This window comes from Excalfactoria chinensis, chromosome 4 (genome assembly GCF_039878825.1).
Source record: "Excalfactoria chinensis isolate bCotChi1 chromosome 4, bCotChi1.hap2, whole genome shotgun sequence".
In the NCBI taxonomy this organism is placed as follows: Eukaryota; Metazoa; Chordata; class Aves; order Galliformes; family Phasianidae; genus Excalfactoria; species Excalfactoria chinensis.
Window position 1 is genome coordinate 45,545,642 of NC_092828.1, and position 72,089 is coordinate 45,617,730.

The following is a 72,089-nucleotide window of genomic DNA, read 5'->3' on the forward strand; positions in this document are numbered from 1 at the left end:
TTTTTGAAGAGTGCTGCACTTGCTCTAAAGTTGCAATTTCTGCAGTTAACTGAAATAGGCATATTCCTAAGAATCCACCAAGTTTATTTGTCTTTTTGCACTTTTTATTTGTGACAAACGTGATTTTCTTCACCCTATATTAACATCAGATATGCATACTCTCAAGGAACTCAGAAAAGAAGCAGAAACATTCTTGACCATCTTAACTTTTAAAGAATATTGGTGAGCATTTACTTGTTTCCAACATTCTATATACTGTTCTGCCAATATTCTCCCCAAACTGACAACAGTTCATCCACAGCTAAGAACCCAACCTCTGACAAAAGAATGAAGTAAAATGTACAAGAAGGCTGGTGAATATTAGGACAAAGATTTAATGTGCACTATCCTTCTTACCAACAACACAGCTCAGCAGTCTAAGCTAGAAAGTAGAAACATCAACTTCAAATGTATCCATAAATGTTCTTGAAGAGAATATCCGGTGAAATATTTTTATGTGTTAACCTCAAGGTTGTTAAGACTACAAAAGCTGGAAAAGTGAGAATTTGTTTTGAAAATGCACCCGGAATGAAAAAGAGCTGTTGACAAATATAAAAGAGGGTAAACGATAATTCTAATTTTGCAGTGGTGGGCCCTTAGCTGATTCTGCCTATTGAAAAATGAGATCTGGAACACACAGGGGGTTTGGGAATTAAAATAGCCCATTTTGAAATCCCAGAGACATTCAACTTTGCTATGAAGAGTTCTAGGACCCAAACATAAAATAGAAAATACGAGATAAAAATATGATTTATAAAGAATCCTAATATCTCTACAAATAATACTGAAAATGCTTGTGCTAGTATCCAGATGACATGTTTATGTTCTGTAAGAGTTGTTTTCATGTTTAGAAGACTATTTTCTATGAATTTACCCTCTACTGTCTCTCTCCAGTTATGCAATTTATTCAAATGTAGTTACCATTTTACTAGTACACTAAAGTACAGAATGCCTTATGTATTTCTATTCTATCACATCTCTCATGGTTCCTGCTCTTGAAGTCTGCAGAAAGTCCAGTTGCTTCCCAATTCTAAAAATATCTGTAAGTGATGTAGAATCTCCACCAGTAAACTAGGATGAGAGTAAAACAGTGATGCCTTCGCCATAGAAGAAATAAACAGGATTAGTCAATTTCTATTTGTTGTAGATACTCAGTAACACAGATGCCATTGCGTTAATAGCTCTCTTTTTCTGTAATGCAAGGTATAAAAGAAAATATTGGTAAGATACCTGATTAATTAATAAGCACCACAAATAATTGCTTTCTACTGAAGAAAAAAAATGTGTCAGCTTAAGCGTAATGTTCTTAAAAGGTGATTCAAGGGCTTGAAGTAATAGACGTGCTCATAACCATAATAGAATAATGGCTGGAAACAATCTCTGACATTTCTTAAAGCTCTTTCTTCTGGGTTACTTTCCCTTTCCCTACCTGCTCCTCTCAAAAAACCAGAATAAATTTAGTTGAACTTAAAATATGGTCATTGTTGATTTTTTTTTTTATTATTTTTTTTTTTTCTTTTAAACTTTCAACAAAAAGACACAGGAAGATGAAACCAAAAGATAAAAGTGAATTCAGAGCTGGTAAAAGGATGAACAAGCCAGACATTAAACCCAAGAAGCAGCTTCTGAAACAGAAAACCATATCTTCAATTCATAGAGAAGGAAAATAGCCAGCCAGACATGAGGAAAGCAGAGGAAAAAAGGAGAAAAGAAAATAAACCTCCCTTTCAGACACAAAATTAGTTCTAACTGATCTTTATGAGGACTGTGTGGTTGACCTGATAATACTGACAAAAACAGTTAGATGTAACCAGGCCCATCCACCACTATGTGCAATTGAATTCCTCTCTGATATCAGGAAAATATTCCTCACCAAGAAGCAAAGAACACATTTACAGATGCATAAGGTGCAGAACAATTTCTTTAGGAGTTTTCAAGAAAACGCTCTTGGGCATCAAGCCTCAAATCTAGAAACCAATTAAACCTAATTATTAGGACTTTACCTGTAACACTGGCTCAGTGTTATAAATAAGTGCTCAAAGAACAAAAAGTGAACATAAAGTTCAATTTTTATTGAAAATAAATAAATCCTGTAATTCTATACTGCAGAGAGCTTTATAATTTTTAATTTTAGAACTTTTAAAATAACTACTATATAATTTATAATGTTAATTTAATGTTTGTCTGGAGCTATCAGGAATTTTTATGTGGAAAAGACTGCTGATCTTGTCAGCATACTGGGAATTTCTTTTGTCTTAAACCTTTTCCCAAACACAACCCAAACACAACTCACAACTGCTATCAACTCACACCACCTCTCCACTATTCAAAGCTTTTATCATCTCCATGACCTACAGCACTGTAGCTGACCTTTTTCCTGAGAAGGCAATATTAGCTACTGTTGTCTTGAAAATGCAGCAAGTATCAGTCTTATATGGGAAAATAAGAAAAGAAAAAAAAAAAAAGTAGCTTAAAGACTAAACTGTTTATGTTACAGTAGACATTTCTGTCTACAATTGCCAATAAACTAAAATGAAGTAGAAAACTTTTATCATAATGTATGTGCTTTATTTAGATGAACATGCTATACTTCCAAGGTTCTATTTGCAGTAAGTGTCCACTTCTTTTGTATAATGACTGACACCGGAGCAGTGACAAAAGAATGATCCTTTAGTAAATTATCTGACTCAAAGTTCAGATTGAAAGGCATTATTCCTGTGCTAATAGCAGCTTTCCCTTTCATGGGTAATAATAGTATTCCTTAAATCACTCCAAATAATATTCTATTAAATTTTTAACAGAAGAGTACCAGGCCTATTTTAAAATAGAAATCTTGAGTTCAAATAAGTTCCAGGTAAGCAAAAACTCATTCATTTTAAGGTGTTACTAGGAATTATACCACAGTTGGTATTACTATTTCTGTTAGAGGCTATTAATGAACTATATTGCATTTTGAATGACTTCCTTCATGTTTCACTATTTTAGAAATGAGTTTCTTACTGCACCAGTGTTTGACTTACCTTAATCAGTTTGTTTCTCTTTTCTCACCCCACTACAAAATCACATAGTTTAGAAAGCATTGGAGGGTATTTAAATGATTAATGGAAGTAACTGAACACTACCATGCCAGAGATTAAAGATACTCCTAAGAACAACGATAGCATCAATTCTGCTGCACTTCCTATTACATTTTTATTATTATACAGTCATGGAGTCACAGCTGACTTCTCAAGATGGGGAAAAAAAAAATGACTTATCTCAGAATAAGTAACTCTAACTGGCCAGCAACACCTCAAAACAATGCTTTAGTCTTCATTGTATTCAAGGTGACTGTGACATCCACGATACTAGGCTTGACCTCAACTATATCCTAAAACATAATAGCACTCAGAAAGCACACAGAAGACCTAACAGAGGTCAAGAAGAGCCTGTCTGAGGAGGTACTATAATATGAGACAAAGTACCAAAATCTTCACTCACCTCGTAAATCATAAAAGAGGCAAACTGACCCATGCAGGCAAGCTATTAACAAGGAAGCCCTTAGCAGTGAAGGGAATTTTAGTCCCAAGAAACCAACTGTGATATGCAAAAAATACTGTGAAAAGTGGATAGCTTAACCCGTCTCGCTTTGGGGTACCCCAGCTGCATACTCTCATCCTCTTTCTCCCATATTGTCTTAGCTTTGTGCCTAACAAGTACAGTTTGGCTGAATTCTTCTTCCCTTTTGCTTCTGGTCTCCCCCCAGCCAAAATGGCACAGCTCACCCTGTTGTGTGTACAGAGCTTCCTAATAAATAAAGTAATTCATTAAGATTGCCATAGGGTAACAACCTATCAAAAATGATAGTCCTCTTACAAGCTTCTCTGCTGCATGAGTACAAAGCAGATAGTAAAATACTTCAGATCTTTCAAACTCCACCTTCACTGTAAGAGGGCAAAATCTGACACTGAATAGCTGGCAATATAGCTGTCATCACAGAAGGAAAACATATCAATAAACAATTTCTATTAAACTTGAAATTAAATTTGAATGGAAATGTTAGCATAAACTAATATTAGCAATGAATACTGGATTTCTATATATATATTTTTTTTTTCTTTTTCTTTCCCCATTCCATTTACTCACAAGCCTTTGGTGTACCTCACGGATTGTGTATGTACTGGAGACAACCTCCTTTTTGACCTTGTTGGATAAGTTCTGAACCATGAGATTTTGATACTTCTGTTTTAACTGAAAGCTAAACGCACTCTGATAAAAATAAGAAAAACGCGGAGGAGCTTAATTAAATCCAAAGGGAATAACAAAAGAGATTTAAAAATATATACAAAAAGCTTTGAAGAGAAACAGTGATTCCAAACCCAAGGCCAACCATCTCTCTCCAAAGTGTGACAGCACTCATTTTCTTCACTTAAGCACAGAAAAAAAATATGTCAAACATTTTCACTTTTTACCCCACTGCTCACCATCTCCGCATTTTTAGAGAAGTTCTCAAGTAGAACGTTTCCTGCACTTCTGAGGAACATAGGGATCTTAACCATCTCTTTCCTTTTGCACATCACCTTCGAAGATAAAGTTGTAGCAATTATTTTTTCCCAATCGCAATTTTCCCTACTCATTTGAGCAATTATAAATAGCTCTCAGTACTAACACAGTTCTAATTAAACACAGCCCCTTTGCATTTTGTCTGACTGTATGATGTATCACATTCTGAACCTATCTTCTTAAGCGTTATTAGAAAAAAAGTTTTCTGCCGATACCTATGGTAAGTGTATCCAGGGCATTTTTTCTGCTTCCCTTGCGATTTCATTGTTAGCTCATCCAGAAGAATCTTCTGCAGTTGGGCTTCACTTTAACAAGGGCTGACCTTCATATTCTGAATGCATTTTTTAAGTCCATAAATATTACTAGGATTCCAGCTTGCCTTTTACTCAAAACAACTTCTCTCATAAAACTAGTTAGGATTTGTGGCTCACAACAATTAGCTTACCTTCACTAAACTACCATAGGCACCAGTGAAACTGTACCCTTACTGCAAAGTTCACAACCTATTCAAGAACACCTAGAGATAGATCAGAGCTTCCTGGGATTACAGATCAGTGACAGTACATATTTATGTCAGTCTTTTAAGCTGGGAGAAAGACCATCAGATAGGTCACTAGATAAAAATTCTAACAGTGTAAAAAAATCACGCCCGTAACAAAATTTTCATTGAAGGCCAAGTTCCTGAAATCAACTACACAATAACTAAAGACAAATAATGTCTTTCAATCCCTTCCAAATAACTAGAATTTATTACTATTATTTTAATACTAAAAACTAAGACTACGCACCCTCCCACTGTGCAGGTATGGAAGTTACTTGAACTAAAAACAAAACAACATTCCCATAGTAATGTACAAAAAGAAAAAAAAAACCCAAACAAAATCCTTGATTCACAAGACTCAAACTGCTGCATCACAGCTTACAAAGAGATTTGATAAAAGTATTCTGTCTAGCAATTCCCTACCATATCAGCACCTATTTTTCTGATGCACACACAAAAGCACAACTACTTTATCGGAAATTATCACAGCTGTCAAGTACTTTTATAACTACAAGAAGCTGGAGCTTAAGTTACTACTAATACATAAGCTCAAGTAAGTTCATGAACTCACCCTTTAGTTCCTTCCATAGTTTTCAATGGAATGGTTTCAATTAACAGAACTCCTGAAACCAGACTACAATTTTTTTCCATTAACTTCTTTCCTACGTAATTCCTAAAGTCAGCATAAACAACAAACCAAGCCTTGTAACAGTCAGAGGAGGAAAACAACAGGAATCCCTTTGCCTGTTTTCTCCAATTGTAAAACGAAGTTACTATAAATAATTTATGCAACAATATTGGGATACAGATTCTATGTAATCCCAATTACATATGAATACGATAGGAAAGACACAGCTTTCTCATATATGAAACAATCAAGCACACCCAAAATAACTGGTGTCTTCATGTACTTTAAAATTCACTTATATTAACAGTAATGAAATATTTCAAGCTACATCAATAATAAATTCAAATTCCCACTTCAGAGTCAAACTCAGCTTGAGAGGAAGATGCTTCATACTTTTGTAAAACTGCATGAGCATCTATAACAAATACTATTTTCAATGCTTTACATGCACGTGCATGTTAACAACATACAACAAAAGGTTTCCAAACATGGCTCCTGCGAATTTGGGTTTTATTTGACAGCATGTTTTATGTCCACTTTACATAGCAAGAGGCTAAACCTACCAGATTGGCTGGGAGAAAAAAATAATAAAATAATAATAATAATAATAATAAATAATAAACAATAAAATCAGAAAAACGTGTAATACACAGAGCTACTTTAACACCTGAAACCTGACCCAATTCCGAAACATAGATTCCCTTTTATGTTATGTGTTTTTTCAGACACATATCCTGCCCCTCCATTTGATAATTCAGACATAAATTAAACAAATGCAGAATAAACAGGGTTCATGAATGTATACACCGAGACACTGTGTAGGAACTTCTTTATTTCTAGTTCACTGTGCACTCAGAACAAATCCTTCAACAGCAAAGCACTAATCTGACACATCCTCTTTCTCTCACCCTGTTCTTGTCACCACAGCATGCTGCTTCAGCTGGAAGTTCAGACAAATGTTTGCATGTGAATTTGTAAAGTAAATCACAGAATGTAGATGGAAAAGAAAAAAACAATACCCTGTACGTCATGTTTTCAGTATAGTACACTTAAGTCATTTCCATTACTAAATGCAATTCACAGCAGAGCCAGATGGGAGTGAGAAAAGGTGGGAGGAAATCCCTTAAACTGGTACTGCCAAAAAGTTCAGCGTTGTTGAACTACTCTCACCATTCACAGAAGTTATTCTAGGCTCTTTAACTGCAATTCTCCTAATCCCATATGATATTTCAACATACACTCAATGAAACACAGCAACACCAGGTAAAATGAGAATAGCAAGTGTGAAAATTTAAGATCTCACAGTATCTTGCAGAAACACAGCAGTATCATTCTTTAAAATACCCTGAGGTGTAATACTTTGACACTACTTATACTATAAATGAATCACTATAAAACACACCCCTCCAAAATTATACACTGATGACTCTAGAGTCTATTGCAGAATCATAAGGTTGGAAAAGTCCTTCAAGATCACCTGGTTCAGCTGTCCACCTATCACCAATATTGCCCACTATATCATGTTCCTTAGTACGACAACTACACATTTCTTGAATACATCCAGGGAGACTGACTCAAACATTTCCCTGGACAGCCTGCTCCAGTTCCTTTAAGACTTCCTTCATGAGGAGCAACCAGCCTTCCTGGCCTCCTTTACCCTTCAGGACTGAATCCCAAGGGACCCTCCCTTCCAGCATCCTAAATAGTTCAAAGTCTGCCCTCCAGATGTCCAAGGTAGCAGTTTTGCTGACTTCCCTCCTGACTTCACCTAGAGAACTCAAAACATTGTGTGCTTGCTCCACCCAAGACAGTTTCTGACCTCCACAAATCCCACCAGCCCTTCTCTGTTTGTGAACAGCAGGTCCATGGTAGGCTCTCTTATCAGCTGCAGAAGGAAGCAGACTTCCAGACACTCTAGAAACCTCCTAGACTGCTTCCTCTGCACTGTGCTGCATTTCCAGCATATATCAGGGAAGTTTAAGTCCCCCATAAAAGCAAGAGCAGGCAACCATGTAATTTCTTCAATCTCCTCATAGAACACTTTATCTGTCTCTTCATCCTGGTTAGGCAGTCTATAACAGACACCCACCAGGATGTCAGCCTGTTGGCCCTCTCCTGACCCTTAACTATAGTGACTCAGCTTTATCATATTCAGTCCCAAGCTCAACAACATCAAAACTTTCTAGGACAGAGCCACACCAGCACCCCTCCTTCCTTGCCCATCCCCTCTGAAGAGCTTTATAGCCATCACTGCAGTATTCCAGCCCTGGGAATGATCCAAACATGTTTCAGTAATGGCAACTAAGTTACAGCATGCATAGTGCCCATGGCCTGTAGCTCCTCTTTGGTGAAGTGTGTGCCATTCCAGTACTGTTTCCAATGATACAAGTGGATTAAAAAAGTATCATTCACACATGTAGAATAATTATTTTAATTAAATTGCTTTCCCTCTTCCGAGCCTAGGCAAAAAAGAAACATTAAAAAGCAGGTGGTAACTGAAAATATTTTATCATTGGTAGTTTAAAGCAATGGTTTCTACTGTATAGAATACACTTCATTTTCCTACTATGGTTACTGTTTTGTATAAAGGTTTCCACAAGATGGTGCTGCAGTCCTATTTTAGAAGGTGTTTTCATATACCTAGAAAAAAAGTATATACGTTATTGTAAAACTAATGAATTGATTCCCAAGATCTATTTTTAAACAAAAAGAAGAACAAGTTCATACCTTCATACCCTCCAAGTTCTTTTATTTTCCAGAAACAAACATAATAAAAATGGAAAGTTCTAATGCAAAATTCCAAAAATCCTTGATTAAGTTTATACAGCAGGTTTGATCAAGTTATGTACTTGCTTGTATGTAAATTGTAATTCTGTACAATTATAGAAAAAGAATCATTACTGTTAAGATACAAATTACTTTTTACAGCATAACATGGAACAGTTGGGTTTTTTCCTTCATCTGCAAACCCTGCTTAAAAACAAAACAAAAAACAAACAAACAAAACCACATTGATTTCATGAATCAAATTCCCAAAATCTTTTATCTAAAGTGGGTGTAATAGCACAAAAAAGTACTGATGATATGCCACTAATTTACAAAGAAACAAATCTTGCCATACTCTACACATTTTAGTTTGATTATATGTTTATGAAAGTCTTGCATCTACTTACATCGCTAAAGAGAAATTTTAATGTAGCTTCATATCATAAAAGCCTTGTGCATCTTTGTATACTGGATGGTCTCCATCTGTGCTGCTAGTCTTAAAACTTGTTGGGTAAGAGTACTAAAACATTCAACACATCTCTTGTAGTGTGGGTTTACTTGCACATTTGATCAAACTGACTCAAGCTTTGTTTGTGTTAATGGAAGTCAATGTGTTGGCACTCTCTAGCTGCGTACAAAACCTTATATTAAAAAAAAAAAAGTATGTATTTAAAAGCATGTATTCAAGTTTTCATTAAAACTCAGTCAACAGTACAAATGGTAAGATAGTAGGCAATAAAACCTCTTGGGTGCAATATGCAAGTACCAGCTGGAGTGTTTCCAAGAGAATGTAAACCACAGTCCTCAAGCCCACACTTTAAAAAACACTACTTAGCACACTGCTAACAAATGTCAACACAAAAATACACCGCTGTGATGACTTTGCTCCACAAAAGGAGAGAGAGGGAGAAGCTATTTCAACAGTTTTACAAAGTGAAAGTCAGTGAGGTAAATTTCAAAATAAAAAAATCATAAATACGCAGATGTATTAAAAGATATTTACTCAAACACAAAAACAGTGACCATTACAAATTTGATACATTAAAAATTTAATGTTGTACAAACATACATATTAATTTTTATATCCAAACGTCTACAGAAACCAGGCCTGAAGAACTGCTCTTTCAGGTCTTTTCAGAGGTGTTACTTGAGGTTTTCAACAATTCTGAGGTTTCTTCAATTCTGAAAATAAAATTTGTTTACATAGTCACATATACTTATTAAAATACACTAAAAGGCAAATCAGTTATTTACCTCTGAATGGATCCACAGTACTAATATTCAGCGTTAAACTAAGCATCCACTCATGTACCTCTTTTTCTGCAATTGGTTTACACACTAAATGTCTATCAAATACCTAAAAACTTAACGTAGACACACAGAAAGAAGCAACCCATGCAAAATTAGGGAAGGTTAAATCGCAAAAGAAGGCAATAATTTATTCAGGACAGGCATTTGTATAAAATGAGTTAAATATATTGCTGTTTCCTTAGCAATAATCAATTGTAATGAAAGTATTTCTTACAAAAAAAAAAAAAATAAATAAATTACTTAGAATTCTCAGTAATAGCATTAAACACACCTTAATGGAATGCTTAGGCTGAAATTGGCTTTTCTTTTTCTTAAATAATGAAACAGCAGAGTTAAAACATTAGTTACTTTTCAGGAAGAAAAGTTGCTCATTCAAGGGAACACCCATCAGAAGATAAATAATATTGCTATTCCCTGTCAGTTGAATTCTAAACACCCTTTAATCTTTAGTTGATACCATTAAGAATGCTTCTATTGCTTTTTAGAAATCAAAACAATGACTCATCCCACAAATATAGAACTGTAAGTGGATTTATTATCCAGTGGAGTCATAAGGAAATGCCACACCTGATGTAGAGACCTTTGAGGTTTGGAACACGTATGTACATTCTCTTTAAGTCTTAGTCCAGTACAACTCTCTCCTGGGAAATGAATTCCTGCTGCCCTTTCCCATTACTTACATTTTACTTATCCTTTCCATTCTTTGCCTTGTTGTCTCCTACAATTTAAAAGCAACAAGTTTAGTGAACTCTTCAAATGGACTGTCAATCTGAAAAATTCATAGAGAATGCAACTTTAAGCACAGTTTACATAGCAAAAGGATTTTTTAAGAGACAGATCTAGAACAGGTTTACACAGTTTCCCTGTTTTATCACTAGCAGCATACACAACCAATATTAATGCTTACTTGTTTGTTCTCTTGACATCAGAAAGGAAAACAATGAAGCATTTGCCAGTTTTAATTACCTTTGAAATCTCTGTCAGATCATGAGAATTAATTATCGTGGCTTTGGGAGATGAGTCCGTGAATAACAGTGAACCGCATCCAGACAACTGATGAGGACACTCTGTCATCTCCTCCTTCTTTTCTGCATCTATGGAGAAAGGCTCATTTTTACATGAATTTTGCCTTTTTCCTCTTGTGTTACAAGGTCTGCTACCAAATAGCTTGATTTACTGTATGTAAAAACAGTAGTGAATGCATTGTTTGGAAAGGAAAAAAAACCCAAACAAATAGCCCCTACTTATTAGGATCCAAAATAGTTTTCTCATTTCTTAAGGCAAGAGAAGATGAAGTATATTAGGTATTACACAAACAAGACAAACCCCAAAAAGATCATTTTGGAATGCTACCTTTTTCAAGCGAGTACAGTGAAACCAACACTTAAGAAACTCTACTATTAAATGCATAATTTCAGATGGTTTACATTATTAGTTCTGTGATGTTTTTCAAGCATATTTTTAAGTAATTTGGCATTTAAGGAGCAGAAAAGATAAAGACAGCACATAGCTTAAAATTTCTGTTAAGTTCTTGCTTTTTGCCTAGCCTTGCTCACACTGGACTTGATTTGGCCTCCATTCAGCAGAAACGGTGCTACCTTTCACATTAGGAAGGTTCCAGTACTCTTAAATTCAGAATTCCATTGTCAGGGAAAAGAAACAATTTTTTACATAAAAAAAGCATTCATGTGACCTTCTTTTAAGTAATATAAGCATCTCCAGATTCTGTCTTTGGAAAATGTTCAGCTAAGCTATTTTGTAATTCAAATACATTAAATTATTTCTAATCAATTTAAAAGTGTTTCTTCAGTACAACAGAGATTCTTGAAGAGTAATACAACAACAAAAAAACCAGCAAAAAAAAAAAAAACAATGACAAAAAACAACATTCTGAGTACTGTATATCCTTAGACAGACAATTAAAACTGGCTGCACAATCAATAAATTTACAGTGACTTTTGTCACACTTTGGAAAAACCAGAATAACAAAGTCAAAAGAATTCTAGAAGAAAGAAAGTTTGAAAATTCTCTATAAAAGACCATCATCCCGCTTCCTGAGTATGAAGTCCTCAAATGTCAGTAATATATCATTGATCATACAAAGGAAGTAAACATGGCAAGCTTTTTAAGGTCTGCATAAAGATCCAGTTTCTGAGACTTTAAAATAAACTCTGACATAAACAAGAAATGGCCTTCCTAACTTACATGGAATGTGGATTATTCAGATAAAAGAAGGTTTATCATTTCCTGTCTAATTCCTATGCAACATCCCAACACTCGACCAAAAGGCCTAATAAATGAGAATATCCTCCTTACTAACAGCGGTAGGAAAAATAGCTGCCATCAGGGAGACAAGTCATGTTAATGAGTGATGAAACTTAAGGGGTAAGAAACTACCATTGAGGGAGAATTAAAAAAAAGTTACTATGGGGCTGGGGAATTTTTTTCACTTTTTTCCCCCACGTAAGGCTGTTTCATTTACCTCTGGTATATTTCTAAAATTCATCTGGAGACTAAAGAAAGACTTTGCTGTGCTCTTGAGAGTAAGAGAGTTCAGCAAAAAGGTTAGTTGGATAGTTGCTGTTTCAAGAGAGAAAAACTAGAGAGAACGTTCAGCACAGTTTATGAACTTGTTTTTGTCACAGTTTTGCCCAAGTCCCATTGGGAAAGTAAGCAATGTAAATACGCCACTATTTTTAATACAATAAACTGTGGCAGCAAATTTATTTTGTGTGCCTTAAGTTAGCATCTGAGACTTTTGGTCATGTGTTATTTGTAAATGAATTAGCATGCTACATATTTGCATTAAAGGTTAAAAAATTATTTCTGTAGCTTATTTAGCATCTGTATTTACTAACATGAAATTTCCATTAGGTTCATTTCTTATCTAATGTAATGTATTAAATTAAAACTGCAAACAATTGTCCACTTAAGAAGAGTGTTTTAATCAAGGTCAGCAAGAAGCACTTAGCATGTGACTTTAATTAAAAAAGTCATTAACACTCACCAGGAGAGACTGGAATTATACTCGGGGTACCATCTTGACTTACACTGTTGAACTCTGCAGATAAGTCTCTCTGAAATACAAGTTTACTGTATTTTAGCCATATATAAAAAACATCTTCTGGCTGAACAGTTATACTTAAGTACTAAACACGAATACGTTTTGTCCAGCAATCCAATTATGTCAGCACTGCACACATGTTTTCAAATAACTGTGCATTCCATGAAGGCTTTATTAATATTGCTGTTAGTAAACAGGTCAAAAGCAGGTCCAAATATAGTTTCTATAACTTTGGTATGAGTAGAACGAACAGCGATAACGTTCTTGACCTGTACTAACAACTAGATCTTGATTTTGGCTGCTGTTAACTTGAACAAAGCATACCTTCCAGACTCAGTTAATATTCAGATATGCAGCATTTTAATCTTAAAAATCGTCCTACAGATGAACTGAAATTCATCCCACTTAAATGCTTGGAAGCCAAGGCTAGATAAAGCTAGTTCTCCAGACCCCAAAATGAGATAGCTGTTTCTAGAAAGGTCTCAGTTTCACTTGATCTAGCTTCAGAGAGACTGTTCATAAACAAGGAAACAAAACTGATGTTCCACTAAGAAATGTATGCAATTTCTTTATCTCAAATTTAAAAACAAACAAACAAAAAAGCCACAAACAATATCCAGCCTTTATTAACCAACAAGCTATTATTATGTTTGAAATCTTACCCTTCAAGAAAAGTACAGTACTTCATAACTTCATATGCTGGAATACATAACTGTATCACTTAACAGGGGATTATATCCAAGTAAGTAGATAAGGGTGAAATAGTAAGTGCTGTGAGAGAAAAAGCTGAAGAAGACTGCAATTATGAGTGAGAAGGGAGGGAGGGGGAGAAAAAGAAAAAAACAAAAAGCCAAACATCTGCACTGAGTGCTATTGCCCCACTCCTTTCATTGAGAGGGATTTGGTAGCCTTTCAGATTTTCCTGGAGCTAAATTGCACAGCTGCTGCTATTCTGTGGCAGCACTGCAATACAGATCTTAAGAGTGTTCCTGCTATGGTGGCTAGATGCCAGACGTTCCCTGAAAAACCTAAAAGTAAGAAGAAAGAAGTAACCCTAAATTGCTTCTGTATCTGCAAAGAACTTGGACGGAACTTCAAAAAAAAACAAAACAAAGCAGCAGCAATTCTCTGGCCCAAAGGAATATTTCCAGGCAGTTTGCAGAAGCCTATTAGAAAAAAAGTTTTAAAGACTCTTCCTAAAGCCCAGATTCTTTTGCTTTGAAAAAAAGGGGCTAACAATGCCACGCACAACCTGAATTCAAACATATGACTGTTCGAAGTTGTCTGCAAAAACAGGTACTGCAGAAATAAACTCATTTCCAGTAGATTTTTTAATGATGTTAGTGTCAAGTATTTTCACAGTGAATGTTCCATCTTATTCCAGATCTCTGAACTACTTCAATAAATACGTTACCAAAGTTGTAATAAACCAAACATATACAGAATTTTTTTAAAAAGCCTAGTTTGAATTATAAGCCATTCTGCACCACACATGCGGCAACCACCTCTTGAAGAAAATGCATTTGGAAAAGACTCAAATCTGTTTGGCAGTGTAGCTGAAGTGCCCTTGAAATTGATCAGAGGAGAAAGAACATAATATTGGCTGACTCACTTGGACATACTTCCACTGATAATTACATTATGATATTTATGCACAAGAAATCGATTTCAAATGCTAAATCCCTTAAGCCATTACTACCTGAGACTGTTGAATATATATATATATATATATACATACATACACACACATATATATATATTTATGTTAATCACTATTATTTTTGAAGGACAATCCCATGATCAGTCTGAAAATTTGCCCATTTCAAAACTCATCCTAACTAGTAAACCATCAAGAATAGCGATTAGGTAAAAAAACAAGTATTTTTATACAAGTACTAGTGATATTTTTAAATTTTCAGACATTCTAAGCTCCAGGTTATGAGTTAATTCAACATTCTTACAAGTACGGGGAAGAAAAAAAAAACAAACAGAAACCCCACACCTTTCAAAAGGGTTTCCAACTTCTGGAAAGAATCTAACAGCATCCTTTGGATACACATGCAAACACGTTTTGAAATTAAGCATATGATCACAAAACTGACGTCATACAAACACGCAGTCAGATATGAAATTAAATGACACTTACTTAGCAAAGGTCTTTCAGCAGTATGAAAATAAATACTTGATAAATCTCTGACAAATACAGAGCTTTGTATCACGATTGCAATACCTTCATGCACTTAAAAATACAACTAATATCACAGACAAGGCAGGTAAGTGCAAGCAAAAATGAGAAAAGCCATCAATTAAGTTAGATATTTAGAAGATAATCATAAAGCAAGCACATGATTAAAGTAAGAATCAGTTTCTCCGTTAATCCTCTATTTTTCACTGTGCATGCACATAGAACTATGGTGAGATACAATGAAGTCTTAATCTTCCAAAGGGAATAAATGTATCTGATTAAAGATCAGTCTGGACAACTAAAAAGGAAGTTCAGCTTTATCAATGGCAGAAGTATCGCCCCAGACTACTGAAATATGCAGCCCAGAATGAGAGATCCAAAATAACATGGACATGGAACCCTTAAGTGTGTCCCCATTACAATGAAATTCTCCAGATACGATAAACTTTCAAGGACAGCATAATTTTAAGTCTGTGAAAGTTATCTCAACAGGCTCACTGTCATATAAAAATCACACAGTCACTACTTATGAAAATATACTGAACTACACCTGCTGAAAACAGTTTCCAAAGGAGAAGTTGGTACAGAATATTAGAAAGCAACAGAATGTAGCAATTAAGTGAAAAAAACATATCCTCAAATAACACTGGCATTAAGATCAGCCTACTAAGAATAGTGGAAAGCATACATCAAGAGGTAGGAAAAACAGAAACAAGCTTACAGCACCTAGTAATAGCTGAGAAACACTAAAAGTTAGTATTCTAATAGCTGTATCTGCTTTTATTATAGAAATAAATTTGAGGTTAATATACCTTTTTGGACTGAAGCAACAGCTCTGTTTCAAGAAGCAAAACTCTGCTCAACAAATTATTCCAGTCCTTCTCATCTATAATCACCTTCCCTTTCAGCCTCTCTTCTAAAACACGTAGCTTATCTTCCATCCAGTCTAGCTTATGAAGCTTTTCCTGGCAATCAGCAAGTTGACTCTGTAGGAACTCCATCTGAGAATTACCTTCTATGACCTGAAAACATGGATAAAACACATTCTCTAACTTGGCATAGATCAATGAAATTAAATGCAATTTTCCTCAATTTTAAGTAAGCACATTATGCTACATTAGAAAATTATCTTTCAGAATTGCTATAAACTGATTATTCACCAAACTAAGCTTTTACAGGATCTGTTAACAGAACTGGCACTTGAAAGATCAGTACAATTTGACTTTTTCAACCACTGAATATATATATGTATACTAGTTATATTTAAAGAGAATCCAGCTATTCTTTTAAAACATCATCCCATAAGAAAGGTCCTGTAAAAAAAAAAAAAAAAGTTAGGAATGCATTAAATATCTAATGCGTATTTAATTTATATATTCTTACTTGTTCACATTTAACTTCTTCAACATCATCATCATCATCATCTAAGTACAATTCTTCTGCATTACCTCCCTCTGCTGGAAGGGATGGTGGATTAAGGGGTGTTGGATTAATAGGTGCAAGAGGAAGGTCATCACTAACTTCATCTCCTAAGTGTCGTTCTACAAGAGGCATCTTTTGAGCACGCTTTAAAAAAATAAAAGTGAAAACCCAGTGATGTTTCTCAGTACAAGAATATTCACATGCATTGGACAGATAACTGGTACAAACCATCTATCATTCTAGTATTTAATTGTTAAAATTGAAGTTTATCCCGACAGGCTGCAAAGCATAGAAAGCCACAACAGGCAGTTTGAATTTTTTTAAAAGGCAAGTCATATAGACATGGAAGATCTGTAAAATAAATATATACACAAATTACTATATTTACTGAATACACTGATTCCCATCTATAAACAGTGATGAGACCATTAATCACCTCTCTTGTTAAAAAACAAAGAAAAAAACAAAAACAAATGCCAAAAATATTGTCTAAGGTTGTTACATTTCAAAGTGTGGATTAGAACTCTCTAGTTTCCTATGTAATAACATACACATGGATCACTCCAATGACGACATCACCACTCAACCTTTCAGATAAAAAACAAGCTTGAAAAAGAAACATGGAAGTCTCTTTTCTTTGACTACTTCTGAAGTACTGCAGGTTACCAATGTTTTCCTTCCTTTCAATATATCCCTCAGAGGCAACAAAAGACAAATTCTGCCTTTCTCTCCAGACAGAGCAAGTCTCACAAGCACTACCTTTCACAAACCAAAATACGTTGTCTAATGATCAAGAACCTACAATTAGTAGTGGACTGTGCAGTAAACTGCAAGTGTTAAGACACTACGTGTTCTAAAGTGACACTGAAATTCTTATCTTCAAGGGAATTGTTAATACACTCACATATACTCCCATTTAATTCCACTACTCTGGCATTTCAGATGCTTTCTCTTTGAAGTTTTCCTCACTGCTAAGGGCAGCATTCACCTAATTAGAAATCATCAAGATTTACTGAGCTTAGTCCTAAAGAAAGTTTTGTAGGATTTTACTTTAACCAGAAAAAAAATGGGGAAAGCTGTCTCCTCCACAGGACACAGTAACATTATATATATCAGCTCAAATATTACTCTCAGAAAACTGAAGCCAAAAGGAATGATACATTATGAAATCTTTGTTAAACAGATTCCAGCAAAAAAAAAAAAAACAAGAAGCATTTTAAATGTAGCTTTCAAGACAGCATAATGTCCAGCCCAATACAATTCCATCTCAAAAAAGATGTACAGTATTTATCCAATTGAATCTTGATTATTGTTCCTCCTTTTTCTCAGGTATAATTCAACAGTATTAGATCATTATCACCAAGATTCCATCAACAACTCAGTAAAAAAAGAAGTGATAGTTTCTGTAACAGCCATTATCTCCATCAACCACATTGTGAAAAAAAAACATCAAGCATGATCAACTGTTAAAACCTACATGAAAGCACGTATTCCAGAAAGAGTGTGACTTGCTACAAGTGAGACTGCCTTTTAGACACACAACATAAAAACCCATTTCATACCTGTTTGGAATTCAGAGTGCTGCCACTGAGATCAACAAGAACATTACCACAATTTGACAATATTTCACGTTTTGAAGGTCTGAATTTCTTCCTTGCTTGCGACTTAACCTTAAAAATAAAGAGGAGGAGAAAAAAAAGTCATTCTAATATGGAAACATTTTTCTCAGAGGGAAAGAAGACACCACTTCCAACCACTGCTGGCAGGCAAGAAAACTGCACCATACACACATAAATGCGTTTAAGTCTCTGAAATACAACACTGTCTTAAAATAATAATATAAAAAAATTATATCCTAAATCAACAGAGAAAACAGATCTCAAAACAAATACATATTCTTAACACCTACGCAAAGCTGAATGAAAGTTGATCACAAATACTGAACATGCAAGGTTGAATGTCAAATAGGATAGAAGTATGTCACTTTCAGAAGCACAATTAGAAATAAAGCAAAGAAAAGTCCTGAAGATTTTATAAACTTAAATGAAATATGAAGACTATTTTTAAATTAAAATAATGTCTTTAAGCAGTCAGCATTTTAACTCAGACTTAAAATGTATACTAACAAAACACAAATACAAGTTCATATTTAAATTAAATGTTACCAGAACTTTAATGTTTCAGAGGATTCTGGTAGACACCTGTAATGTCTTGAGTTACACAAACACTTGCTGTGCTAAGAAACAGAAAAGTCCACTTATCCATTAAGATATAAAGTACTTAAATGATCTTTGTTCTAGTAATTTTATTTTGTTTATACTACAACACACTGGCAGCTTGTGTCTTTTATATACTCAACAGCATTCAGGAATCTCAGAATGCAACTTTATACTAATTTTCCTCAAATTTTGATAAAGATAAACTGATCTTTACCTTCTACCTAGAGGACCAAAAACACATCAAGAATAACATTCCTCACCACGAAGTTACCATTTGATCAGTACCTTATTCAGGTTACTTAATTCCTTATGTTTTTTCACCACACAGTTGATAATGTCACAAACAATCTGCATTTTTCTTTCTGCAAAACCAAACTGAAGAAACTGCTCTTTTGTTAGGATTGGTTTATAGTGAAATTGATCTCGAAGAAGCTGGAAAAAAAAGTTTGCTTTGAAAATCACTGTAAAAAATTATCATGGAAATGACATGCTCAGGTTCTTATTTTTCTGCAGTCTTTCATTCTGCACCTATTCAGTTCAAAGCATTAAATTAGATTTTAACTTATAAACTGTTACAAATTGGAGTTTAAACCTAAAATTATTTTAAAATATCACGTTAAATTAATTTCTTAGTTGTGTTTCTATTATAATTACTGAAAGTTGCTGTGACTTTTTTCTTCTGCTGGTTACAATTTCTCTGTGTCTACTTCTGACCACATAACTTGTTCAACAAATATTTCAGTATTCCTCAAACCTAATATGTAAAGAAAATGCATTACCGATTCTGTTACTGTCCTAAAAAATGAAATTTCTTTAATTTTCCTGAAAATTAGGAAGCTAAGGACTTTCCACATCCTTGGTGACTACTGATCTTAAACATTAACCAAATGACAGTTCTTACAGACAAAAGATTTCACTCTCACTAGGTTCTTTTACAAGGTCATACACAAAAAAGAACATGAAGACAGATACCTTATAAATAGCTTCAATAAAGCGCAAGTCACTCTTTGCCGTAAGTTCCACATCACATTTCACCAGAAGTTCTGCTATGTAAGTTGAGAAGGATGTAAAGGAATAGCTAATTATGGGTAAAAACGCAGCTGGATCACCCTTCACTAGCCTATTAAGAAAGAAAATTACTTTACATAGCAAAAGAAAATAAAAGACCTTGCACAACTACAGACAGTTAACATGGAAGGTTAATATAGCATACATGTTACTCTCAAATTATATCTCCATAATATAGCAAGCAATTTGCACCTGAATTATATTGTTTCTCCTTCATTTTCAAGTTTTCTCTCAGGTTCTCTTGATTGCAAGCACATTTCTATGCATATCTCATTCAGCAGCATTTACTGCTATCTATAAAATGCCTGAAACAACGCTTTTTGTGACTCCCCATATGATCCCAACATGGTCAGGTCTAAAGCCCAAAAGTTCTATGTTAATCACCTTGCTCCATCTTTACACGATGAAATTTAATGAAGAAAGTGTTGTGGGCACTTAGAAAGAAACAAAGAGAGATTAATCAAGGGGAAAAAAAATTGCTCAGACTAGCAAAAGTGCATTATTTCATCTTTCATACCATGTGTATCAAACTGCAACTTCATACAGACATACCCTCTCTGCTTACTCATCACTGGATGCAAAGCCAGTATCTTGCTTACACATCTTGCTGTCATCATGTATTAGCAGAAATTTATTGACACTATTTCTTACACTGTATAATCCACATCTCTTGGGTAATTTATCATGCGAAGTCCTTGTTCTATTTTCCTTAAACTTCCTTTTAGGTCTCCTGTTGTCATTCTTCCAAACACTGCTCTTTCAGATTATGAGGAAATTTTAATATTGTCTGCTCAAGAAAAAATAAGTAAAAAAGTACACATTAAAATTACAATATACATCGTTATCACTGAAATTTCTCTTTTCTAGAGGCTACTATTTCTGATGCTACAAAACAGCATAGAGCTAGGGTTCAGTACTAATTAATATCTGTTATTTCCCTCATATCACCCATATCAGGACTGAGTAGAAACGCCTAATCCCATCAACTATCAAAGACCTTTAAAGACAGAGATCTGAATGCAAATGAAGAATTTAGGGCTGCTAAATCAAAAAGGATGGAATGAGCTTCTTCATTATCTCAAATGAGAACATGCTTCTCCATTAAACAATCCACTAAATCAACCTAAAGTTGTTCAAGCAGAAGTGGTGCAACAAACTCAGCAGCCTAGGTCCTTCAAGGCAGGTTTAAGTTTATTGGCACTATGGTCAAAAGGTCCAGTTTTAATCTCTACATCATAACACACAAGTCAAAATCCTGCTTTTTAGTTTATCATTCACAGGAGACTCACTTAATGACATAGTATAAACTACGAAATGGTGCCCTCTCTCTGCAGAGTTATCTTGTAAGAAAGAAAGAAAGAAAGAAAAGACAACAGAAGAAAATCATCATGCATGATATCATCATCATCCAAATCAGCTTTGTCAAGGGCAAAAAGTGGTACAGGTAACTCGTACTTTTAGTGATATTTTCTGGCCAAATTGATTAATAAATTCTCAAGTGGAGGAGAAGACTGAGTAAAAAAAAAAAAAGTCATTGGAAAAGTAAATAAAAAGAAACACATTAGGCTGATACTCCTTCAAAAACACATTATATTCACAGACACTCCACGAGCACTGTTTGCTGTATCTTGTGAGCACATGTTTATAAGCAAACAATATTAGTTCTTCTACAACAAAAAACTTTAAAAGCATAGACTGGATAACAGCCAAGCTTTCAAATCACAACTGAAAACAAAGCCTACATCTTAGCCTTCCAAACAGACCGCTACAGTCTGAGAAAGGCTATCAGCAAATTGCCAAGCTCAGCAACTTTGAAATGTTTGAGAGGAAAGGGGTGGGGAGGGGGGGGGAGAGGAAACAACATAACCACCAACAAAAGCATCTTAGACACAATATTCAGAGTTATGGAAATAATGCTTCTTCAGAGAATTTCTCACATCCTTGAGATCTGCTTCTGAATAACTGCCATAATTGGAAATTGTAGTCTTTGCTGGGTTACGGCCTTGCTAGGGGCTTGGGCCCAAAAAGTGGTTGTGAATGGAGTTAAATCTAGCTGGCATTCAATCTTGAGGTGTTCCCCAGGGTCTGGGGCCTGTCCCATCTAATATCTTTACTGATGATTTGGATGAGGGCACTGGGCACACCTTCAGTAAGTTTGCAGTGTTGTCCAGAAGCACCGATCTGCCTTGGGGCAGGAAGGCCCTACAGAGGGATCTGGACAGGCTGGATCACTGAGACCAGTGGGAGGAAGTTCAACAAGACCAGGTGCCAGAACAGGTCCTTCGGTCATCATCTTCGTAGAATTCCTTTCCATGTCAACAAACACTTAGTAGCCCATTAGTCCAAGCAGCAAAGAAGTATCGCCTAGTAGGTAGTATGCACATGAAGATATGCTCCCAGGATGCACAACTTTGCCATCTTCTCCCAGCAGCGGGCACGGGCCGGAGTCCGAGGTGCCGGCAGGCTGCGTCCTGCTGCCCCCCTCCCGCCCCGAGGTCAGGTCTCCCCCACAACACCCGAGCAGCCGTGCGGTCCAACCCTGCTCCGAGAGGCCCCGGCACTCACCTGCGACGCCTCTCGTGGCCGGAGCCGCCCGCCTCCGCAGTCCGAATCTGCCGCCCCGCGGCACAACGGCCGCTTCCGCTTCCAGCGCGTCCCTCCGCGGTGACGCCACTTCCAGCAACAACAGCGAACGTCAAACCTGCCTAGCAGGAGGCGCGGCGGCGGCGGCTCCCTGCGCGCCGGAGGGGCCTCACCGTCTCCCCCCACCCCTAGGGCCGCCTAGCCCCTCTCTCTGCCCGGCGAGGCTCACGCACCGACCCGCAGCAAGCTCGTCGCGGCGGCGGTTGGACCCGAGCTCGCACAGGTACGGACCGCGGAAGGGCTCTCGCAGCTGGGCTCCGTCTGCGAGCAGGCGGCCGCGGAATGATGGACGGGCGGCGCGGCCAATCAGAGGCCGAGGCTGGCTGGCGTGGGCCACTGGGACTCGGGGGCGGTACCACCCCGGCGTTGTTGCGAGGGGCCGGGGCCACCGATTACCTCGGCGCTGTCCGGCTCGGGGACTGTACCCGGGTGCGAGGGGCGGTGCGGCCCGTGGAGCGAGCACGCTAGTTGTCTAGGGATGGCTGTGCCGCTCACAGCCGGGGCGCCGGCATACCGCAGAGCGGAGGGAGGCTGTGGGGAAAGAAGCTTAAGATACGGGGATGAACTCAGAGGCGGCTGTAGGGCTCGGTGCAATGCAAAGGCCTCGCATGGAGCCTGTGTGTGTGCTTTGCTGGTGACAGGGCTACCAGGGCTACTATCTTTGTCCTAACAGAGGTGGCATCTAACTTGTAGTCTTCTATCATGGGCTCCACTGCAAAAAAAGCTTTACTCTGGAACACAGTAACATGAAGCAAAACTGGTTCTGGGGTTCTCTGAAAGGTTAAGTCAGGCTGGTAAATAGCCACAAGCCGGGTGATGCCAGGGAAGATCAGTGGTCCATAAATAAGCTTAGTGTCACTTTTTCCTGTGAGAGCTGTGGCAGCCAAGCCATCAGAAGGTTGCAGGTACTAGCTGAAGTTACATCAATCACAAGTTTGGAAACATACATCTGAGTGGCTTCCTGAATCTGGGGCCTGAAAATGAATATTCACAATATTACAAAATCACAATATTACAAAATTATTACTCTTATTACTCAACATTACTCTTAGAGCCATGCAGTCATAGAATGGCCTGGGTTGAAAAGGACCACAATGATCATCTAGATCCAACCCCCTGCTGTGTGCAGGTCGTCTGCTGCTGAGCAGCCATACGGTGTGTTCCCAGCAGTCAGCTTGATTTGAGTCTTTCTGTCATCCCCAAAACTTATTCAGTTGGTGCTTAACATAGAAATATGCATTTTAAATCATTTTTTTATTTCAAGAAGTCTTTCTGGAGATTTCTCTACTGATGCTTTCTGCATAAGTATGTGAGAATTCTATAAGAAATCTTATTTCTTGGATACCATAGCACTGTTTTGTTGGTTGTTTCTTTTTTGTCTTGGAACCATGATGTTAAGTAATCTAAAAGCGATTGGGCTGTAAATGACGTGTCACAATTAGCCTTCTGTGGCAAGATGAACCCTGTGAGCACCAGCAACAAACACTGGTGTTCTTGTTAGCTCGGTATTGCTCAACAGAATGCAGCTTGTAAACAGGAACTACTAGCTGGGTATTGCAATAAAAACGTTAAGCTAGCAATAAATAAAATTTGAATATTTGATTTAGGGCTAGGAAAACTTCATCCTATGCAACTATGACCCGTTTACAAGTGTGACCTGCAGAACAGAAGGATAATCTGCCTGAAGAAGCTTGAAAGCTATTATAAAATTGCCAGATCCTTACCTAATGGAATAAAGTTCACTTGATAATTCCCTGAGTGCAGCCTTTTGATGATCTGTTTCTGATAATGCTGTTATTCTTTCTCTGTTGTCATCCTGGAGTGTTGTGAAATTTGTCGTAATATGATCTCTAATGTTCTTCAGAGCCTTCAAAATTACTTATTACATTGCTGTTGCATTTGTTTGTTTGTTTGTTTTTCCTTAAAGTGTGTCCAAGTAGTTAGCATTTTTGAAAGACTCATTTTTCAATCAGTTTATAAATGGATGTGGAAATATAACTCTGTTAAAATGATATAAACTAATGTCAGAACAGGTAGTAAAAATATTAGCAAAGTGTGTTCCTTAGTCTGAAATTTAAAAGTTACCTTAATTAACAGAACTCTCCTTTCTCATTACTTGACATACACAACTCACATAGAAGTTCACTCATTACTTGTTTTGTAAAAGTTCATATTCAGTAATTCAGTTTTATCATACTTTGTCCTTCTGATGCTTTAGTGTCTGAGGAGTTAAAACAAAGATAAGGAATGACAAGCACCCGGTTCTTTCTGTCCCTGAAACTAATGACTTGCTTTTTGGCTGTTTTATTATTTTGTTTAGTTTTAGTGCTATTTATTTAGGTTTTTTTGTTTGTTTGCTTGTACTTGGGTCAGAGCAATACCAAAAGTGCGTACAGACTGGGGTAAGAACTCAATGAGAGCAGCCCTGCTGAGGACTTGGGGGTCCTGGTGGGTGGAGAAGACTGCATTGCAGACTTCTAGTAGTTGAGCAGAGCTTATAAACAGGGTGGAGGTTGACTTTTTACACAATCTGATGGTGATAGGGTGATAGGAAATGGTTTTACATTAGAAGAGGGGAGATTCTGGTTAGATATTAGCTGGAATTCAGGTCCCTTCCAACCTAAGTCATTCTATGATTCTATGAACGTGCAGATTATACTCAACTCACATCTACATTCATGTGCATACATTTACCTATTTTCTAAAACCTAATACTTCTGACAATTGAATTGGAAGAACATTGTTAACTCAGTCATTCAGATCACCTCATAACTCCTGGGAGGGAACAGGACCTTTCAAATTGCCACCTGTGTGTTTGAAAATGTAATGACTTGCTGACAGTGTTCAACTCACTGACAAGGCAAAGAGCTAGAATTGGTTGGAGCCTCTCAAGACATTGGGAGATACCTGTTTACTAAGCACTGTACTTCAGTAAATATCCAGCTCATATGCAACACCTAGCAACATGGGAATGTCATGTTAATTAAATTCTGTTCTTTTTATTACTACCCACTGCAAATTTTGACAAAAAATAAACATACTGTACAAGTTGAGATAAGTAGGATAAAGAAGCCAAGTTTTGCTTTAGTCAGTTAGCTGAATTTTTATCTTATCTCTTACACTGAACCTAAAAACTTCTGGATACTTTTCTAAAGATTTAGGATATGAGATTGTACCACAGTTTCAAAAAGGCATTAGTGAGGGACTGCAAAGAGAAAGGAACAAACACCTCCTTAAGTTCCATCTTCCAAGCCTTCCTTGCAGTAGGCTTAAACTTCAGAGAACTCTCCAGCACTGTAATTGATGAGCACTAGAGGTCCCTTTTGTGAATTGACTGTCAGGTGTTTTGAGCATTCAGCCTTCATGTTCCTTTACTACTTTATTCTTTGTTGTAATGATTAAGAGTTAAACAAGGTGATTGTGTTCGTTACAGCTTTCAATAATTCAAGAGGCTATTAACTTTTCTACTTGCTACACATGTTATCTACCAGCCATCTGATGGATTCTTATTGGTCTTTTGTAATTCAAAGTGCCTGAGCTGCAGAAAGTAGTCTTCATGCATCCAGACCAGTGCTGCATAAGAAGTTGTATTAATGCCTCCTCTCTCAGGGCTGAGGTACTCTTTGCATACTGAGCAGGATTGATCTTCACTTAGCGAGTGATACTTTGTTTCAGGTGTTTGTTGCTACATTGTGTTTTTAGAACAAGGGACAGAACTGTTCAATAGATTGAGCTGGTATCCTGGCTTTTAATACACATGCACAAGCTCCTAACCCGTATTACTTTGAAAAAATGTTCGAGGAAGTGCTTTGGGTGCTCAGAAACAAAAAAGAGAAAATACACTGAAGTTGGGAATAGCTTCTAGCTGCAGTATTTCTAAGTTCTTAAATGCTGTTCCTATGTCAGTTATAGCCTGCTTTTGTGAGTTCCCCATTCCTCTGGATGATTTTGGTTGTTCTTACATTTTGTAGCACTTTATTGCTTCTAAATAAACTATTTTAATTAAATGTTAAAGGAAATGAGACTATGACAACATTTAATTTGGTTTTTTATGTCCAACAGGCTCACAGATGGGTCAGGGACTCTGGAGGGTTGCTAGGAACCAGCAGCTGCAACACCAAGGATTCAGTGGACAAGGCTATCTTACCAGGGAGCATGGTAGGAGAATAGCTACTAACAATGTCTCCAATACAAGCCACCGGAAACAAGCCCAAGGAGGCATTGACATCTACCACCTGCTTAAGACAAGAAAATCAAAAGAACAAGAAGGATTTATTAACTTGGAAATGCTGCCACCAGAGCTTAGTTTTACCATTTTGTCGTACCTGAATGCAACTGATCTCTGTCTAGCATCATGTGTTTGGCAGGATCTTGCTAATGATGAGCTTCTTTGGCAAGGGTAAGCAAAAACAAATGCATCACCTGGGAGTAGTAAAAATAATTGTCTCAATTTGTGCTTTGTATTATTCCAATCTTAGCAAAAGTTTTCTGTGTTAAATGAGATTTGACATAGGGGAAAAAATTAGCACAGTTTAAAAATGTATAATTATGGATTTCTAATTACTAAGATAGTGGTAGAGGTTTCTGTATGTACATGTGTGTATTACTACAAACTTGTTTGGGGAAAAAAAAAACAACACATAAAGATTCATTTTTGTTTTCAATCAAATCACAGCTGAAATGTTTGAAGAGAAGTAATAACAAACAAATATCCAGCTTGAGCAAGTATACCTGTTCAGCTGAAGTGCCAGTTAGAAAGGAATAAGAACTTACCTACTTCAGCTGAGTTAGAGCAACTTATGCCTTTGTTTTTTGGAAGACAGCAACAGAAGGAAGGGGAAAGAAAAGGCCAGTTCTGCAAGCATGTCATGGAATTTCTACTATGTAACAGCTGAAACATTTATACAGCAGCAGAGGCAATTCTGCCTGTTTGTATGTTCAGGAAATAAAGGAATATTCTATCAAATAAAATTGTGCAAGATCAAATTTTAATAAAAAACACCACCTTTCATTCTGGTGTTTCAGAGCACTAGGAGAGAATCCTATGAAAGCAGAATTTGTCTTCTTTCATAACATAGCCTTATCCTTCAATTTAACTGACAGTGAGTAGTACTAATGTCACAAGTTGGTTGCAGTTCCAGGTCCTCGAAGCTACCTCCTTTGCATTTGAAGGAGTTTCTCCTCAGTTCACTTCATGCGCTTCATCAAGAGGACCACGTAATTATAACTTCTTAGTCACAACTGTTCTTTCATTCAGGACTGCAAGAAGTGGTGGTTCTAGTGAAGATTCATTTAGGCTCATAAGATTATGTACATAAAATAACTTTGTAGTTTTGTTATCATATTGTTCTTGATCCTTGGTATCAAAACTGTGCAAAATACAAATAAATTTCCAGTTCTAAAGCACAAGTATATAATACAATTAAACAATTGTATGCAATATATGTTCTTAAAGTACACATTAAAAAGTACGTTTCCCTCAGAGTTCACCTTGAGAAACAGCTCATTCATTTTTCGTGAAGTCTTCCTTAATGTTCAGTTTAAGCATATATTTGTGAAAATTTGTCCTGTTTTAGTATATTTTTACAAAGTCTCAATTCATATTATGTCTGCAAACATCTTAATTTTTAATAATCCACATATTTTGGTTGAGTTTGAGTTTAGAATTTAGCAAGTCCTACAGTTGTGCTTCAGAACTCAGTTGAAACAAGACCCAATTTACTGAGTGAAAAACCAAGTTACTCTCATGTCCTACTGCAGCCACCTGAAGAATTCTAACCACTGTGGCCAGTTTTTTAAAAAACAAGTATGTTAAAGCATAACTGAAATAAGGAACTCAGATAAGAGACAAGGTTCCTAGGAAGTGAAAGTTCAAGGGGAGTTTAGATGGCACCATCAAGGAGACTGGGATGAAGAACAGAAACTGATGAAACAAATGTAGTCAGAGACAAGATAGAAGAAAAAAACAAAAAACAAAACTGGGAACTAATGGAAAATGTAGATTAAATACTTATGGAGGCATAGAGTTTGATGAAGTAAGCTAGACTAATCAAGATTGGAAAAGGGATGGGTGGAAAGTAGCAGGCTGCATATTCTGGTGCAGATGTGACATTCCACTCACTGCACAACTAGAACACGAGAAAAGAAACAGATTTTTAATCGATGATACTACTGCAAAAGAACAATTTGTCACTTATTATCTACTGTTTGGATACTGAGTCTCAGAGGTTCCAGCTGTGTCAATGCCATTACAATGCCACCTACTGGAATACATTTTGAGGTTGCGCTAGTATATGCTAAAACCTGCAGAAGAAAATGTCATCATAGCTGAAGACTTTAGAAACAAACATACAGGAGGGTTAAGAATTAAGTGTTACAATCAGTCTTGTTTTTTAAGTTCTCTTATTGTTTGAGTACTTGGTTTTGTGGCATTGGTTACGTTTTGCTTCTATGAATACATGAAATACAGAAAAGGTTTTTGATAATAGACTAATTCTATTTTCATAGGTTGTGCAAATCCACTTGGGGTCACTGTTCTATATACAATAAGAATCCACCTCTAGGATTTTCTTTTAGAAAACTGTATATGCAGCTAGATGAGGGCAGTCTCACCTTTAATGCCAACCCTGATGAGGTAAGTGAACTATTGCTGACAGTAACAAACAGATTAAAATATTTGTGGTTATTATTTTATAGTCATAGACATACAAAAGCCACGTTTTAGTATTTCTTCAACTATAGAAATGTTTAATATTAAGTTATAGCCCTATTCTTAATTTTTACTTTTTTTTTTTATATGGTACCTGTGCACATCATTTACACAGCTTGCCTCTTAAATGCTTGGTATAGCGGTCTGACCTACGGATGCCAGAAATTCCTTACCGTGTATTGACTTTGTTACAAGAGGGAGATCCTAACTGAAGAAATGGGGTATTTTAAAAAAAAAAAAAAAAAAAAGTGTTTATAAATGCAGTCAAATGCTGCTTCAGAATATGGGTTTGATCCTACTTTACCTGACTTCAGTTATAGGAGGACGAGGTATTAAGTGACAGCAATTACTTCTGTGACAACTTTGGTTTCTCGTAAGGCATTTTTAAATACTCCTATGGTCAAGGAGCACAGTGAAAAAGATGCATTGCTGAACTACCTGAAATATCAGTTTGATTTTATTTCTGGGAATTTGTATTCTGTGTAAATAGAATCATTCTTCAAAGTATGTAACACCATATATGTATTTTCTAAAAGTTATAAACAATAAGGTTTCAACTGGAAGATAGTTTGTTCCTCTCTCACTTTGAAAGACAAAGCACATTTGAGAGTAGGTAACTACATATCTCCCAGGCAAAAGCTAATTCTAAAGTGACCAAGACAGTATTCTATACATAAAACTAGACTCCTCTTGCTGCATGTTTATTAGGAAAAGATGGTAGACAGTACTGTACAAAAATGAATTTTAACTTCCTACATATGTTTATATGTACACAAGGAAGTGATAGCTGAACAAACTCAGAGTAGGAAAAGTCATGAAGAGATATACTTTCAGGAAACAAATAGATTGTTCTGCAGATAAGATGCAGAAAACAAGAACTTGAGGCTGCAGGATGAAATAAATGAAGTAGTCGTATGGATCATCGCAGTAATGGGATTTTGATTAAATTCTTGCTTTATATCTTTATCCTGCTTGACAAACTCATTACTTGTATTAGTCATAAATAAGTATTCTGTAAATTCTCTCACAGAGCTCTACTTTAAACTTTGGTACGTAGTGCTGAGACATCTTCTCAGCACCTTTCCACTTGAGTGATTAGCACTGATTTTCAGCAGGATTTTAACAAGTTTAGTAATAACTGTAAAGCTTTTCAAATAAAAGTGGAGCTCAAGAATACATCGTTTCAAATAGCAACAGCCTTGCCTAATTTAAAGTAATTACAATAGGTGTAAAGCATTTGGAACCTTCCCAAAAGGCACTGAATGAAAGCATCAGTATTGTTCAAGAAAAAAAAAGATAGGGAAACTAGAGTTACCTTGTAGCTCAATTAAGTATTAAATTTGTTAAACTAACATGCTTCCTAAGGCTTCATTATAGTTATACTGTACAGTAGCAGCATAAACATTCTGCATCAGGCCTAGTAAGAGATGAGAACCTCGGGTATCTCCTATGCCTTATTCCTCTCTCCCTGTGAAGCACCATAGCCTGGTAAGAATCATTCATGGCCTGAGTTTCAGGAGAATTCATAGATACCAATGTTTTTCTTGTTTACAACTGTGATGTTGGCAAATTATTATTACAAGGACACTGTGACTGGAATATATCACATTCCACTATTACAAATTGTGTCTTGGAATTTCCTGCCAAACTCTGCTTTACGTTTGATAACAGACCTGATCAAATACTATAAAAATAGGAATACTTACAGCCACAGGAGCAAGATTCTCCAAAGGACAGCGCCCATGTCATGAAAATGGGTAACCAGGCTCCACAGCAACAGCTCCAGAGCTAGCGGTGGCTCACGGGGTAGGGAAGAGCATCTACAAGCTTTGTGGTAGGATTCTCTGGTTAGCCATTGTTGTGTGCATGATGTTGTGATATCTGCTGTAATTTAGTGTATTGACTATGTGCATGAGCTTGCATAATTCATACCAGGTGCTCCCATTCTGCTGAAAAAAGATGTGCATAATGACACTACATATGATCTGAAAGTGTTCCAGTGCATGTTTGGTTTCTGATTTCTTGTTTGTTGTTGCTTTGTTTTATCATAATGGCAGAACCAGAACCACTATAGCCAAGATTTTGGAATTTGGTTTTTGTTTCTTTGGGAAAGGGAATGGTTTAGAGTTAGTATTAAGACTTGAATATGAATATTTTGTTTAACTTGCCAACGTTATCTCTGCTGTATTTTATTCAGAAGATTGTATAACATACATGAAATGTTTCTCATGAAGTGCTCATTTCCTATCATGTGTGTTTATGACTTAATTCGTAAGCAACCAGAAGTTGTTTTCCACTGTTCTGTATACAGTTTCAATTTCCCTACAAAATATACAGTCAAGTTAATTACACAGGCCTGTGCTATGGAGTTACATTTGGAATCGAAAGTGGAAAAGAATATTTCAGTCAGAAAAGATCTAATTTTTGTTCATTTTGACAATAGTATTTCTTATAGATTCTGTTCAATAGCAGTTACTTGTATGGATCTATTGGAATCAGAACAGTACAAGAACACTTCTATGAGGTCAGGATTTCCTGTACATAGCATAACAGTAAAAAGCAGTAAGCAGAGGCAGTGCTCATACTATGACTAGTGTAACACAATGGAAAGTACTTTAATAACAGCAGAGTAGCAAGATCGCAGGCTGCAATAAGTGAGGATTTGATCAAACACAACAGCAGTGGGCTCAGAAATAAAGGAAAGAAGCTGCCTACCTTCAGAAAGTATCACATAAGCAGGGATCTCCAGAGAGATGCCCCTTACCTCCCCCCTGCCAGTCCTTAAATGAGGTCTGGGAAGGGTCCTATGAGGACCTATTAGGATGTCCTAATTCTGATTTGGCAGCCAATTCCATTTAAATACTAAAAAGAAAGAATGTGGGAAAAAGATAAAATGAGATTTCAGAAAGTTCTATCTAGTTTGTTTCATGTGCATATCTAAATAGAAAGGGCAAAGGAAACTACAAATATCTGAAGTTCAGCAGCAGCACTCTTGGCCATGGAAGGCAAGGTATCTTTAAGGCATCTTTCCTAAATCTCTCATGCTAAGAGCATTATAATTCCAACTAGATTCCACAAAAGCTAGTGGAAATCATCCTTATGCTCTTCACCTCATTACTCGTCAACTAAGCCAGCTCATCCTGCTGTACTTCACAAGTGTTTAAAACACCTTTACAGACATCATAGATAGAGGCACAGATCTGCCAAGTTGAATTCAGGCGAATGCTGCCTAAGAGAATCACCAGATGACTGAAAAATAATCTTAGCATAGAATTTAATAGTGCATAGAACTACTTATTTCGGCTAGTGTACCTACCACAAGCAACCATTTATCTACCAGATGTGATTTATTTGAAACATGGGTTCTGAGAGGAATCCGATGATGTTTACAGTGTTACAGAACCAGATTAGATGATATGCCTTGAATCTTGAAAATAAATTTAATTTGCTTTGAGCTAAACTTAAAAACTATAAAGAGAAAAAAGATTTATATTGTTGTGAAGTGTTTGACATTGCCTAAGAAGAAATAAATAGCAACTTTAAAATGATGTGTGTTGAAATATACTTACACCTTCTTTATTTGTGAAAGTGATAAGGAAAATGAATAAAGAGATTGCATTCACAGGAGGATATTTGGCCAACTGTTGTGCTGTGGGGAGAGATTGTGAATTAGAGACAGGGAACACAAATGTTTTGCAGAGACTCAGTGGCATATCAGGTCAAGGTCGTATATTGAGTTATAATGAACTAAAGAAATAACTTACATTTACTGAGACAGAGAAACCAACCTACTCTCTCTTAAAGCAGATGTTATTTTCCTGTTGCTTCAGCTATGAAATGCCAGGTATTTTCCAGATATGTTGCAGAAGCATTTATTAAACAATTGCAGCAGAAATATGTCTTTGAAAGTGCTACTGACAGGCTTCAATTTGTATTATGTTAAGCAAGTGCTTATTACTGAAGCGAATTCTAAAGTCTCATGAGGCAGGAGACAGGATATCCTTTAAGGGGGCACAGATATGCTGAAAGTAAAATGAACTGGTGAAGCCCTGGTGTCCTGCTGGTAGTCATATGCAAACTGCCAGCAGAATGCTTGAGGAATTAATAGGCAATTATAAGATACTCAGTTTGATTTAATTTCTTGTTTAGTTCTAATTCAAGAAAGTACTCAATCATATGTTGCCCATCCTAACTACAGACAGACTTAAATATCATATAAAGTGGACTTAAATGCAAGCTTATAATGCAGTGCATTTCACTACTGCCTCAAATTAGGATTCTTCCTATAATCAGAGGCTAATATTGCTAGTTTTGCAGGGGAGGAGGGGAAGGGCTTGTTTTGTGTTTTTTTTTCTTCCCTAAGTGTGTGAAACCTTCATATTTGTATTTCTTTTAGAAAAAGAAAATAAAATTAAAAAAAAAAAAAGAAAGAAAAGAAAGAAAAAAAACCTTTTAACAGTAAAGAATGCTTCTTCAGTGCTGTTTTCTATGAAATTTGGCTTGTGTGTTCCATAAGAAATGTATGCTTGGCAAACTGGAAAATTCTACAAATTATAAAATGAATATAAAATATACACACCAGTTCTATCTTTCTTAAAGCATTTTTATATAATTAACCGTTCTTATTTCTGTCTATGCATATTTTTCTATGTCTATTTATATATTTATATTTACCTATGCTTTGAAATCTGCGTGCTTGTGTTTATTTGCAGCATTACACATTTAAACAAATGCATTTTATGCATCTATTTGAATGTGATGCATCACATACATGTGTGAACGTTAATGTTTTAGACAAAGATATTAAAGACAAAACGTATTATGGCTAAGATTTTCTTATCTCTTAAAGATCTGAAATTAAAATCTATGGTTAAAATGTATGGTTAAATAAAATTATGCAGTATTAAAACACTGTAATTGAAATACATAATACATTAATGTCCTACTCTAAGTATATGTAAAATCTCAACCATAACAACAAACTAGGTTCCTTTGCATTTGATTTGTAATTTTAGATTGTATTGTGCATGTTGAAATGTGATTGAGAGGAAGGGAAATTATTCTGCTAGAATAAAATGCGAGTAATTAGTGGGATAATTTTCTTGTTTTGCTAAGTACAGTGCTTGTTCCTAACCATAATATGAAGATGAAACATATTTATGCATATATGTCTTTTATCTCAGGGAGTCAACTACTTTATGTCCAAGGGCATACTAGATGATTCACCAAAGGAAATAGCTAAGTTTATCTTTTGCACAAGAACACTAAATTGGAAGAAGCTGAGAATCTATCTTGATGAAAGGTAACTTGAATTTCTTGTGAGGAGAAAGCCACTATTTGTTTTCAGTGTATAGTAACTCTGACAGTAGTTATTTTGCTTGTAATTTTATTGATGTAAAAATACATGGAAATGCAACTTAAGTAATGCTGCTGCTAAATCTGAACAGTTAGTTCCAGAATTTTGATCATATACAAACCTCTCACACAGTGTGGTATTTCACCATGTTTGTAATTCTTCCTATAGATTGTTCAGAAGGTATAATGTGCATTTAATCTGTGCAAGATGATGTTCAGATTTATATATGTTTTACTGATTTTTTATTTATTTATTTTTTAAATCTGGTCTTCCTTTTTTCATGTATAGTATGAATGTTAATAGGAAAAAGCAGTTGTTCTACCAAGTGATTACAGCTTTTTAACTCACAATCAATTCTCTAACGACTATTTGATTGTCTGATGTTTCTCAAATGGGAGATACACTCACTCCCTAAAACGCAGAAGAGTACCCTCTGGCTGAAGGCCCTCTGAACCATGTTCTCCTATCCCCACAGCGCTTTCTTTTGCCTACCAGGATATCTTCAGGTTTGGCTGGTGCAGTATCAGGAGAGAGGAGCACAAACTACAAATTCAAACAAATTTGATAGAGGAGGAATGTAATACCTATACTTACACAGGAAAAGCATATGAACAGCAGCACTTCTAGCAGGAATCCTGTCATGCATCTCATTCCATGCAGCCTTCACTGTTAAATAAATAAATAAAAGCAGTCATTGTTTAGTGTCACCATCAGAGACAGATCTATGCTGTTAAACTTCAGATGATCATGTTTTAGAGCAATAGAAAAAACATGAAACCATTTACCAGATGAGACTGCAAGTTAATGATTAAATTTAGCAACCTTTACTGCTATTATTCTTCCTTTCATAAAATGAAATCAGGCAGAAGTAAAAATCAGGCTTCTGGAGGTTAAAACTCCCTTCATTGGATTGAAATAGTTAATAGAAAGAACTAATATTGCAAAATATTCTGTTTCCAAATTTACTTCAGAAGTCTTCTGCACATCTGTTTATATAGGCTAGTTTGAATCACTTCATTGCTCCTATGTTCAGTGAAAAACACTTGGTAGCACTGTACCCTGATGGGCTTAACCTTTCAAGAGGTTTTGTGAGTGAATTTTATTTAACTTAAACCTGTTTTAACAGGATGCTGTTGTAACAGCTTCTACTTAGGTGCCAAAATGTGTACAATATGCACAAATATATTCCCTTTACTGCATTTTTAATGACTTTGCCAGATAATTAAAGTCTGTTAGCCTTTATGTGTACTGTAAATGAATATGTATGTAAAGAAATTTAGAATTCTGATTAATGTCCATTCTTAGAATATTTGGCTATTATTGCAAGTGTTTGAAGAATGTGTATTTGTCCTTGTATTGTTCATGATAATTCTGTATTTCAACAAAAATGAAACAATAGAATAGAACACTCTAAATCTCCAAAACTATTCTAACCCCTCTATTTTGCTTTTTAAACCTACATTTTCATGTTTTAACAGGCTAAAAAATAAAAGTAAAAAAATCACTTCTCTAATTACCTGAGATTTTCTTCCACTAGGCGAGATGTTTTGGATGACCTTGTGACACTGCACAACTTCAGAAATCAGTTCTTGCCAAATGCACTGAGAGAGTTCTTCAGACATATTCATGCCCCCGAGGAGCGCGGGGAGTACCTTGAGACTCTCATAACGAAGTTCTCTCACAGATTCTGTGCTTGTAACCCTGATTTGATGAGAGAGCTTGGCCTTAGCCCTGGTAAGCAAAAAGAGCTTTGATTCAATGAATCACTCTCTGTATTTCTGTGTATGTTTGGATGATGTTACAGTTCATGGTAGATTTATGATCAGCACCTAAGCAAATATTTCTCAAGGTGCAAACATGATTTGGTAGCATCCTTTACCTTTGTTGAATATTAAGTCATCTTCTCATTTGGGTTGAAAATGGGTAAATAAATAACACAAAGATTATTTCTTTTTCCCAGTTGAGAAGGGTGGGTGTATTTTCATGTTAGTTTTCCTTCGCTTCTTTTTCTGTGCTTAAGCTCTCTAGTATCAATAAGATCCCTTCTGCAAAGACCTGTGCATTTAATATTTTGCCCTGTGGATAGTCCCACAGAAAGGAGAGGGAATTTTGGACCTCACTGACAAGCATTTCTAACTGGTAGTGGGGAGCCAGTTTTTAGCAGTGGCACTGCTTATATATTAAAGATAAACTTAGCAGGATGCTGGCTTTAGATTACAAAGACTTCAGGATTCCATTTAAATGAATGTGCATAAGGACATCAGTGATTTTTGGATACTGTAGAAATCTTAAGAGATTTGTAAAAGTTCATTTAGCAGTGTGCTGACTTTATTACTTTGAAAATGGTTATATTAAATTTTATGTCAGTGGGATATTCCTTCAAGTTCTAAACTATATGCAATTTTAGGCCTGAAGACTACATAAAAGTTTTGATCAGGGAACAATATTTTTAACAATCATAATTTCCTTTATTTCATTCTCTTTTGTCTAGATGCAGTTTATGTACTGTGTTACTCTTTGATTCTTCTTTCCATTGATCTAACCAGCCCTCATGTGAAGAACAAAATGTCAAAGAGAGAATTCATCCGAAATACACGACGAGCTGCACAGAATATTAGCGAAGATTTTGTAGGGCACCTTTATGACAACATCTACCTTATTGGCCACGTGGCTGCCTGAGCGCACAATTTGCTAGCACAATTTGTAATTTTCAAAAATGACATAGTTTCAAGAAATAGATTATTTTGTAGAAATGGGGGTTATTTTAGTGCTGGTCATTCTAACCTCTGTATGCAATCAAAGTTTGTGTGTAAGTGTGTGTATGTGTAAACTACCTTTTCTATCTGTTTACTGTGGGAATGGAAGAATTTGGAGATTGGTTTTTCATAACTTTTTTTTTTTAATTTTGCACAAAATAGTGCCGTTAGTCTGACACAACTAATTGCAAATGTTAAAACTGACATTACAGCCCGAACTGACGAAGTGGTGGATTTGTGCGTTAGATCTGCTTGAAACTTTAATAAGTTCATTCTTTTTAAGATACTGTGTAATGTGTATATATTTAACTAAAGAGATTTATAATCATAATTATTTTATTGTAAAATATTTTAACTAAAATTTCTCCTTCTCTCTCTTAAAAGCGTACTTCCTTCTTTTGCATTAAACTTTTTTTTACAGTGCTAATTACCTCAGATACATAGGTTAGAGAAACATAGGTCTCAATACTGTGATAAAGTTTTGTTTTGTTTTGTTTTTTTGGTTTGTTTTTTTTTTTTTTTTTCTGAGGGATGACAGAACACTTGTAAAGTATCTAAGTTAATATTTAATACTGTATGACTAACTTGAATAACCATATTGGTCACATAGGCATAGCCTAGGGAAAATGTGCATGTTGCACAGAGATAGGAAACTTATAGTAGTGGTGTAGAACAACTACAGTCAGCTATTCAGCCCTGTAAGCAAGGAAAATTTAAACAGGGAAAGGGGTGTAGGGAAGCTAATGTTGCTGCTTTCAACAATCTCCCTCAGTCTGAAACTGTCAATGATGGAAATGACCAGGTAAACTTATAGCAGATGACTCATTGTTAAAGCTATTAAGAACTGCAACTGAGCGAGCTAAAAGTGGTGACTGTGCAAGTCAGGAGCTGTTCAGACCATTTTGGCCTACTCAGACTCTTCCTAAATTCCTAAATCTCTTCTGCAGCTAGATTTTAAATAGTTCTAGACTTACAAAAATACTTGAAAAATGGTTTAAATCAGGTTGTGTCTTACAATCCCTGAAACACGCTAATATTAGTTGTGCATTTGCAGTGCAAGTGCAGGAAGTTATTAAGCATTTGCCTTGTTTTAGTTCATACTGCAGTGCTTCTCTTAAACTGGCATCATATGTAGTTGAAATAAGAGCCATTCCTTATTCTCTTCCTGATTATATTTGCTTATATAGTTCTCAGCTTTCTCTAGCATCTGTTTTTACCATAATAACTAATAGATTTATCATTTTTACATACCACACCATGAGATGAGGTAGGAAGATGTTCTTAGTTGTGCTTTGAAAGCCTCTGTAGGGGTTGTTGTTTTTTGTTATTAATGTAAGAAGCTTATGGCGGAGCCAGGAACTGAATGCAGCTCATACTCATAGACATATACTTTGCCCACACTGCTGCTTTCTTTTTGGCACTGAGTAGATATTACATTTGTCTTAGATATGAGAAGAATGATGACTGACAGTATACTAATTTCAGTCTATATAAGGGCTACATAAATAATAGGGAGAAAAATGGAGCTACTGCTGGTACCTCAAGTGTTTAGTAAAAGCAGTTAAGTTCATCGCTCTGGTCCACACACAAAGATGCATGCAGAAAGAATACTATTTTTTAAGTAAATTACCTTTAATCAAATTTAAACATAATTTGTATTTGTGTGGCATACACAACGAAGTCAGAAGTCAGCAGTATTGCAGCAATCTTCCTGTGAAGTTTTACAATATTCCTTCCCTCTCTCAGGGTAGGCTCTCATCACTTCATTCTGGGTCCTTTCATATATTTCAGAAGGCTCAAGGACACATTCCTTAATCATTAGTCATCAATTGATGTCAAACACCGAATGTTAAAAGCATAATATTAAACATTGCCTTACACAGAGGTCTCTAGTCCTGTTAAAAAAAAAAAGTTGGAAACTTAAAAGTACTCTGTAAAAACAAGATGGATAAGCATGTGCTCCTTAAAGTACTTTTACAGGAAGGCTGCACAACACCGCTTCTTAAAATACACTCTTCAGATGTTACATACATACAAATAGGAATTCCATGAATTTTGAAGCTTCAACAAGTCACAACCTTATCAGGGAAAGTTTTCTTCTGGGACCACAAATGCAGCTCAGAGTCTAATTCTCTTTTCCTGGCACCTCTGTTGACATCAGAGATAGTGGTTTTGATTTTACACTGATATGAGAGTACAATTCATTAATCTACATTTCTCTTTATTTCTAATGGCTCTCAGTTCCTATCCTCAAACAGATAGAGAACAAAGCCTCCAGGCAGGCAGAATGTGTTCTTTCTGCAGTAGTTGAATACATCTATTAACAAGGTTTAGAAAGCTTCAAAGCCTGTGTAACAACCAAGAAGATAAATGAGAAACAGAAGAATATGCTCTAAGTTTCTGTAAATCCAGGAGGAAAACAAAAATGACTCCTATGAATAACAGCTTCTGGTCTTCACAAGAAATTTTTAATAGTGTTAATTGATTAGCACCCAACACTTGTTATACATTTTATTAGCAACTCAGAGTGGATAGAAAGCATCCAACTCAACGTGCCATGTGTGAATTCTTTTAGAAATATCCAATAAACAAAAAGTGACAACAAACATTTCATCTGTTCTTTTTTCTTTTGAGGTTTGAGTCATTCTGTAGAGTGGCAGATAGGCTTTTTTTTTTTCACTTTTAAGAATCACAACTTTCCATAAAGTTAGACAATTTTCTGCCTTGTTTTAAAAGCGTGGGAAGCTGCATGCAAAAATTAAGCATATGTACCAAGGGCAAAGATAAAGTTATCTTAGACATCCACCAGAAGTCCTCTATAATGGAAGTTTGGGTCAGTTTCTTCTTCAGTGCACTGCCACTTTCTCCATGTATGTTTTAAAAGAAAACAGAGGTAGATAGATAGTTCATTGATCCAGGTCTTAGTAAGTCTGTTCATTGGCGTGCTGTGACGTTAGCTACTTGATCAAGCATTCTGGAAGATTTAATTAGAGGATTCCAAACCTAATTACATGAGCATGATCATACTTGATTGTACTCCTGAAGTACTCTGATTCCACTACTGCACATAGAGTAGTATGAAGAACTGAATTTTGGCCATGCATCTTACCTACCTGTACCAGCACTCCGTGGCTGTGGGATAACTTCTTTCTGAAAGAAGAGGCCACAGCCCATCCCCCTACAAATGTTAGTTATTCAGCTCCTAGAATACCAAAGTTGTGTTCTGAATGATCATTCCTGGAATTTTGCTGATGCCAGTATATACTTCAATAGTTTGGATGTGACAAAAGGACAACTGTTCTTTATTCATGTAGAGGAAAACAGTATTCCTTAGTCCATGTCAAACGTCACATTATACAGTTCATTTTTGGCTGCATTAAATTCTGAGACTGTGTTTGTTTACAGAATAGGTTGCATATTCCATATTCACGTGGCTTAGTTATAATCAGTTTCTGACATTCTATGTTTTCTCATGTTTCTAAACCTTGAATAGTTTCCACTCACGGATTTATTCAAAATAAAACAAAGCTTGTTCAACAAATGAGAGCCCAAATTGTTGCAGGCTAGAGACAGTTTTGTCAGTTGTGAATTCTCATTCAGGAAAAATAAATTAAATTTGTTCTCTTCAGCATCTCCCTCCTATTCCCGCCAGTGAATGGAGTCTACACTGAAAAATAATATATTTAAAACAGCTTCAAAATAGAGATTTAGGAAGATAAACTGTCTACCTGTGACTATTTCCTATGTACCGGGATTTAGTAATGTTTATTGCGTAAACAAGTTTATCAGCAGGAATTGTTCTTTTTGGAAGTGGCAGTACTTCTGTTCTCTCTGTAAGGCTGTGCGATCTGATATTTTTTGTCATTCTATTTTTTCAAAACAAGTATTAAATTATTTTTAGTACTTGAGCAAACATTGAAGTGCAGTAATTTTCTCATGTTAAAATAATGTTAAGTATCTAGAAAAGTCAAATTTGCTTGCCTTGTGTTTTATCACAAATGAGAATTTAAGAGAAGGGCTTTTCTTTCTTCTCACATTTTTCACTTAAATATCAAAAGTAATAAACATTAGAGTAGATGACTCATTTTCTGCCATTGTAAAATCTATCACTAATCTCAAAAGCGCTATTAAAATGGACAAAGGACAGACTTAGAGGATTTCCTGTGTCTCCCATAGGTGCATTATGGTTTCATTTTGTCTTGAAGAGAAATAATATGCAATCTGTTATAACCTACATAGAACAGTGATTTTAGTAAGATCAAATTTTATGTGATCTTATCATATTGTTTATCAGATGTTAAAAGTTAAGACAACATAAAATGTGTGTAATTACATCAATAACCAGATAGCTAGCATTACTTATAGAAGTGAATGCATGTGTAAAAGGCTGCAGAGGCCGCACTGTTCCTTCATATCTTCAGTGCTTTTGTTGACAGAGTTCTTCATGAATTTGCACTTTTTCTGTTATTCACTTAAGCAAGCTTTGAAAAGAAATAGATTATGAAATATTTAACAGAACACTTCCATTCCCTCTGTGCATTTTATTCTGTTAACGGGTGACTTTTTTTCTATATTTGTTATTGAAAAGTAAAAAGCTGCAATTAACTGAAAAAAAAAAGAAGCCAGTCTAATTATCAGAGACGCTCACACATAGCATCTATTACAGAAAACAAGCAAAAAGCACTTCTGTTTTCTAGCCATCCCACAAACTCATTATTTTAAAGTTTAAAAATAATACCAATTGTGCACGTGCACATGACAGAAATGGTGAGTATTTGTCTGAAAGCAATACAGTCAGGATATCAGTTCTTTTCATAGAGGGTATTCATTTGTAAAAGTTAGCTTGCTTCTTGGCAGTGTAGGAGAGGAATGTTGGATTTAATTTAAAATGATTAATGAGATTTTGTCAGACTCCCTGCCTTTACCACCACTGCAGTTTGTCAGCACAACAACTTGGGAAACCCGGACGCCACTCTGTCGCCCAAAACAGCTTTCCAGGAAAAAATAAACCTGAGTAACTAGTGCCAGGTACATGTCAATGGGACTGTCTTTCAGCTGTTGACAGCTTAACTCTGAGTCAGGACATTTACACATTCTGAGGAAGTGAACCTCATTTGTTATTTCAATGGCTGCATTTGACAGTGGAGCGCAGCATAAACTTCAGTTTTCCAAGAAGGCATAGCCTTTGTTATTAACCTTCTGGAAAATCCTTTAATCCGTGCAGCTGAGAATTTATTTAAAAAGAAAAAAACAAAAAACAAAAACAAACAAAAAAAATAAAAACAAAACATCCATGCTTGCTCAGTTAAGTTGTGTGCTTTGTTTTTATTCATGGAGAAAGACCATCCATGCAACCTGTCCCATTTTCAGCTATGTTAAAGCCCGAGGCTCTCATTCTCCAAGCCCTGCTCATGTCAGGAGGCTGCTGAGCTGCAAAGCATTCGCTGCTGGGCTCAACGCAGATAGATCTGTGTACATGTGTATGCAAACAGCCAAAAGCTAATCTGTTCACAACATCTGTAATATGTAATCATTGCATCAGAAAAAAGAGCAAGTCCTTTGAAACGTAGAGACTGAAAATGATTTATGATTTGTCTTCTTCCCTTTACCTGTGGAAATGTGATCAGCTGGACCATAGCTAGAGCACTATGTTCTTCTCAAACGTCAAATATACAAAAACTGAAAATGTCAAAAGCAGACCTTCCCCTTTCAAGCAAACACCACTCTGCCTGCGCTGCTCAAGCCTTTCTGCAGTCAGATAATTTACAACCAGCAACGTTCAGCCCTTTTCATTCAGTCCTCTGTATAGAGCTGTTCTATCCGCTAGCTCAGTAGGCATCACAGAGGTTTGGGTGGTGAAAGAGACTTCGTACTACTCTGCCACATCAGGGAGAGGATATTTCTTCTGGGCATGGTACCTCAGGTGTCTTTCACGTGACTTCCACGTGAGCTATTTCATACATGTTAGAAAAAGTATTTTCACAACTACTGTTTCCCCATCAAGAACACAGAATCATTACTGAAGTTAAGGATAACACAATCAAATGGAAATGTATTTTTATTACTGAAGAAGATTTAAATAGGCTCATTTGACTGTCTTCTGCAGCATTAGTCACCTGCATGACAAAACAAGCCAGGATGAACTGCTGCTAAGATATGCCAAGGGGAAGTGCATCTCTCTTTGCATACCTCTCACTGGCGGTCAAGGACCTGCATTTTTTCCCCATAAATGCAACTTCTACTTATCTGTTCCAAATAGGAATACATTTATAAATTTAAAAATAATAAATAAAATAAATTCAATAAATGCATCTCGTAATGTTGCATGCTGTCTAAACTCTGACAGTATCATATCTGATTTGTGCTAACAAAGTGTGTTCTATATACGTTCCTGAATTTTTGTTGTTTTTTCTTCCTTTCCTGACATAGCAGTAAAGTTTACACAAAAGATTTTTCTATCTAAAAATATGATAACAAATCTTTGAATCTTTTTCCTATGTATATAACATTTAAATATGTAATAAAATACATGTCACATGTTTCATAATCAGCTTTTGTTAAAACTTCCTTTTCAGCATTTTGTAATGTGAATTTAGTAATGTGTTTTCTTCTTTCCTTAGTATTAAGTGGTGCCAACATACATTGCACTGCATAATATATACTGAAAATCACAGCACTCAGAGGCCTAATTTGGAGATTTAAGTAGTAAGTAGATGAACTTTCTATATGAATAGAATATATGAACTTTCTGTATTTTAAATTTTCTTCATTTAAAACAGTGAAGACTCTGTAACGTATTCAGAATTCTTTAAATAAGAACTGAATAGTAATATCAGGTTCACACAAATCAAGACTTATGGCCTGAGCCTAAAAGCACATTTAGAGAAGCAGAGAGCCTAAAGCAAGAAATTATCTTTAAATGATAAATCTAGGCTTTCTTTGTTTTTGCCCAGACTGAGAAAGAAGTTTGAAGAGTAGTTTCTAGAGAATACCTGGTCCCAGTCCTGCTCACAGCTCATCTTCTCTCTTGCCAGAACTAACAGCATTCCAGCAAGGCTGCTCCTTTCCACAGCTGCCCAGAATTAGACTTCCTCTGTATCCCAGTCTTCCCTTCTACAGATTAGTATATGTAAGCTTGTTATTTTTACATTTTAAAGTGTTCTCAGGAATTTCTTAATGCTAGCTAAATAACAGCAGTTAAAATGTATTCTCAGTGAGTGTTGATATTTTCTAACTATAAACAGTTGTTCCTATTATACATAGAAAAGGAAGCCCATGTTGCCAAACATACAGTCTTATGTCAATAAATGCAGTCTCATCCCTATTCCAAATTCATCCCAAGTCAATTCTGCTAATGCTGGTTTACAGTCTCTAGACTGCTCTGGAAGCTGTTCACTACATAGTTGATCTAAGCAGAATTTTATATAGAATATGGGGTCCTTTAGTGATTAAACAGATCACTGAAATATAGCACTTAAAAGCCTTATCTACATTATCCTTAATGTGCATTTAACAGGAGACACCCTAGTAAAATTCTGACCCCACCACTGTTAAAAGGAAATGAGAACTAGAGCCAGACTGTCAGTACAGTTCAGAAGAATCAAGAGCTTAGGAGTGTCTCTAGTGCCTCACCTCCAGATGGACCTACATCTCAGCTTAGCACACTGTCTGAAGTGATGAATGTCCCTGTGTTAACAATTGCTCTGTAGCAGCATCCTCAAATCGTTTTTGGTAGCCTACTGTCCATAAAGAGAAACAGAACTGGAAGGTTTATGCTTACTAGAAGTAGGCTGCTATTCAATACAAGTAATTTTAGTCAAAAATCATTTAACCTCAGAGAAAAGACATGTAGTAAATTTCAAATATGTATAGAAAAATAATATAATACGATTTGATGCCCGAGATGTGTAGGAGGTCTGTAAAATAAAGAGAAGAGTTCCAACTGTACTGGCAATAGCAGAACACTGGTCTGAATGGAAAGGCATCTTACTGTTAGTAAACCACAACTTAATTGTCTTAAGCAGTCTTTATAGTGCCCTTTTGATTTCTCCCTAAGTTCCTGGGGTACAGCTGTACCACATGATCTCACCAAGGAGGGTTTGTCTGTTTGTAGACTGATAAAAAAAAATAATCTGTACAGGCAAACATGGCTGACAAAGCCACATATGTGGTCCTTGTAGAGTTTCTCTGGCTGACTCTTAAAGACTTCAGAACGTTGTCCTTGGAAGGCCTTCCAGGAAGAGATTTGTCAGTAGCCGTATCACAAAGTTCAGAGGTTGTGCTCAAAGGTTGGAGAAAGCCAAGTTGGTTGGTTGGTTGAGGTTTTAATGCTATTCCCTCATTTCCAGAGGAAAAAAAAAAAAAAAAAAAAAAAAAAAAAAGTATGTGAAAAATTGTGCTAGTGGTGCTAGTGGAAATCACACAGAAATAAGGAAATAAGCCAAACTTGGCCATAAACGTGTTTTCATTTGTCCTAGCTTTCTGAGGGGAGCTGAGGGTTCTTCCTGAAGTAAGAACCTTGTACTGGGTCACCAGACACACTCTTCATTTTGCGATGTTGGCATCTACCAACTGTTGCTTTTCTCTCAAACTCAAAGAACATGATGTGTAGCTTAAAGAATTAACTTCAAGATCTTACTTTGTTTGTATCTTTCTTAACAACCATTTATCATTGGAGTGAATGATGGTGAATCTTTCGAACAGAAAAGAGTGTGAGCTTTCACAATGTTCTCATAACATTAAAATAGCATTCCTACAGTTGCCAATAGTTTTAGTGAAAAAAGACTGTGAACTTAACATGAACCTGAATTAATCCACTGATGAGAGCAGATGGAAGTCTCCTTATTTACCACCCCAGAAGATTAAAGCATGGAACTGGTGTTGTGATGACTATGGTGCTTACCAAAAATAACGCTTGCATCAAAGTTATTAAATATTTCTAGATTCTTCACCAACTATTTTAATCATTGTTATTTATTTTATGTTCTATTTCCATGGCAAATTTTCAGTTAAGGCTTCTATGCCTTTTTGTGTCAGTGTTATACACCACAGATCAAGACATGTTTCTGTCAAGGACTCCATTCCTACAGAAAACCATGCATCAAGTTCGCAGGATAAAGCTCTGATAGATGAAGCACTCACACGGTGACAAGTAGAAATGGTTATATAAAATGAAATATCCTTTAGACAAGTGAGCAATCCAATCCATTTTAAACACAGTCCTTAATGGGGAGGATGGGGGGCATCTTAAATGTAAGCAGCTGAATAATCCAGTCCCTGTTGCACTGGCAATACATGTATTGAAACACATCATTTTAAGCCTCTAAGAGGCCAACAAAACCAAATCTCCATACTATTTATGCCTATTGCACCCAGCCTGCTTGCAGGGCAGCATCAAAACTGCTCTGCTGCTCTGCTGACATCAGTAGTGATTGGGTTTGGCCCCTTAAATACAATTTTACACTGACAATCATAGAGTGAAAGTGTGTTTAGCATCATATTTATTCTTGATTGGAAAACATGCACAACAAATGCAGTAATTCAGCACAAGAAAAAATATGCCTGAGATGGACTCTGTAGAGGGGATGTGCTCAAAGGGGCTCTCTTGTGCAAGAACACTGTGGTGCCCAGCTTTATAAGCTGTTTTGTCACGCGCTCTTGACACCTTGTGCTGAAACACAGCTCCTGCCCGCTGAGATCATTCTCCTCCACCAGGCTAAAGTCCAGGGCCTGCCTGCTGCCTGCTATCCAGAGAAAAGGGCACAGTTCAGGATCTCACAACACAGGAACAGCAAATCTGCTATTTTGCAGCACCAACCATTTCTCCATTTCAGTGAAACTCTTTAATTACCACAACATAACATAAGCCTTTCTCTTATAAGTCCTGAAACTTAATTTTGCCTTGCTTTGATGTGTCACCATTCTCTCCACATTACCCGGATGCCCTGGATCTGCAGCACACCTCATTGTAGGGATTCCACCCCTGTTCACACACGTCCTTCCACCAGCAAAGCCTCAGTGTCACAGTGAGGGGCAGAGATTCCCTGCTGTGCAGACCTCTTGTTATCAAATGATTGTTAAAAAACACAGCACAGTTACAAGTACCTATCCCTGGATGTAAATATGTTTCAAATTAAAGTAGGACTAGAAATGACTGCAACATAAAGAATGCTCTGCTGACTGGAAAATCTGGTAAACTCATGTCTTTTCCAGATATATCTATCGCATCGTATTTTTAAACGACCAGTTTTTGTGTTTTTCAGCCTCACAGTCTCCAATTTGTGTTCCTGGCTGTAAGCGTAATAGGATTTTTATTAAGTCTTCAGGCATTTTTTCCTCCTTTTCTTCCTTACATTTCCCTTGCTAGTATTAGAGTAACTAAACTTCCTCAACACTATCTGCTTCTTTTTAATCTTGATTTCATAACTTCCGAAACCCTGGATATGGTTTCTCTTAGAGAGAGCCTTAGAAAAATTATGTGTAAATACTGCAATGCTGACGGGGGTTTCACGTCTCTGTATTTATGCCTTGTATATACTCTCGGCTCCCGATCTGCTTGCTTGCCAGCGTGATTGATTGGCTGTGTACTGAGGGATGTTTATAACAGCGGGCAGGTACTGTACGCGAACACGGACTCCAACACCCGAGGGCACCGAGCGGAGCGCTGCTGCTGCGTTCCTGCGGCTCCGAGGCCGCATCACCGGTACCGATCCCGGGCTACGTCGGTGGGGAGGTTTTCCATTCCTCCTCCCCAACAGAGCAGACGGCGATCGGCGAAGGGAGATCAGTAACAACAACAACCGACAGCGTATGGCACTATTTTATTTATTGTAAAGCCTCTGGCCGAGGCGAGCCCCGCCCCGCCGGCTCCACCTGCCCGGGCACGGGGCCGGGAGGAGCCGCGTCGCCACCCCGGGGCTCCTCCACGTGGGTCCCATTAGCGTCATTTGCTCTCGGCAGAGGAGGGGGGGATTAAAGAGATTAGAATGAAAATAATTAAATGAGCTTCCAATTGCCCGGCCGGGCTCCTTGCAGTAGGGAGAGGAGACTAGTGATATCGCGGGAGCGTTTGGGATTATTATTATTCATTTTATTGTTCGAAAGGTTTGGTTTTAAAGGAAAGAACAAGAAACAAAGGGGGGGGGGGAGAGAGAGAGAGAGGGGAGGAGAAGAAAAAAACAACTTTGCAACTGTCACCGTGTTGCAAGCGTCAGATTAACCATTTGTCATAATGTGACTGCACTGTTTCCGATGGGTTTTCCAACCCGTAATCGTTTGTAACCTCTCAGCGTTGAATCAGGAAAGCAAAATAAAAAGCAAAAACGTTCTGATGCTTTGGGTTCTTTTAAAACGCGTTCTAGGCTGGGGAAAGTGGAGGTTTCTGTTTTCTTGCGGCAGTGAGAAGCGAAATAGCCGCGTATTACTATTTGGAATAACTCCACAATCTTGACGAAGGGATTTAAACGTTTAAAGATAACAGATGCGCTTTAGTCCGATGGAGCCGTGCCCGCCTCGTCACGCTCTTCTCTTTTTCAGGGTCAGCTCTGAGCAAGCGGTAGCTCAGCTCATACGCATCGCGCAGCGCACGCTGCACTGCGGTGGCAGACACGGAGCTAATCCAAACCTTACCTCAAATCTCAGCGTTTTCTTTTGAATCGATAAAATCGAACCGCTTGGACCCGTATCCACGGCAACAATGCACAGGCTGAGCTAGCGGCCAGAGCCTTGCCTCTCTGCTGTTTCTTCTTGAAAGGAACGTGTTCGCATTAAGCAGTGATAACGCCAAGGGGCCCGCTTCGGGAAATTCACGGAGTAGGTTCTCAGCGGCACACCGAAGGGAGAAAGAAAAGAAATAAGGAAGGAAAGAAAAACGGAGGACGGAAGGAAGGGAGCCGCCGTTTGGGGCAGCCCCGGCCCCGCTTCTCTCGTTGGCACCGTGACCCCAACCCACCCCTCGCAGCAGAATAAAGCTCTGCAAAGCTGCAGCTTCCAGCCGTCATGCCTCAGCTACCCGAAGGCACAGCTCCAGAGCGGGGAATTCCATTTCCTAATTAAAATCTCGTCGGAAGAACTCAGGGATCTGTTCTTCTGTACTCTCCGGGAGTGAGAACACCGCAGCAAAATCAGTACGACTCTACTGCGCGGCTTTGGGCGTATTCTCTGCGCCTGCTTCGGCTCAAAGGGTCCTTCTGAAGCTGAGAATTTGCCCTGGAGCGCTGTTATTTCTCAAATCTTCCAGGGTGAAATTAACGTACAGGCGTTTCTTTGATACGGCTGGGAGGAGAAAACTCGCGTGTTGTCACGAGTTAATTTTCAGCTACTAGAGGAGTTCTTGACTTTAAATATTTTTCTTTCCTCTGTAAAAGTTACCGGCTTGCTTTTAGAGGTCATACAGCGGGCCGAAGCCCCCAAGCCAGCATTCAGCAACAAGCGCGGTCCCGTCCAGCAAAGGATAGTAGAGCCCTACCCACCCCTTCGTGCTTTTCTCATTACCCATAAACCGTTTACAGCCTCTCGGCCAAAAGTGTTTGTCGGGAGCGCGCCTTTACCAGTAGTGCCGCGGCGGCATTCCTCCTAACGCCTCCCTTCCCGATCCTATTACCGGCCCTGGTGCTGCTTACGGACAGTAAAAGTCCAGCGGGCAGGGAGCCGAGCAGGTGCCCGCTGCGTGTGTTAGTAATAACCGTTCTGAACTCTTCTTCGAGGAAAATAGACAATCCCTCCCTCCTCACTCTCCGAGCCCCTCCGTTCCCCACCCCGCAAGATGGAGAGGAATGGGAGCAGCGACCGCTGTAAGAAGCTCTTCGCATCTCCTCCGGCTGTGGGGCAGCTCCGCGCCCTTTAGCAAACACCGAGGTGAAGCGGTAAAAAATAAAATGCTATTGACCGAAACGGGTGTACCTTTGCTGGCCGGGAGCGATGCTGCTGTTCTCCCTTATTTCGGGACTGGTGCATTTCGGGGATACCACGCTCCTCCGGTAGCGCCCCTCAGTCACCTACAACGGCACGAGGTTGGGTGTAAGGCACAGCAGCCTGCACGCTCACACACACACGTTTTTTGGCTGCTGGGGGAGGCCCGCAACCCACTGATGCCAGGCAGCTTCCCCCCGCCCCTGGGCGCCCTCACAGCATCTCAGCCCCCAGACCGACGGGAAGCCCTCGCCTTCCAACAATTCCTTTCCTTCCTTTCTCCTTTATTTATTTATTTATTTATTCTTTTTCTTTTTTTTTTTCTTCCCCCCCCCCTTCCTTTCCTGAGTGCTGTACTGTGGCCAGACTTGCCCTGCCCCTGACGTGCTGCCAAGCAGCCGCCCACCCCCACCCGAGGCTTCCCGGCGCTCTGTCCCGGGGTCCGGGCAGGGAGAGACCTTGGGGGGGGGGGACCATGAGACTCGCGGGCCGGCAGAGCATTGGGGGACTCACTCGGTCCGTCCCGCCGCCCCCCAGGACAAGGGGCGCCCCGACAGCTCGCCCTGAGCCGGCCCCACAGCACCGCGAAGAGCCGCCGACACGCTTTAAGAGCCGGGCGGGACGGAGTCCTCCTGACACGGGCGTTTGATTTAAAGACGTCTCCCGAGAAACACAAATAAATAACTTCTCGAGGAGAAAATGAACCCGAGCCCAAAGCTGACAGGGGCAGCAAACGCTAAAGATGTGTACGGACGGGAGAAAGAGCAAAAGTAAATAAATCTTGGTTACCTAATTGAAAAGCAGAAGCGAGCCCTTTGTGTACACAGCGCTTCAGGGAGAAGAAAACCAGAGCTCGGGGGACGCGAGGAGCTCGGCGCCCGCCCTGAGCTGCTCTGTGCCGTCGGTGAGGCTCCTCCGGCGGCGAGAGGTTGACCCCCGTCAGCTGAGGGCGGCCTCTCTCAACCCCAGAAAAAGGAGTAAAAAAAGAACTATAGGAACAGCCCAGGAGCTTCCCTGGCTGCGGGGCTATACTCCTGGGAGAATGCAGAGGGGCACTTCGCCCCCGAAACAAGAGTTAAGGGATGTGTGGGAGAGCTGGAAAGGTGCAAAGGCTCCCGAAATCGATTATAGCGTTACCGTCTGCAGGCATCTCCAAAGCCGTCTAATTCTGACTAAGTACTGCAAAGGACCGACAATGAATATCTAGAGAGGGCTACTCGGTGTCTCTCGCATTTACCGGCAAGTTCTTATCCCTGTCTGTGCAATCATGCCCAGCACCTCACCTGATGTGCAGGCTGACACATACCACCAACCCTTTGTGCTGGTACTGTGCAGCAAAGACACTCCAGTGAGAAGAACTCAGCGTTGTGCACGCCGGTGTGGGAGAGCAGCAATGAGGGATGCCCAGGACACACTCTTGCTTCCTATAGCCTTCACAGTAATTAATAACAGCTGCAATTAACAGCTTCAATTTAACATCGTACAGTATTCTCCACTCCCTTCCGTTTTACTGTGCCAATTGCATGAAAACTTCCCGATAAGCTCCAAGTAACCCCTCTCTAGGACGTCAAGGACAGCTTCTCCCACCAGCCCCAAACTCATTTGCAGCAGTCCCACCTCATCACGTCAGCCTCCATCAGCACTTGCAGCAAAGCCAGCAGGCTGCTGTCTCCACAAGCAGAGCGCTTAGTTCTGCTTTGCTATCTCCGTTACAGACAAAACCAGTCTGTTAAGACTGAATTGATGTGCAGATCTCCATACTTGTAACAACAAAAACGAATGTTTATCCTGATACCTCTCCTGTTGAGATCTATGCATTGTGGCAGCAAGTTGGAAGTACCTTTGGAATTGTGTAATATTCTTGCTATACAGGTAAACATCTGGGTGTACCAGGAATGGAGATGTTGAAAACAGCCTCTTCAGTGTCATTAACACCATCTAGTGTAGTGCAAAACATAATGCAATTCCAGAAGAGCTGTCATTTTCCTCTACTATCCCGATTTCTTGACATCTCAATTTTCCAACTATAGGAAATGATGTTTTGAAGGTATTTGTAAGGTATGCGAGTGGAGCTACTACAAGTTGCATGCCTTAAAAATCTCAAAACAAACCAAAATCTTTGCACTTAAATAATCAGATTCCTGCTTTTATAAAAGAAAGCTGTTACCAAAAATAGAACACAAGTAGGCTGGTGAGCCCAGTCCTGTCATACTAGACCATGAGGGAAGGTGGGAGGATAGAAGCTGGTCTGCAGTCAGCACAGCTGCTCTGCTTGCCCAAGCTGAGCACCCTGCCCAGCACTGTTACACCCAGCTGTGAATTAGCACATCCTGTTCCTTGGGCAGCACTTCTTAGTTTGGCTACCTTGCAAATGTGGGCTAGACTGTTTTTAGGAACTCTCTGTGTTTCTGTCAGGAGTAGAATGAAAAGGCAGTAACACACACACACACACACACACACACACACACACACTTGCACAGTTCTATGTTGAGCTTTAGTGTATTTATTGTCTTCTCTAAAGAGCAGCTAAATGTGTATGAATTCAGGAATCTACCTTTGATGATGAGATGGCATTTGCACAAAACAGGACACAGCTGAAATGAAGTTGCTTTTAAATAATGTTTTCTTTGTGTGTGGCTTTTATTATCGTTGTTGTCATTATTATTATTATCATTATTTTAAGAAGGCAAACTGAACTGTGCCTTACAGCCAAAAATTAGCCACTTCACTGCTACGAATTCATAAACACTGTTACATTTTAAAGAGCATTAGATTTCACCTCTATCTGACTTAAAAGTGATGTATGTGAGACACATGAAACCTTCCAAAGAACTGCCTGTGTGCCAAATCTCACACCTGAATAAGATTCATTGTTCAGTGATTTCTATCCAGATCCAAAACTCAGCCATAGTTCAATGTATTCAGCCATTCAGGCAAACCTAAATTTGTCTCTTTTCTTTCCTGCAATAGATGGCATTTTATCCTCACTACCAGAAGGCACCGGCATGGAAGTGACATAAAGAAGGGAAAACTGCAGTTTTTCTCCTTCTGCAATGAAATATGGGAGTGCACTGTGTTGGTAGAGGTGCTCCAGAATGCGTGTAGTGGATAGATCAGAACATTTCTGCTCTCCCTGAAGTCAGAAAACATTGCTTTGGTGTGGCACTTAGCATCTACATACTCAAGAGCTGAGTCCTTGGATAGTTACACAGGAATATTCAAAGCTATTGAATACTGTGTGACTTGTTTTTGGCTGCTGAAACCTGCCCATGGGGACAAATCCCAAAAGCCACAACTGTGGGCAGAGCACAATAACAGCTTTAGGATTTATGAGGTAACGTTTTGGTCTCTAATATTTAGTTGGACTTCTAGTTATTATTATTTTATTTTTTTTTCCAACATTGCTTCTATTTCATAACTGTGTACTTTGGGACTTTAAAGGTTCCAGTGTACCTTGAACTAGGTTCTGCCTAACCACGATTAAGCCCTGAGCCCACTTGGAATCAAGAAAATATAAATAATAATTATAATAATGAGCATATCATTCTTATTTTTTAAGGAGAAATCATATTTTCAGCATATCAAAGAAAAGTGAGAAACTGAGTCAAAGAGTTACCTTTCCATGTGTACTGCAATATTCCACAGAGTGTTTTGGTTGGTCAGTCATTAAAAAATCTGGCTGTTTTGTCAATTCCTGAGCAAGCAAATTGAAATGGAGGATAGGTGGGGCTAAAGATGCGCCCCTGATTTCTGTGTTTCTGATGTGCTTTTGTAACTTTGCTGCATCCCTGTGCTGGACCATGAGCACTGTTCACCATCTTGCTGCCAGCCCCAGAGGATGTCCCAGCTGGCGCAAGGCCCAGGTGTCTTGTTGGGGAGAAACCTGCATGTTGAACCTGGGATGGAGCTGGAGAATTAGGCTTGCTGTGAGCAGCACGGGGCTGTGTGAGGGCTCAGGGGGTGCTGACAGCAGCTGGGGAAAGGATTGCGGACAGACATTTGGAAAGAAAAGGCCATGTGCCAGATGGCAACCAACCGGCAGGGCCCGGCATTGAACAAAAGCCCTGGGAAGGCGGGGGAAAAAGAAGAAGAAAAAAAACAGCCACAAGCAGGGAACTGGTCTTGTGGGGGCAATGCAGGTTTCATTGTGAGGTATTAAAAATAATAATAATAATCCACACCGGTCATTGTTTTTCCACAGGGCAACGTTTTATCAGAGACCTGCAGCAAAAACATTGCAAAATCTCACCTCGCTTATTTGTAAGTCAGAAAGCCATGAAGGAAATAAAAAGTTTTCTTCAAGGAGAGTTTGATGTGTTGTTTGCCTGCTCTGTCATTTTTCTTGTCTCTCTTCATAACCCCTATGCAACCCAGAAATGGCCAGTAAAAAAGAGAGAACCTCTGCTTGTTTAATTACTTCCTGAAAATTTGATAACTGCTACTTCAGCCCCATTGGATAATCTACTTTTAAATTGCCTAGTCTTTCAAAGACAGCATAATTATTTGAGCGCGCTTACTTCCCTAGCTATACATCATGCCTATCAAAATTAAATGTTTCCAACATACCATTGCGGCGTTTTAACATTTCACTTCTGTAATACATTTAACAGTATATTGACCCTATACTTCCTTTTTAACGAATTTTCATACCTCGGGCAGTGAAGCACTGCCAGAAGATGGATCTTTAGTCTCTGACTGGGGAATTGAGTAATTTAAGGAATGATAAAGAGACTCATAAAAAGCAGAATGTGGCTGTAATGTGATGTTTAAGAATTCTTTCCTTTATTTCAGTTTGAAGACTATTTCATTAATAGAATTAATTTTCAAGCAAAGTTATTTAAGCAGGAATCATCTCCTGAGTTTGCAGTTTTGTTTTGCATTTACCCAGAACGCGTGTTTTTTATCAGAGAAATTTTGTGAAGATTTTATTTCAAAATGAATAAAGCATTTATTAAAACTGCAGAAGAAATAATATGGTGTATTTTCATTCATCAGACCCACATTATAACTGGGAAAATGGTGAGTTTTTGAAATATTATTTCTCTGTGTTCCATCGGATTATTCCTACTTCTATATCATCACCAGGAAAAAGAAAAAAGAAAAAGAATCCTAAATAACAGTTACTGATAAATCAACAAACTAAGCACTGAGTGTGTGTTCAGGATGCATCCACTGCATCCTGCATGTGTTTTTCAAGGCTGAAAGGCTTCCCCCTGTACTTGGGTTTATTCAGTAAAGAAATTGGAGAAGTGGCTCCAAATACAGATTTTAGAGCACGTCTGAGCGTTCCTGTCTTAGGATATGATGAATTTGAGGTTTGGTGGTATTTAGTTGACCTTTATTTATTTATTTATTTATTTTTAAAACTTGTACTGAGTCACATCAGTAAGCCACACTTTCAGAAGAGAGAAAGGTTCTATTTGCAGAAATGCATGCAGAATGTAGAGGCAGATCCTGTTGGTGTATGTACTGCACGTGTGAGTGCGCATGCAAGCCAGAAGACTGTCTACAGCACATGTGCAGGTCAATCCAGCATGAGCAAAACCAAAAGCAAACGAGGTAAAGAAACGGCACGTAAAAAAAAAAAAAAAAAAAAAAAAAAAAAAAAAAAAAGGAGAAAAGAAAGAAGCCCCCCTTGGTTCTAAATCATCACAAAGACTGCAATATCCTGTTATCTATTGTAGTAACATCATATACAAAATAAAGAAACAAATGTTGCCCTTCTGTGAAGGGAGATAATAAAAGATTGATTCATTTAAAAGAAAAAAAAAAAATAGAGGAGATCAGAAATACATTGTTTTAATAGTTGTGCTAAAGAAAAACCCATATAGACTTAACTTCTAAGCAGCTTGAATTTCTTCATCATGGCTGTTACTGATGTCTTACGGAGTGAACAGCATAGATGAGATGAAGGACAACCAAAAGAGATTGGATCCCTGGTTCCCTCAAACCTGTTCCTAAAACCTATTGACCTAGGGGAGAAGAATTTTATATGCTGATCTTCATTTATGTTTCATCCTACCACAGACCTTAAAAAGACAGAAGAGATTTAAAAGCACCAATGTAATAAGTGCCCGTGGGGCTGACAACAAATGCATTTCACCCTAAAGATTACTTACTCACCACAGATTGGCAGAGGTTTAAAATACCCATCCAGAGTGCCTCTTTGATTCTGTTATTACGGTTAGCTAATGGTAATTAGGTAGACATTAGGAAGGTACATGTGTCAAGCTGTGACATCAAATGATGAGAAAATAACTACACCAGCACAGTCACGACATTGTTTAATTTCATATCAAGGATTAAAAAGTTATCTACCTTTTTCTATAATTTGGGTCCAAAATGTCATTGATTACTAAACTGTTTTTTGTCTTCCTTCATGCAGAAAACACACTTCAGAGTTGGGAAATATTCAAAATGGCAAATTTTGCTTGAACTTACAAAGCTATTGAAGAAGTAACAGATTAAAAAATAAATAATATTCATAAATAAATAAATCTTCAACTCTTACCCACTAGAAGATCAACACAACATGGTGTAGCAAAGTGAAAACTCACACAGGAGCATATCTAGAGATATGCTAGAAATCCATAGAACTCACAGAAATGAGCTTCAGCCGAGGAATATTTGTCAGATCTGGATTACTCCCAGTAATCAATAGTGCATATGCTTAGAAAGTGTATGTGGTATGGCTGCTGAACAGAAGAATTAAATGCCAACAGTTGGACTCGGGATCCCACGCAGCCCCCTACAGAAGTCTGGCCAGCAGTTCACACTAACACTAGTGGCAAATGCTCTGCACTTCCCAAACAGGCAGTACTCACCTAGCTGCCCAAGTAAGGCATTTGCTTAGGCAAGAGGTGTGTTAAAGGAAGGGAATATCCTTCCATATCCTGACATCTGCATTCATGCTTTCAGTGTACTTAGTCTTCTAGCATGCGTGCACAGCTAGTGCAATTAGAGGATAACGCCAGTTTGACTTGTAGCAAGTACTAAATGGCATACACAGCTTCACTCTATATCTGAGCTTTTTGATTTGTTAGTGTCTTAGACAGAGTGCGTGCTTAAATAACCAAAGTTATTATGAAAGAAGGAAAATGTCGTTGTTTATTTGTAGTTTGTTCATTTTGATTAATCACTGGCAGATTTGGAAAATTTCTGTAATGAACTAAACAAAAATGGTACTATTCAGAAGAGCATTCCCTAACGTTTCTCACCAAGTATCCTGTGCTTGCTTAATATTTAAGGTCAGAATAGTCACAGTAGAATTAAAGCACTGTTCTGAACTGAGCTATGCTCACACAGTGATTTATCAAAGCGGATTAGATCTTAAAAATCAATCATTCTAAATGAAAGAATTCCAGGTGATGCCCCACATGGAATTAATATCTAATTAACAATAACAGTCTCAAAGGGGGAAAAAACATTCTTCTTTAACTCATACACGTGTATCTCTTTCCAATTTTTCTTAAATTATATAGAAACTCTTGCAGTATCTGCCATAAAAACCTCTACACTTTTGTTTCAGCCGCAGTTATCAAATTCGTGTTACCCTGTATAAAATATTAACTAACTGCTTCTAAAAATCTTATCCTATAAAAAAGACTTGTACTTAAATCAGTTTCTGAATGGAAGTTTGACCTAGACTTTTTATAACAGCATTTTAAATCTCACCGATGGGAAGGGTTCTAAAAAATACCTTAAGGAGAACTTATTTTGATAGTAGTTCACATTATTCATAATAATAATAAAACCTAGATTTACTTTCTTTCTCCTGGTTTCGTATGCTCTGGGGCTGTTCTTGAACTGTTTGAATTTTATTTCATACTTCCCACATTCCTCTAATGGGGTTTTGCAGAGCTGCTCCGTGACAGCCATCATACAAATAGTTTTCTGGGTTTGAAATTTGTCTGGGTTACATGCACACTCCTTCGGGCAAGGCCCAGGGGAAATCCCCACTGTGTTGAGATCTGTTTTGCAACTGATTATGATGGAGCTGGCATTCTGTAGAGTAAATACATTTGTGAGAACCATGATGTTCCTGTACAGGTAGAGTGCTATGAAAATAGAAACAAGTCAGCTACTGTAGTCAGACAAGTACTTCCTTATTCTTAGAAAAATAAAGGAAAATGAGTTTTAAGTAAAAGTAATAGGCTACTTTTAAAAGTGGATGATTTTCTAACAATCTGCAGTTAAAAAATCATCTTGCGGGCCAAAGATTTCTTTCCTCCTTGAAGGATTTCTTTTTACTTATTTATTTTTGACTTTGAAGAAGGGTAAGGATTATTTCTTTAAACAACTGGCTGCAGATTAAAATTAACACTGTACGTTTCAATTATTATCAATTCATCAATGAATCAAGAGAGCTGGTATCTTATTTTAATTAAAATAGTTCCATCAGATAACCTAAGCCTCTAAAGCCATATATTTGATTTTAATTAAAAAAAAATTCTGGTTGTGATCATTGTTCAGAATTAATATACCAAATAAAATATGGGAAGAAAAGAGGTAAGGGGAGGTTATATAGTGTTACCTGATAAAAGGAGACAGTAATATTTAAAATGAGGTAAGTGTTACACCGATTTATGATGTATTTTATCTTCTGGAGAAACCCTAGTTTATCGTAGTGTCGTTTAGTTTGAAACGTCAGCTGTATATCTTTCTGCTTTCGAATGTTACTCTAGGTTGAAAGGAAAAGGTCTGCAGTGATGTGATGTATAAGCAGATCAAAAGCTCGGCATTTTTTCCTGGGATAATTCACTTTTATATTGAAATATTTTTGTTGTCATATGTATATAAATATTATAAATATCTTACAAATATTTTGAAAGAATATTAATTAATAACACTTAACAATTCTCTCATCTTTATAGCCACATACAAACATCTACTAATCAGAAAGGATGAAAATGTTCCTTTTGTTTCAGTTTCCACTCAAATTATCATGTAAACATCCTAAACCCAAAACTACTAGCGCTAGAATTCTTATTTTTTCTTTCTTTTGAAAACAAAACAGAATATTTTCATTCATAGTCTGTTTTATTTTGTATCTGTAACATATTTGCATCAGGAGTATAGAAGTATAGAAGGGATTTAATTAGTAAGAAAACAGGAGAGCTCAACTGGTGGACTTACAAATAAATATAAATGCAATGCCCAGATAGTGCCATACTGGTAATGGATTTATTCTCAATATATACTCCCATCAGTTGTAAATCAGACTCCCCCTGCATTGTGTATGTTTAAAAGTCTTCTAAGTTGTTCTTGTTCTCAAAAACAAAAGCATAAAAAGTTCCTCCAGAACCAATACCAAAACATCAGGGCAAAATAAGTCTGCCTCTAAATCACTCACCTAATCTTATCATTTAAAAGTCGTGTACCAGCCAAGAGCCAAACTAACCCCTACGTCACCACTTGTCAAGGGAGCAGGGAAAGCTGAGGTGGTGCTTTGCTTCGGCTGTAGGTTACCAAGGATGGTATCAACCGTTGTTGTGTTTTTTCCTAAAATTACAAGACATGGAAGATGCAAGAGCTCGTGTGACTGAAAAGAGAAGAAATGCTGTTCATCTACAGGTCAGCAGGATTTCATTTCTCTGAAGGTAGCAGCTCCTACCTCCTGCTGATTTCAAGGTATGGGAGAAGCAATGACCTGTCATATCTCAGTGACAGCCGTCTAATAGTGATGGGCTCCTAGTCCTGAGGATTGTACCAGTGAACCATTTACCATTCAGAATCACATCACAGCCATGGACGGCTGAGCCCAAATGCTTGAAGACATCTATCCATCCGATTTCAGCATGCGTATGTATATTCAATGCAGAAGATATTTCTCATTTTCTTCTCTTAGACACTAGGTCAATACACACTTTGAAGAAATTAGCTGAAGGAAAAAAAAATATTCATTTGTATTCACAGTTGGTTGTTTTGCTCTGTGTGAACTAATGCCAGCTGCTCCAAGCACCACAGTTTATTTCCATTTACAGCAATTTGCAGGATAATGTATAGTTGTAGTATGAGGATTATAGTTGCTAGCCACTGCTGTCAGCACACATTATTAAAGAAGCTCTAGCCCTGAAGCCCCATGACCTTCCACTTTTTATCTTTAAAAAAGCAACTCTTGGTCAAGGTTATCATAGATTTATTCACATTGTTTTTCATTTCTGTATCTCTTCACTTGTTCCCAGGGTAAATGGGATAATAATTATTGTAATCTATAAAGCTTTAACATATTTGCCTCATGAGAGTTCAGTGTCTGGGCTCTAGTGTTAACATCTTGGATGTAAGTACCAGAAAAGAAATTACAACTAAACCAGAAGGATTATTTTTCACTATTATTACTATTGTTGTGGAGCTGTTTTTTTGTGCTTGCATGATTTTATTTTATTTTTTCTGAAGCCTAATTTTTTTAATTAAGGAAAAGAAGACACTTACATAAATCTTCCAGGGACCCCGGCTCACCATTTAATCTCATTATGGCTGATAAGGAATTAATGACTGTGGTGCACTCATATGTATCCTGGGTATTGAAATGAGCACAGTTCAGACATTTATGACAGCGGGGTCTCATTTATGCATATGTGATCACTTACATTCTCTTCACATCAACATGGTGGATCCACTGAGCCCTTCCACATCAGATGAATGACAAAGAAGAGTCTGCTATTGATGGGTTGCTTTAGGTTTAGCCAGCTGAAGAAAGCAGCTCTTGAAGACATTTTCAGACCTTGTCTTGGCCAGACTTCTAGACACATTGGAACTTTGGAACAAATTTAGAAGTGCCAATTTGAGGCTTTAATTTTTGTCTGCTAGTCTTGAAGGGCTTGCAGATAATAATCTGCATCACTTATGCACATGCACAAACGGATGTATATGCGTGGGTGCATACAAAGATGTAGACCACAAAGTCTTAGTTAGGAAATGAAATGTATGCTTTTCTCACTCCCTTCCATGATTCTGAAAGGAAAAAAGAAATGCTTTCAAGTCCTCTCAGAATAAGACAGATTCTTGAAAGACCTAAAACAGAGCCATAACCCAGTTCGTGACTGAAGTGACAATGGAACAAAAGCACGAAGGTATCTCTTGACTCTTTCTCCAGTGGTTTCTTATTAGAGAACCATCTGTTTGTCTGCTATTTGCTAGGCTTCCATCAAACTGGGATATACACAGACTTGCAATGTGCAATATTCACACAATGCTGGCAACAAGGTACACTTTATTAAAAAAATTAAGAAAGCAAAACAATTATAAAATAAGTTTTTTTATGGGGATCCAATTAGCATATCTTTCCCTCTCAGAGAAAAAATTTCTGTTTTCCTGTAGCTACATGATAAAGTAAGAGAACAAATTCATAATCAGGTTCTCACTTTTCCTTGTGTACAAGCTCTGACTTTACAGTTTTGTATATCAGCAGAGGTATATGGAAGGGAATTCTGCAGACAAACCTCATTTTGCCAACAGCAGTAGAGTCCAAGACAAACATTCAGCCCAAATTGATCCTTCCTAATTGGTCAGAGTCTACAAATTAAAGGGCACAGAACATGGACAGAACTGTCAAAAGACCGTTTAGTTACAAGGAGCCAGAAGAATTTGCCCCACGCTATTTGGAAAGAAGAGTTTTGTTGTCACTCTATTACACTTTGCCATTGCTTTTTGCATTGGTTTTTGGTATTGATTTATTCATATCTCCCACAAATCAAGCAAAATATAACCCCCCAGATATTTAGCCTTGTGGCAGCTGTTGGCAGCCCCAATTGTTTATCACCTGTGTTTTATAAATGGAGAATCTAGGGCACAGAACGACACTCATTTACCATGAATAGAGACCTGAAGTTAAACCTGCTTCTCAAGACTCCAAAAACCAGCTGCCAAGACTGCAGGGAAATATCTGTATTTTTCCAGCCACATACTGTATCCTCAAAATTTTAGGGCAGGAAAAAAAATCTTCCTAATTCAAATTCATTTTGATTCAAAGAAAGAGAAACTTTGCCTTTGCTTGCCATACTGTCTCTAGGGCAACATTCAAAATGACCTCGTGTAAGAGTTTACATTCATAATCCATCATTGCAGAGAAAAATCAAAACAACAGAATCTTTCCCACTCTTAACTGACATGCTGTTGTTCTTCCATGGTGAGTCCTTATGAAAGACTCAGGGACATGAGCCGATTTGCACCACAAAAAACACAGACAACTCAGCCCTGAAGGTGGGCACTTGCAAATTAGTTGTGAGAATGAAGTGGCTTAATAGCAATTCAAACACAATTTGTTCAAAGCTCAAAGGCCTTTTTTATGTCTAGTAACGAGGTCACAAAACCTGCTGAAATATCTCAAGAATCACATAAAGAAGAGATTAAATACTGCATAAATAGCACACAGACATCATGCACTTTTACAAATATAAGTTAGATTATTTCAGTGAAAACTGTTTTTAATACAGATTTCCCTTCCAATTTCTTTCTGCAGCTATTGGTATAATATTCTACAATCTTGCAAAATGATTTTATTACTTACCAGAACAGGAGAATCTCACCCCCTCTTAACTTGAAGCTGATAAGGAAAAAACCTCCCTAATCCTATTTGTCAGTTAAAAACAAAACAGAATAAAACAAAACAAAACATTCTTGCTCACCTCACGGAGTGGCTGAATAAATAAATATGACACAGCAGGTTTAGTGATAAGAAATCAACGATTTGAGAAAGACCTTGAATTCTGAACTATTCTCATTATCACCAGATCTCAAGCAGTTTTGCTAAACAGCTCCAGTTCTTTGGTGAGAGGAGCAAGCATGGAGCTTTACAATAGCATTCAGTGCTTCTTGATAAATAGCAAAAAAAGCTCAGTGGAAACGTTCAACTTCTTTATGATTAAAAAACAAACCTTTAATGTAGTTTTTGTTTACTGTGTCATAAGTGCAGCGTTGGAAGTTGTTGCCAAATAATCATTGGAACAGGCATCACTAGAGCAGTGTCAGCCAGCCAGCTCTTTGAAAATGATTCAGTTCCTCTAGTCTTATGACTAAAATAATATCCAGTGGCTCCAGCCCGAAGCCTGGTTAATACATCTGTCCAGAACACATAATTACTCAGTCATAACATTCCCCCGGCCACCAGCCAACAAACCAATCAGCATTTCTTTCTAACTCATGAGAATTTTTGCTGTGTCAAACTGTTTGATCTCTAGGTAGTAAAAATGCAAAAAATGGAAGAACGTTGCACTGAAAGGTTTTAATTTAACGTCGTTTCTCATGGAAATTAAATGTGAAAAGAAGCATGTTTTTGTTGACTTTGCTAAAGTTAAACTTTTATTCTGCTTTGGGAATTAAATGAACATATCTGAGTTGCAGCTTTCTTGTTATCTCTTCAGAAGCTAAGATTCTGAAATTTAATCTCAGTTTCATTAATTGCTTTCACCAGGAAACACATGTTAACGAGAAAGTGAGGTGACACCAACAAATTTGAAAGGTTTCTGTATTTACGGCTACCAAGGAATATCTTATGTATGCTGTGTGTGGAAATGAGTTGAAATGCAGTCTGCATTTGTTCAGATGCACTGATCACAGTAAACTAAATCTTTGTAAAAATACATGCTTAATTTTCTGAATCTAAGTTTTGAAAATTCAGATCCAGTATCAGGAATACTGTGTCATTATATTTACATCCTGTACAATGTGCCAAAAACACAGCCAGGAAAGCACTTCACGCATGTTTCAGAGCAATTCAATCTATTCTCTATAAAGAGATGACATTTCTAAGATGACAAAATTTCTACAATGAGAAACTGAGGCAACAACCTCAGATACACAACCTCAAAGAACCTGCATCATTTCTGAAAGATCAAAGTATACTTATTGTTCAAGTGCTATAGTTCTATGTAATGTCCTTTTTTGTGGTCTGTATAGATTGACAAACACCTTCAGGTCACAGCCAATGATTAGAATTTAAAGGCACTACAGGAACACAGATAAAGATCAGTTCACTCCCCTTGTCCACACTGAACACTGCCCACTCGCAAAAAGCTTCCCTAATCTCCTCATAAGCCATAACCAGATGTATACACACTGGCTATGCCTCAATTAGAGCAAGGGCAAGAATTCTCAGGTACCTCCACCCCAAGTGGAAGATTGGAAGGGAAATGATATAGCCCTCATACAGACTCTGTATACAAGTCCTCTCTCCATATGAAAGAGAATATAAAAGGAGGGGAGCTTGGGAAGCTATCTTTTTCACACAGAGCTAGGATGTGGCTGGAGTCAAATTTCAGACAAACTCAGAAGATCTCCTGATTTAATCTGCTGTTTAATCCTGTTTAATTTAATTGCTATTTAATCCTTACCAGTATGAACACTTTCAGATTCATCTGTGAAAATGTGGAATTTAAGATGGATAAAATGTCAGCAGTGAGCTCTGAATTTTTAGACCTTTATGATATAGAGATAGCTAAATATCTCAAAGGTCTCTAGATTTGTTCTACAAGTGTTAAAAACAGCATCATTTATTTCAATGTTAACAAAGATTTGATGTACTTAGAGAATCTGTGAGAGGACTGAAAAGTAGTTCTCTATAATAATTTATAGGGTGCTAAGGAACTATGGATTTCTTATCATGCACATTATTTTCAGTTTGAAAGCATCCTTGGTTTCCTGAATTTAAGCATTCAAACTATCAAATTTGCTAGCAAAACTAACTCTTCACAACACTTTGAATAAGATGGCAAAACACTGCTTAACTTACATCCCTCTAGAAAATAATTTTTGAAGATTAAGGTTGATGGACATTGGGAAATGCCAGGAGGATATTGCCAGAATCTACATAACCTTCCTGCAGCCATTGTCCCTTTGTGCAAATGCACATTTATCTAGTTTTAATTCTATGATCCCACTTCAGATTTTTAACAGGACTCCTGCCTTATTTTCTGTAATCACAACACTGCCTTTATTTTTTTCGTTCTGTACAGAAACTAAAAATTGACATCAGGAGCAGCTGTAAGTTTGTGAGAAAATCTTGGAATACATGGTACTGTGACAAATCAAACTTGTAATACATAAAATCTAAGAAGCAGCACTGGATGATTTCAGAAGTAATTGTGAGAACTCCATTCCTGTGGAAAGCTGGCCACAGATATTTCAGATTAGTTAATATAAGAAATTATGAATAAAAATAGTATTTTGCTTTCTTCCTCATATGGGACACACAAACATACACACAAAATATCTAGAAAGGGGCATTTAGAGGCATTAACTCACAATGAGCCTAATATTGCCTGTGTTCTTGCTGTTTCATCTCTTTCCAGTATCTATGTTACAGCAAAGAACCAGCTTTCTGGCCTCAGACATTGCCTCTGCTCTTCCAGTTTCTTTTCCTTTAGAGTTCATCTATGGAAAAGGGGAAGGAACCATAGCCCTGCCACCACCACCACTACCATCACAACAACAATAAAAGAAGACACTTTATCTTTACTGTAAAGGCAAAGCTAAGTGCCCAGTCTCTGGACTTGGTCAAACTAGCTTTGAAGATACTGCGGTGAATGTAGAGAATCCTACAAGGTTTAGGACCAAGGCACCTTCAAAAGTATCTTATTTGTAAATGGCTACAGGATTCTTCCAGGGTATTCTCAGGGCTTGAGCTTTACCTCAAAAATTTGTCCTACCACATGAAATTATTTCAAAGTAGAGTGCTCTCAGCAAAACAGCAAATGTTGCAACTAATTTAAGCCACAAAACAGGAATCATCATAAACTGAAATTTCAGACATTCAGCAAGAGCTGTGTATAAAGACTGTTCTTTGGCAGTACTGTGGGAACAGGCAGCTGCTGCGTAAGCAGCAACGTAATTTCCCAAACTACATCACCTGAAACTGTCAAACTATCAAATAGTTCTTTAAAGGCATAGAAAAGGTGTGATGTGTACCCATAAAAAAGAGCCAGTAATATATGAAAAGAAATGTTTAAATTATAAGCTAGGTTTAAGATAAGCTAGGACTGTTTGCTAATTTGCTTTAATTTTGAAATTAAAGAGCAGTGTGGGACTGAACAGAGACTATTACAATGATGTACATTCCCAAGCTTGTTCTTCTAAGGGGCTTCTGCATACGCCTGGTTAAGAATGGCCAGGTGGGTTTCTGCTCAGATTTCTTCCCCAGACTGACCTCTTTTGAATTATGCACTATATTCTTTTGAAATTAAACTCTTTCTTCATAATTTGAGTGTTGTTTCTTTTTCTTCATTCCTTTTAAAAATAAATCCCATGAGACTTAATTTGAATTCTTAGGATCTGTATGAAGAAAATATTATATGTACAGATACTACAAAACTCATGTTCAAAGCTAATATAAAGTACATGACCCCCCTCACCTTCCTTCTCTCTGTTTCTTACATTTGCAGAAACTAGAGCGTTGCAAATCCCTGATTTGGTTTTTCCTACTTTCCAGGAAGTGTGTGCCCATGCCAGCATTCCTTCTTTCCAGGTCTTCCTGTCCCCAAAATCCAAGTTTCAAATTTAAAGAGCATATTAGCATGATCAGTTCTCCACGTGTCCTCTGGCCCACAGTTTTTCCTGCCCTTATTGAAAATGTGAGTAGTAAATAAATGGAAAAACAAACAAACAAACAAACAAACAAACAACCAAAAACACCAAACTTGTTAAAACCAATGAGTTTATATAATTAAGATTTTGTTTACTACCTTATGCATCCTCTTCTAACCCTCCTATTTGTCCCCATTTTCACCACACTCACACAGATAAGGGCTTGGTAAGTAAAAAAAGAAGAAAAAAATAGTTTCCCCTGAAATCTTCATTATTCCTATCTCTGCACTGAAAGATTTCAATAAATCACAACCTGCCCAGTCTCCATCTAATCACAGGCACAGGGATGTCTACATTACACAGGTAGACCTGCTCTACCATCAGTGGAGAAGGGCACCTAGCATTCCAGTGGCCCTTTTGTAGATTCCTTTCTATTGTGTGTAAGGCTTGAAGGTATCAAAACTAAGGTTAATTTAAGGTAACATCATCTCAGCTAAGTTTCCTTTAACTAAAGGACTTCATTTCCATGCACAGAGGTGGGGAGCATCCAGGCCAACGTCTGGAGCATGTTGCATTACGGCACAAGAGCCACAGCCATCTCTGACACATGGTGCTCTCCTTCCTCTGCTGTCACACTTTCCAAAGGCAATATTTATCCTTCCACTCAGAAATGAAAATGAAAGCTGGTGTGTGACAGAACGTACAGTATGGTGCAGGGTACTTCATGTCATGGCAAAAACAGCTTGCAGACAGCATGCCAGTGATGATATCATTCATAGACAACAGTTAATTTGGAAACTGGAAAGGAGAAGCTAATATCTCCAGCGTTATGTGATTTTGTACTGAAAGGTCCTTGCATAAATGCATGCATGTATAGGACTAGCATTAAAAACATGCAGTTTGGGGACCAAACACCAGGGAATGTACAGTTGGGAACAATTTCACATTGGTCAGATGGGATAATTGGCTTTATTCTTTAACTTGTTACTGAACATATATTACCATTTCCTGAATTTTGCAGGCTTAAGCAGCAATCTGGATACTAACAGAGGGCTTTCCTTCTCCCTGAGCATCTTTTCTGAACCACTTATCATGATTTGTATTGGTATTAAAATAAAATCTTAAATTACCATTAAATACACCTCTGACTGAATCCAGGCTACAAAGCAATGAGCAACTAACTATGTATTCTGGATGAACTCTGAAGTGCTTCTTGCAGTCATATATTCATCTCTTCACTAAGCAAGACAATCCACTGGACTTCATATATAATGAACACTGTGTATATAGATGCTGTATATATTCCTGCTTCCTTAAAATAACAAGCAGAGACAAGGAACAATATAAAGAATAAAGATGAAAGGCACAACTGCCTAGTTTGGAAATTAAACATAAATTGAGGTGAAAGAAATTCTCATTATTTACACAGGGGCTGTTGCAAACCTCTTTAAAATCAGTGGAAAAAAGATAGATTTCAGTAGGATTTAAGTTGTGGCAGTACAGTTGGGTTCTTTAGAAAATTTGTTTTGAAGTGAGGAGGGAAAGGGCTTTCTGGATTATCTTGTACTGTTTTTGCCTATGGGACAGCCTGATTCTCAGTTTACAAGGACACTTACACATTATTACTTCTCAGCAAGAACAAAGCTCACTGAAATTCTGTAGCACTGAATTGAGTGTAAGATAGGACTAGAGAAGGAAATAGAATAGTTTGGGCAATATTTACAGGGAGATGCAGCTAAGAAGGGACACCTGAGGCTGCTGTATCTTCAGGCTCCCCTTATTCAGCAGTCAAGCCATAGCCCTGGGGGCAGTGCTGAGTAGGCTGCACAGATCTCCAGCCCCATGCTGCTGGCCCCCTACCAAGCAGCCAAGACACAGTACTGGGGAAAACCACTTCTTCCCTGGATTCCAGAATTATTTTCAGCATTGCATGATATTTCTTCTGAAACTAAACCATGTATCTAAACTATATGATGGCACCTTTAATAGAATAAGTTTTCCCTCCCTCACTTTTCTGTATTTTTGTTCTTGTATTTGTTCTTCATTGCTTTGGAATTAAAAGATTGTTGCAAATAACAAGTTTATTTTTTCACACATGGATATTAAGTGCTGTATTATTGCTAAATTCAACCCAACCTAGGACCGCTTTCCGAATATTTATGGAACACTGGGTCCCTCCCATAGGCATTTCAACATACTAGAGAACAAGTAGCTTCTAAATGGAGAGCCAGGAGTGGCAACATATGGGTTAGAAAGGTATAACGTACTTGAAAATACACTCAAGAATGTATGAAATACCAGGATTTGTACAGCTTTTCAAGTATGTTTTTCTGTTCCATATCTATGAGAGCATAAAAATCACTACTGAATCCACATAAAGTCTCTCTCAAAGCCTTCTTTCCTTCACTATTAGATTATTTGCTCCATGACCAGAATCCTCATGCTGAGGAATGTTTCTCTTCATGTCCAGCCACTTGCAGGTCATTTTAAATGCAATTTTAGAAATAGATTTTATTTTGGAATATGCCTTTTGACCTTGGTAAAATGCAGTATCTTTCACTTGCAATACATGTAGCGCTCCTGATCACAGTGAGTTAAAATCATAGAATCACAAAAGTTAGAAAAGACCTCCAAGATCATCCAGTCCGAGCATACACCTACCACCAATTCCTCCCACTAAGCTGTGTTCCTTAGTACAACATCTAAATGTTTCTTAAAAACATCTAGGGACAGTGACTCTAACACACCTTGCACAGCCCATTTCAGGGCCTGATCACCCCTTTCAGAGAAGAGATTTTTCCTAACATCCAACCTGGACCTCTCCTGGGGAAATTTGTGGACACTCCTTCTCTCCCTATTGCTGTTACCTGGGAGAAGAGGCAGACGTCCACCTCACTACAACCTCCTTTCAGAGAGTCAAAGAAAGCAATAAAGCTTCCCCTGAACCTCCCCTTCTTCAGACTAAACAATCCCAGTACCCACAGCCACTCCTCCTTCAACTTGTGCTCCAGACCCTTCACAGCTTCCTTGCCCTTCTCTGAGCACTCTACTGGGTCTTGATGTCTTTCCTGTAGTAACATGCCCAAAACTAAACAACTGAACCAAATTACTGAAAACATGAGGGAAACAGCTATCATGGTCATGTTTTTTGTTTGTTTTTTGTTTGTTTGTTTGTTTGAACTTTTGTCCTTCTTATTCTTTCTATAGAAAATTTGATAGAAAAAAAATCAAAATAAATACTGAACAAAAAATATCATCTGGTCCACAGTACTTCACTGTGCTCATCATCACCCTGAAATAGCCACAGTTATGTCACCTGCAGTCAACTTACACTTTTGAGAGATTTTTATGTAGCACGCAGCCTCATGTTATATTTTCAAGAATAGAAAGCATGATAGCAATGGAGAGACCATTAAGAAAGCCTGATTTTCATGAATGACATATTTCTCACAGTTAATTCATTAACAAATTTAACTTCTGGTATAAAATTACTATATGAATTTGGCCTGCCCTGTTTTGATTGTAAGAAAGACATCTGAGAAAAGAACAAGAGAAGACATTTAGTGTTTGTTCATAAAATCATTGTAAGCAGAAACCTGAGCCAGCTGAAGCCTTAGAGTAAAAAGTAATAATAATAAAATAAAAAAAAATACAGTTCTTCACACTATATTACTTCTGATGCTACTGCTTAATTGCATATTACTTTGAAAATCATGTTCCAGTATTAATATTAAAATCTAGTCCTAGAACAGCCAAGACAAGGTAGAGCTGGAAAAGATCCAGATAGTTTACAGCATCACATTTTGCAGTGTCAGAGCAGCAAGTGTTTACTTTGTATCTAAAGACATCATAATATCTTGTTTAAATTAAATGATGAAAATATAAACAGATGGAGATAATTTTTTTTTAGTGTTTAGACTCATCGTAGTGGAAACAGCTTGCAAAATAAGGATAAAACTAAACAGATACAGACGTCTTATCCTGGGAAGCCTAACTTTTACCTTTGAGTGCCTGTGTCCATGCTAGCAAGACAGTTGAGAAGTTCAGCTGCTTAAATTTCAGTGTTAAAACTAAGGAAAATAAGTCAACAATATGAAGCAGGTGTATGAGGAAACTTCAGCTTTTCCATAAAAAGCAATTTCTGAGGAAACATAGACTGTTGGAGTGCTATGTCTATTTATGGCATCTTTAAGTTTTTTGTGATAGAAGTATCCAAAGAAGTGTTTGGATGCCCAAATCAACTGTCTGTTTTTTAGAGTTTTGTAAAGGGATCCGTTAGGGGAGAGCTATGATATGTCTCTACTGTTGATCTAATAAGTGCTCTTCCAAAAGGAGATACTGTCTTCTGCTTATGATGCAGTTTTTCTCCCCCAAATGCTGATACAGTCACTTCAACCACTTTCATCTTTTGTAAATTGGGGTATGGTGATTTGTGCTACCTATGCAGGAAGCAACCTATTCTTTGAATATCCATCCCCTAACTTACATGAAGATGAACAGTGGTTAGGAATTCAAACTGTAGCATCATGTCTGGAGTGCATTTTGCTCAATTCAGGCAGCCTGTAGACCCAGATCAACCTTGTTCAAATTTGTGAGTTGTGGTTTCAGTTATTCTCAAGAAGTGCTTCATCCAGCTTCTCACTCTTCTCTTCCTCCCCAGAAGAGAGTCCAGCACAACAGAAAAAGAAACATGGAGTCACTTCACAGTGTTACTACCAATTTCCTTTAGTATTACACCATAGTGCATGGTTGAGATTTTGGCTGGTTGATTCCAGGGAGGAGGCAGTGATAGCTCCCATAGGTGGCCATGAGTTTGTAGGAGAAGTTCATTTAACCACTGGGACTGAATGACCAAGGCAGCAAAACACCCCTCTGCCCTGCGGCAGTGATGACCACCTACACCGTGCCCAATGCAATATGGATTTCTGATCAGCAAAGTCTACCAAGAAGCCTCTGAAGTTATTAGATAATCATTTCAAAACCAGTGGGTTGGTCATTATTTTACTTCTGAAGTTTGCTAGTATGCTCTTCTCTGTTTCTTGGCCTGTCTCTCAGTTTAACAGTCTGTTGAGGGGAAGTGAGCATCTTCTTTTGGTATATTTAGGTAGAAATTACTAGAGTAAGAGATAATATTACAGATATTTTAAGGCTCGATTATATTCTTTGAGAAAAACTTCAATCTTTTCTTCATGACTTTATGACTTTACTAGTGACGCAGCAGTACATGAAACACATGACTGTGGATACCTAATCATTTCTTTTTTAAGATGATATTATTCTTAACCATATTTCTCTCAGTGAACTCCAACTGCTTCCCAAATGTGTGTATAGGTAACACAGCTTAGCTGCTAAAGTCACAGGAGAAACTGCTACATCACAAAACATAAGCACAGCTTTTCTTCATCCTGGAAGA

General features: G+C 37.5%; 2 protein-coding genes across 2 annotated transcripts; one reads left to right on the plus strand and one right to left on the minus strand.

Moving 5' to 3' along the window:
- Positions 1-8,475: 8,475 nt before the first annotated feature.
- Positions 8,476-22,486, minus strand: CEP44 (centrosomal protein 44). Its single transcript, XM_072335255.1, has 11 exons — positions 22,351-22,486; positions 20,437-20,572; positions 19,690-19,837; positions 19,003-19,149; positions 18,061-18,168; positions 16,460-16,642; positions 15,889-16,098; positions 12,835-12,904; positions 10,794-10,921; positions 10,508-10,545; positions 8,476-9,698 (listed from the first exon to the last, which is right to left on the minus strand). The coding sequence occupies exons 2-11, from the start codon at positions 20,523-20,525 to the stop codon at positions 9,641-9,643; spliced, it is 1,179 nt and encodes a 392-aa protein (XP_072191356.1). The 5' UTR covers positions 20,526-20,572; positions 22,351-22,486; the 3' UTR covers positions 8,476-9,640.
- Positions 22,487-22,512: 26 nt separating this feature from the next.
- On the plus strand, positions 22,513-40,767 carry FBXO8 (F-box protein 8). Its single transcript, XM_072335256.1, has 6 exons — positions 22,513-22,651; positions 26,491-26,827; positions 28,936-29,062; positions 34,321-34,439; positions 36,031-36,227; positions 36,985-40,767. Exons 2-6 carry the CDS (start codon positions 26,499-26,501, stop codon positions 37,170-37,172), a joined length of 960 nt encoding a protein of 319 aa, XP_072191357.1. The 5' UTR covers positions 22,513-22,651; positions 26,491-26,498; the 3' UTR covers positions 37,173-40,767.
- Positions 40,768-72,089: the final 31,322 nt, after the last annotated feature.

What these genes read in the sequence shown, in the direction of transcription:
- CEP44 (XM_072335255.1), bottom strand. Translation starts at nt 20,525, where the DNA reads ATGACAACAGGAGACCTAAAAGGAAGTTTAAGGAAAATAGAACAAGGA. An exon ending in AATTAAGTAACCTGAATAAG is followed by an intron (nt 18,169 to 19,002) that starts GTACTGATCAAA and finishes TTTATTTTTAAG; the next exon opens with GTTAAGTCGCAAGCAAGGAA. An exon ending in GCACTCTGAATTCCAAACAG is followed by an intron (nt 16,643 to 18,060) that starts GTATGAAATGGG and finishes ATTTTTTTAAAG; the next exon opens with CGTGCTCAAAAGATGCCTCT.
- FBXO8 (XM_072335256.1), top strand. Translation starts at nt 26,499, where the DNA reads ATGGGTCAGGGACTCTGGAGGGTTGCTAGGAACCAGCAGCTGCAACAC. An exon ending in GATGAGCTTCTTTGGCAAGG is followed by an intron (nt 26,828 to 28,935) that starts GTAAGCAAAAAC and finishes CTATTTTCATAG; the next exon opens with GTTGTGCAAATCCACTTGGG. An exon ending in AGAATCTATCTTGATGAAAG is followed by an intron (nt 34,440 to 36,030) that starts GTAACTTGAATT and finishes TTCTTCCACTAG; the next exon opens with GCGAGATGTTTTGGATGACC.